This window comes from Peromyscus californicus, unplaced genomic scaffold (assembly GCF_007827085.1).
Source record: "Peromyscus californicus insignis strain IS unplaced genomic scaffold, ASM782708v3 Scaffold_12__1_contigs__length_115047231, whole genome shotgun sequence".
Classification (NCBI taxonomy): Eukaryota; Metazoa; Chordata; class Mammalia; order Rodentia; family Cricetidae; genus Peromyscus; species Peromyscus californicus.
In genome coordinates, this window is record NW_026294413.1 from 100,849,282 (window position 1) to 100,920,768 (window position 71,487).

Below are 71,487 nucleotides of genomic sequence, written 5' to 3' on the forward strand. Positions count from 1 at the left end.
CGAAGAAGCATCCCATTTCCGGCCTTTAGCTTGGGTGATATCAAGGTGGCTGAGAGATCCAGGGTTTGGTGGCTTTTAGTGGAGATGGTCCTGCATTGCTTGATGGAGAGTTTACATTTTGAGAAACCTGTTGCTGGGCAATTTTATCATTGTACAAACATCTTAATATATACCCACAAAATTAGAAGGAATACCCTGCTATATGTCCAAACTGTGTGGACAGCCTATTGCTCCAGGCTATGAATTTTCAAAGCACAATAATTTTTTAAAAATATCTAAACATCTCTAAACACAGAGCATGTACAGTTAAAATGTGTTATAAAAGATGAAAAATTGGTATACCTATACAGGACTTTTCCCATCAAGGGATCTTGCAGGGTTGGGCATTGCTTTGGGTGGATTCAGAGAGTGAGTACTCACTCACTGACATAATGGCCTAGGTCATGGCTGTTGTGTTACTGTAGGCGTTACAAAAAGGAGAATGCATTAGGTTTGGTTTCTTTCTTCCATAATAAACCTAGTTTAATGTTATTTTTTGTTTTATAGACTTCAAAAAACTTATTGGTTCTTTTATAGTAATGCTTAGCTTAAAATGCAAAGACAAAACTTTCTTTAAAAAAAAAGATTCGCAGGGCGGCGGTGGCACACACCTTTAATCCCAGCACTCGGGAGGCAGAGCCAGGTGAATCTCTGTGAGTTCGAGGTCAGCCTGGTCTACAGAGCAAGATCCGGGACAGGCACCAAAACGACACAGAGAAACCTTGTCTCAAAACAACAACAACAACAACAAAAAGATTCAATTTTTAATCGTGTATATGGGTGTGTCTGTGTGGTGTGAGTTTGTGCATGTGCATGGAGGCCAGAAGAGGGTATTGAGTCCCAGGGAACTGGAGCTACAACCTGACATGGGTGCTGGGAACTAAACTTGGGTCCTCTGTAAGAGCAACAGATGTTCTTAACTACTGAGCCATCTCTCCAACTCCTTCTTTTGGTGTATTCTTACTCATGTACTTTTATGTTAAATTTTTTATTTTGAAAGCTGAGGATCTAGCTCTGTTGGCAGAAAACTTGCCTAGCATGTACAAGGCCATGAGTTCAATACCCAGCACCAAAAAGAAAACTATTTTAACTGGAGCCTGATGGTGTAGGCCTGTAATCCAAGCTATTCAGATGAAGGAGGAGGATCATGAACTCAAGGCTGGCCTTTGTTCTTTTGTTAATGGTCAACTGATTATACTTACGTGGGTTTTTCCTGGGCTCTTTATTATGTTACAATGACTTACTTTTCTACTCTTTCACCAAGATCATCTTAATTGCAGCAGCTTTATTGTAAGACTTGATATTGGACAGAGTCCATTTTTAATACCGTTCTTTAGGATTGTGTAAACTTTTGGGGGACTTTTGCCTCTCCATAGGTACCTCAGAACCACTTTTCTGACATACACTTGTTTGCTGCTATTTTTAATTGCACTAAATCTATAAAATTGATAAGTAACTGGTAACTTCACAGCAGTCAATCTTGCTATCCACGACATAGAACACTTCTGCCTTTAGTTCTTTGACTTCATTCATTGGAGCCATGTAGTTTTCTTCATAAAGATTGTGTGTGTGTGTGTGTGTGTGTGTGTGTGTGTGTGTGTGTGTGTGTGTTTGACTTGTACCTAAGTATTTATTTTTGAGGATGTTAATTTAAATATTATGTTTTAATTTTAATTTTTGTGATAATTACTGAAACAGGGATATGATTGGCCTCTGTGTTGACCTTGCAACCTGTAACTATTTGAAAAGTGCTTATCGGGTTCAAGAGCCTTTTGTTCTTTGCTCTTAGTTCCTACACCAACAGTTGGGACATCTTGAAGAAACACAATTTGACTTCATCCTTCTCAAAAAAGTACATTGGTGTATTTTTAGTTATTTATTTGAAACAGGCCTCTCATAAAAGTTCCCCAAGCTAACAGGTTGCACAACTGAATTCTCGTAGAGGGTCTTTCTATGTAGCTAAGGCTGGCCTGGAACTCATGATATAACCCAATCTGGTCTCAAATTCATGATCCTTCTTCCTCAACTTTCCAAACACTGGGGTTACAAATATGCATCTGTATGTATTTATTTTATTTTATTTTTTTGCATTAGCTATGATTTCAGCAATGATATTGTAAAGGAGTCATGGTGAGAAGGTGCATCCTTACCTTGTTTATGATATTAGTGGGAAAGCTACTTGTATTTCACCATTAATATTAGCTAACCAGTTGTGGAGCACTTAGGAACCTGAGGTAGGAAGATAGTCTGAGGCCAGCCTGAGCTACATAGTGACTTAAAGGTCAGCCTGAGCTATATAGAGAAACTCTTGTTAAAACACATTAACTCCCTCCATACACCAAAACCCTGTGTGGAATATTTTTTTATAGACTGTAGAGGGGGAGTAGTTGAAAAGAAGGGAATCAGCTGGAGTCAGAGGAGGACAAAATGGGGAAATAGGGATGAATATAGTCAAAATACATAATGAAAATGTCACAATGAAACCCATTCTTGTGATAATTAGTGTATTTCTTATAAAAAATTTAAAAAGATCTTTGCATGCCATTTCATGTAACTCAGACTTTATCCTAAGGATGGGTACCATGTGCTAGTTGTTAGGTCTTTGGCAACTTCACAAAATGAAGAGGCTGAATTCTGGTCCCTAAACTTTAGTCTGGGAATGTAAAGGTGATATTTTTAGCTTGGACACCTGGTTAATAAGAAGCAGCATGGGCTTGAGAAGGTTGTGCTTATTCTAAAAGCTCACAAGGTAGGGGCGTTTCTCAGTGAAAAGGGAATTTAGCTTTTCCACCCTCTGACTGGGTGGGCTGTCCTTATTTCCATTTCCTTGTCTCCCAAGCAGCCTGTACTGAGCAAGCTCCCAGTTCCCCCCACTGTATATATCTATTGCTCTGTTTGTTGTTCGTTTTCCCCAGGTGCTCTGCTAGTTCAATCTCCTTTCTCCATCCACTCATACCTCAGCCCACTGGTTCTTTGAACATCATTGCTCAGTGAAGGCTCCTCCAGTGCATGGGCCTCATTGACTCTGGTCACTGAATTCCTCATGTTCTATTTTACACTGGTAGTCATAGCCCCTCGCTTTCTGAAAAGCTTATTTTTTTTAGTGCATGACTATGAGATGGCCTTGATCTTACTTACTGATGTATGTCCTAGTGTGTGTGTGTGAGTGTGTGTGTGTGTGTGTGTGGGTGTGGGTGCAGAGCTGGTGAACAGCATGGGATAGCATGGCCCATGACTAAGATAAAATCAATTGGCTTTGAGTTTCTTAAAAGTGAAATTGTTGGGCTAGGGATGTAGCTCAGTTGATAGAGTGCTTGTTTAATAAGCATGAAGTCCTGGATTTGATTTCCCAATATGACAAAAACTGGTTATGATGGTACATGTCTGTAATCAAAGTATTCAGGAGGTGGAGACAAGAGGATAAAAAGTTTAAGATCATCCTCTTTACACATTGAGTTCAAGTCCATCCTGGGATACATGAGACCCTATCTCAAAAAGGAAAAAAAACTGAAAAAGAAAAATTTAAATGTGGGAACTGTTATGGGTGAACCCCATCTAATCTGGTGAACCCTTAAAGGGAATCAAAGAGATTTTCCTGCTCGTCATAAATGAGCAAACAGTGTGCATGCTCTAGAGAGGACCCAGCATAGGGAATGACAGACAGTCCCCAGAAGCTGCTAGCAAGAAGGAGAGATTCCTGTAAGTGTGACAAGGCTAACCTCAAGTATCTGATAAGATGTTGCCATGAACAACACTATGACTCTACCTCAAGACTCCATAAGTTGCTTGGTCCTATGGCCTAAGGAACTCCAATGGGTATAGTTCTAAGCTGGGGGTGGTAGTATTTGTTACTCAATGAAATTAAATATATCTAGTATTCTATATTAATATTGAAGGCCTGTTCTAACTCTTGGATGGCCTGATGTGTCCCTGGTTTTAGTTCCAGAGGTTGGCTACACCTGCTAGGCAGTGAACGCTAGTTCCACAGGGAGCTTGCTGTCTAATGGAGGGTGTCTTAGGGTTTCTATTGCTGTGATGAAACACCATGACCAAAGCAAGCCAGGAAGGAAAAGGTTTATTTAGCTTACACTTCCATATCAGTGAAGGGAGTCAGGACAGGAACTCAAGCAGGGCAGGAACCTGGAGGCAGGAAATGATGCAGAGGCCATAGAGGGGAGCTACTTACTGGCTTGCTCAGCATGGCTTGCTCAACCTGCTGTCTCATGAAACCCAGGACTACTAGTCCAGGAATGGTACCACCCACAATGTGCTGGGCCGTCTCCATTAATCACTATTTAAGAAAATACCCTACAGCTGGATGTTAAAGAGGCATTTTCTCAATTGAGGCTCCCTCCTTTCAGATAACTCTAGCTTGTGTCAAGTTGATATAAAACCATCAAGCATAGAAGACAAAGCTCCAAGCTCTTTTTGAGGGATATTCATAAGAGCATTCTAACTCAAAGTTGCCTTTGTACTACCACCAAGCAGTGCCATTTTGTTTTGTTTTGCTTCAATTTGCATTACTGGTAAAACTAAAATGCAAAATTTTAAATTTGCAAGAGTAGGGATCATACAAAACAGTGGTCAATGGAAATAATGACTTTGAAATAGAGCAAAATTGGCTGGGTGGTGGTGGCGCACGCCTTTAATCCCAGCACTTGGGAGGCAGAGGCAGGCGGATTTCTGTGAGTTCGAGGCCAGCCTGGTCTCCAAAGCAAGTTCCAGGAAAGGCGCAAAGCTACACAGAGAAACCCTGTCTCGAAAAACAACAACAAAAAAAGCAAAAGAAACCAAACAAACAAACAAAAAAGAAATAGAGCAAATATAGGATTTGTAGTTATTTGCAAAAATATGCCACACTTTGATCAAAATTCCATTATACAATTCCAAGTTATGTTTAATATAGGCTTAAACATGGTCTAAGGATGGATCTGTGAGATGACTTAGTAGGGTAAAAGTGCTTCCTAAGACAACCTGAGGACCCAAGGTCCATCCCCAGAACCCACACGGTAAGAGGAGAGAGCTGACTCCTGAAAGTTGTCCTCTGACCCCGACGTGTGCTGTGTCACATGTATCCACACATACACACAAAAGTAAACACACCCTAACTACATAAATGTATTTATGTTATATTATATATGGATAAAATTGAGAGGGAGAGGGAGAAGGAGAGAGAGAAAGAGAGAGTGTGTCCTGAGGCCCCTTCAGATAAATAGCAATTCTCCTTTCTGCTCTAGCATCTTCCAGAGAGGCCAAGGCTGGCCTGGGGTCTCTGGCTTTTCTTGGGTTTGGGGCAGGGATAGCATCTCAGGTCTATTCTCTTTTGTGGTATTCTCATGCCTGTCCTTTCATAGGTACCATATACTCAGCATGCCCCACTTTTCTTCTGTCCTATACTGAAGGAAAAACTACCTCCATCCATCCATGGGACCCAAACAAAAACCATAGCAACCATCTTGGATGACTCACATTCCCAGTCTCTCTATCCTGTGAGTTTCCTCTTAATTATTTCTCATATCCACAAGCCACCACACTGCATGATCAAATGCAGAAATGCTTACATTCTGTGCATTCCATATTAGGGTAGAATACTGATCAGCTTTAAGAAGGATGGAAATTCTGATCCATGTTTCAGGGTGAGTGAACTCTGAGGACATAATATGACAAATAAAAGCACTAAATTCTAGCCACTAGAACCTAAGGATAACTACAGAATGCTAAATGAAAACACACACACACACACATGCTGTGGGATGGTCTGTATGTCAAATGTGTTGCTGATTGGTCAATGAATAAATCACTGATTGGCAGTGGCCAGGCAGGAAGTATAGGCGGGACTAACAGAGAGGAAAATTGAGAGAACAGGAAGCTGGGGAGAGAGACACTGCCAGCCGCCATGAGGACAAGGAAGATGTAAAGTACCGGTAAGCCACAAGCCACGTGGCAAGGTATAGATTAATAGAAATGGATTAATTTAAGCTGTAAGAACAGTTAGCAAGAAGCCTGCCACGGCCATACAGTTTGTAACCAATATAAGTCTCTGTGTTTACTTGATCGGGTTTGAGCGGCTTGGGACTGGCGGGTGAGAGAGATTTGCCCTGACTGTGGGCCAGGCAGGAAAACTCCAGCTACACACACACACACACACACACACACACACACACACACACACACACCTGATTCCAGTTATATGAGGTACTTGGAATAGTTAAAACAACCCAGACAAAGTAGAATAATGGTTTTGAGGTTTTGGGGGAGGGGAAAATAGAGGTATTTAATGGGACCGAGCTTCAGTCCTACAAGGTAAAGGAAGAGTATGGATGCTGGCTGGTAGGGATAGTTGTACAACATAAATGTGTTAAGGTCATTGAACTGTAAATTTTATGTCTTATGCTTTATCACAATAAAACGATGGAGACATTTTTTAACGTGGTGACATAGGGTGAAGAAAACACCTGTTATTACTACCATGGGCAACCTCCATGACATCTGTAAGGATTCCCAGAGCCCTGACTGCAAAACACAGCTAAAGTTAGAAGGGTATGGGAGGGGCTGGAGAGATGGCTCAGTAGTTAAGAGCACTGACTCCTCTTCCAGAGGACCTGGGTTCAATTCCCAGGACCCACATGGCAGCTCACAACTGTCTGTAATTCCAGTTCCAGGGGACTCGACACCCATGGAAAAAATAATGCACATAAAATAAAATTTAAAAAAAATTAAAAGAAGGGTATGGGAGAGGGTCATGCTTTCATCCTATAATGTAGGAGGAAAAGGCCTCATCAGTTTGATGACTTATTGTATTTAATTCATGTTCTGGATTCATTTTTATCCAATAGCTACTCTAAAACTTCACATGATTAAAGGCATTCATGGTTAGCAGACCAGAGCATCTGTAGATGCCTGCCTCCTTCTCAGTCTCTTCCATCTTAGCTGAGGTGAGAGTTCCTCTTGCAGGCCATTTTCTCAAGAGGTAAAAACCCGTTGAGGCATTTCTGCAGCCACACTGGAGACACCTGGCTGAGATGTCTGCCCCATAGTCTCCTTCTCAAGAGGTGCTTTGTCTTCCTGCAGGGCTGGGGTCTTGTTTGAGGAAAGAGCTTCGGGGAGCAGTTCCTGAAGAGAAAACACAAAGGAGAGAAGGTGTTTTTGGAGATTAAACACAGGGATAGCAAGAACACACAACTGCTGTTTTTATGCTGGACACCCACAAAGAACAAAGCTAAAATCAACCTACTGCAGAGACCCGTGAGATCAAACCTGCTGGGATCAAAGCGGTGCACAGGGACTCAGCAGCCTGCAGGTAAAACCTCATGCAGTGCACTCTGGACTCTACAAAACATCAACTGCAATGTTCAGCACACACATAGAAATTACTAGACAGATGAAGAAGGAGGTGAATATGAGCCATTAACTTCAAAATGTCACAGATGATGGGAATAGCAGAGAGGGACTTAACGTAGTCTTAAATACTTTCAAAACTCTAAGGGAGAAACACAGACATAATAAGTAAAAATTAAGGTAGATAGTCAAGAAAATGGAAACAGGAATTCTAGAGTTGAATAGTATAGCTGCACTAAAAAAAAAAAATCATAGAGGGGTTGGGGAGATGACTCAACCAGTAAAGAGCTTGCTGTGTAAGTAGGAGGACATGTTTGATCCCCAAAAATGAAGTAAACAACAACAACAACAAAACCCAAAAGGGCATAGTGGTGTGTGCTTGTAATCCCAGTGCTGGGGAAGCCAGCACAGGTATCCCTGCAACTCACTGGGATGATCATCATTAAGCCTAGCCTAATCATTAAGCTTTAGGGCAGTGAGAGGCCCTGCCTCAAAAAACAAGATGAGGACTAGAAAGATGACTTCGTAGTTAAGGGAACTTGCTGCCCTTGCAGGGGACCTAGGTTCAGTTCCCAGCACCTACATGGATGTGCACAAGTATCTGTAACCCTAATTTCAGGGGATCCAACACCCTCTTCTGGCCTCCATTGGTCCTGTATGTACATGGCACACTTATACACATGTACACAAACATATATACACATAAAATAAATATAAATAAACCTTAAAAAAAACAACCAAAAGACAAGATGGATGGCACCTGAGACTGACCCCTGACTTCCACATGTATGCATACATACATAGTCACTTATACACAAAAGGCAAAGAAAATAATCATGGAAATTCCTAAATAGAATGCTGACCATGACAGAGTAACAGAAATGATCCAACCTGAAGTTGAGGGAAAAGCTGCTGAGAATAAGTGACTTGATTATTTAATGCTCTATCACATCCTCCAAGGCAGCAGAGCGGGTAGAAAGAATGTAAGATCAGAAAGAAGGGGTGGAACATTGTAGAACACTGTCTTCTGGGCATGATATCCCCAGAAAAAAATGATGAGAGGGTGGAAGAGATGGTTTGGTAGGTAAAGCATCAGGTCCTCATCTCTTCCATCTCAGTCGTTCAAAGAATAAACCCTGGAGGGTGAGCTCCCTTTCATGCACGTTCAACCTTTAATATTGCAAAATGTGGCCAACTACAAAGTACAAGTTTCAGACCTACACAATAGGGTTACACAAAAATATATTGCAATATATTCACCCGTATTCATAGTTACTTTGGAGTGCATGGATTGGACTCATGGGATTGTCAAAAAGTACTATCAAACCAACTTCCTGATGGGTATGGTAGCTTGTGATTGTAATTCTTAGCACTTGGGAGGCTGACGCAAGAAGATTGCAGTAAGTTCTTGGGCTACATAGTGAATCTCTCTCTTTCTTTGTTCTAGGGAATTGAACCCAGCACTCGTACATACTAGCTGATTCTCTAACACTGAGTGATATGGTCTCACCTCTTTAGGATTTTTATTTGCCCAGGCTGGCTTTGAATTTACCTTATAGTCCAGGCTTCTAAATCTGGTGTATCTTCCTTTCAATTGACAAGACATTCAGCCTTACAAAATAAGCCCACTGGTTATGAGAGTGTATTAGATTGCTGAGTATCTTAGTATCAAATGTAAATAAGCTCAGTGTCTTCTGAGTTGGCTTTGGGACAGCAAAGCTGGTGAATGCAGAGGACCTCACTAAGGATATTAAGGACATATTGATGATGTCTAAGGAGATATTGATGATTAAGAAGACATCTGGGGCCGGGCGGTGGTGGCGCACGCCTTTAATCCCAGCACTCGGGAGGCAGAGCCAGGTGGATCTCTGTGAGTTCGAGGCCAGCCTGGGCTACCAAGTGAGTTCCAGGAAAGGCGCAAAGCTACACAGAGAAACCCTGTCTCGAAAAACCAAAAAAAAAAAAAAAAAAAAAAAAAAAGAAGACATCTGGGGTCAATCCCAATATTACACTTAAGAGAGTTCTCTAACAAGGTACTGTGTGAAATGGTGCAATTTTTAGAAGTTTGTAGAAGACTGTGGAAGACTAAAGTTCTGCTTGCCAAACCGAGGAAGACAGAGTTGCTTTCAACCCTTTGGAGTCAATAACTGATGTTTGTAATAATATAGTAGAGGGCACACATAAATACTCATAATCGAAAGATAAAATGCTAAGTAGAATGCTTTATGTAATATATGCATTGAGAATTATATTTGGTCTCTGAGAAATATGGAATATTTTTAAAGGGCTTCAAGGAATTTGAAAGAAAGAATATTTTAAATCTGAAGTCTTTAAAGCCAGTCATATTCACATTCATGACATTTTCTGAAATCTAAGGTAAATTTGCCTTTTTCATTTTTCTTTTGCCGAGTATTTTATGGACAAGATGTCAATGAGCCTGGCTTATGCCTGCAGTGCAGCTGTGAGGGACAGGCTGGCCAAGGGTAGCCTCAGTGTGCTCTGTCCAGTGCCAGGTGACTTGAGAATTTCCTGGAAACCCTGCCTCAGGGTGGCTGAGCTGGATTTTCCTTCTTCCCTCCTACCTGGTGACACTTGTCACACCTCTGCTGAATCTGTTCTTCCTCTTGTTTCACCATTTCGGCCATTCTCCCTTCCTTGAGGCTCCTGCCGTACTCCTCCTTCAGCTGTGCCTCCTCTTGCCTTTTCTGGGTAATATGACAGAGACAAATCAGGTGCCACCCCTTAGACAGGAACCCTCCTTTACCTGAGATAGACCTGGACCTACCAGGCCCACTGAACTGCTTCCTATTATAAGGATTAGCTAGCCTGCAGCTCCAAACCCAACTCTAAACTCTCTGAGCTAGATTCTCTCCTTACCCTCAGAGTCCTCATACATCAGAGCTAGCTGGGACTAAGCAATCCTCGCATGGTGGATGAGCCAAGAAACTTTCCAGGGCAGCTCAGGACTCTGCCTTGGATGTCGAGCTGTTCTGAGCAAGCCGCCCTCCCAAGCAGGCCCAGTTCACAAACACACCTTTTCTTCAGCATTAGTCACATCCCTATAATGGTAAAGCCAGTGAGCCAAGTACTCTATTGGGTCACTGGGCCGCACGCTTGCCACCTCTGCCAGTGCCTGGGTCAGGTTGTTTCCAAAACACTTCTTCAGGTAGGCAGTTTCCATGCTGCGGACCTGGGAAACACCAAATCAGACACTCCATTTTACAAATACGATCCGCCTTTTAAAACAGGTCCATTCTAACAACAGATTTGTTCCAGGACAAATGTGAGGTAATTCTGGATCACACTTATGGTAGTTTTCCATTACAACGACACAATACTTCAGATCATCAAGTACAGACAGAAAAGCTTGTTGTGGCTCTGTAACCATTTGGTCCCATCACTCTGGATCTTATAATGAGGCCAAACATTGTAAGAGAGGGTACATGGTAGGTATGAGTAGCTCACTTCAGGAAGGGTGGAAAGGAAAGAGGAAAAGAGGAAGGGAGGGACACATACTCCAACCCCACACACGAGAGAAGAGGGGGGGAAGAGAGAGAGACACGGGGAGGGGGGAACTCCTCTCCAAGGGTGTGACCCCAATGACCTAACTTCCTTTCACTAGGCTGCCCCTGCTACAGACTGCTATTTCCCAATATTGGCACAGCCCCACAAACAAGCCTTTAGCATATGACCCTTTAGGGGATGTTTAAGATCGGATCACAACACTCTGCCCCTGGCTCCCAAAGGTGAGTACTTACCTCACCATGAAAAATATATTCAGTAGATCTTCAAGAGTCCCTGAAGTCTTTTGCTGTTGATTTGGGGTTTGTTTTTTGAGACAGGTTTTTGTAGTGTGGCTCAAGCTGTCCTGAACTTGCCATCCTCTTGCCTCAGTCCTCTGAGTGATGGAACTACAGGCATGTATGACTGTGCCTAGCACTGAAGTCTTTAATAGTCCCAGAACTACTCAAAAGTCAAAGTCCTAAGTCTCCTGTCAGGGAAAACTCTAAGATATGACCCTCTGCAGAAATCAAAAGAAGTGGGCCAAGGTGGCTCATGTCTGTAATCTTGGCTCTCTTGAGGCTGAGGCAAGGGGATAAAGAATTAGAGGCAGCAGAGAAGCTTCTGCCTGCAGTGGGCAGTGGCTAATACAGGCTCATGACTGGTCCAAGTGCTGCGAATAAGTGTCTATTGAGTGTTCAGTCCTACATGGGACATCTGTATCAATCCTCACCCCAAGGTTCAAGGAACATAATAGAAGAGGGATGGAAAGAATTTAAGAACCAGACGGTGGGGATGAGTGCTGTGACATGCTGTCTTCATTCTATGACTCGGCATGAACTCACTGCAGCTATAGCTACCTATGCAAGATCAAATTAGCACAACCAGCCACTATCCCAACAGGCAGCAGCAATTAGACTCAATGGGCTATTAGTCAGACAGCGAGAGGAGAGAACTGTGCCGGAGGCATACAGGAGGAGTCGGAGGAGGAATTTGTGCTAGATATAATCAAAATGCATTGATTAGATGTGTGAAGTTGTCAACAAATAAATAAATGATATTCTGTTAAAAAAGAATTTGAAGCCAGGTTGAACAACAGAATGAGACCCTCTCTCAAAAAAAATTGAAAGAGCAAATTATTAATACATATTTCTGAGAAAAAAATGGAGGTCAAGCCTGATGGTGAAGGCCTAAAATTCCAGTTACTGAGGAGTCTAGGGCAAGAGGATCAAAAGTTCAAGGCCTTCTGGGTGGCAGACCAAGTTCAAGTCCCTTGGCCATGTTCAGACTACTTCTTTCTCTCTCTGCTCTGGACTCTCCAGATGCCTCTGGCTGTTCTCTCCTGCCCATTTACAATAAAACCCTCCTCTTAACTACATCAAGTAATCGTATTGTCAATTTATTTACTTATTGGTACTCTGGTCTTCTGAGCCCTTGCCAGAACTGCCCATCGAGTTCTGCTTCTTGTAACATGAATCTTAAAAGGTCTTATAATAAAAAACCCAGAGCCAGATATCAGAGTGAAAGCTGAAAGATCAGAGAAGCAGAACAGTCAGCCACTAGTTCTTAGCTCTACGAAATCCTCAGTCTAAAGAGAGTGAGTTCCTGTTTCCTCATGCCTTGTATACCTTTCTATGTCCTGCCACATTACTTCCTGGGATTAAAGGTGTGTGTCACCACTGCCTGGCTCTGTTTCTCTCATGTAGCCCAGTGTGGCCTTGAACTCACAGAGATCCAGATGGATCTCTGCCTCCCAAGTGGTAGGATTAAAGGTGTGTGCCACCACTGCCTGACCTCTGTGTCTAATTTAATGGCTGTCTCTCTCCTCTAATCCTGAGGCAAGCTTTATGGGGGTACACTACAGCTTATAGTATTGTAGGCTGGCTTCTCCAAATTTTTCAAAATTCCTTCCACAAATTCCCAAGATTTCTGAAGTACTTTATCAAGTAATCAAACGAATGAGCCTAATTTCATGGCACCAATTTCCATATTAGTAAACTCTCTGTTGTTATAACAAAATGCCTGAGATAATCAACTAAATGAGGCAGTGTTTACTTTTGCCCATGACTTTGGATGTCTCAGGTCATAGTCATTGGCTTCATTGGTTTTGGGCCTCTGGAAAGGCAGAGAGAACTTCAGGGTAGGGAGGAACACATTAGAACAAAGCTGCTCACCTCATGAAAGTCAGGAGAGAGGGAGGAAGGGGTCAGAGTCCCACATTTCCCTTCAAGGGCATGCCTCTGGTGATGCACCTTCTTCCTATAGGCCCTACTCATTAAAGATTCCATCAGCCTCCAACAGCGCTACATGTATAAACTGACCACATGGCAGTTCCGTGGTATGGTTAAGGGGAAGGCTTTTATTGTAGATATGAGAGAGAGAACAGCCAGAGGCATCTGGAAGAGTCCAGAGCGGGGGTTCAGAGGCAGAGAAAAAAGTAGACTGAACATGGCCAGCAGACTGGACCTGACCAGGAGAGAAGCAGGAGCAGATCAGAGGGGAGGAGCATGGCGGGAAGGGGGAGGGGGACAGAGAGAGCATGTTGAAAATAGCAGAGTTGTAAGAAGAATGAGTAGGTGCGGGGAGGGAAGCCCATGAGCAGGAGGGAGTAGGGGAGGAGGTGAGAAGAGCTACTTTGAAACAGGTACCTGCAATTCTTTGGTATGCTAATAAGCACTACAGGAAGCCTTTTAAGACGTCCCTTCTGCTAGTGATATGGGAAACAGCTTTGCCTTCACAAGTTCCTGAGAAATGTTGGCTTTTATCTAACAACCATCAGAAATCCTCCTGGAGTCCAAGTTGAGCCTGTTTCTGGATATTTGGACTGCCTTTTGGAGTTTGAAACACTGGATTTTCATTTGGAACTAATACTACAGACTGGCAAACTAGCCTTCAGCATGTGGCTTTTGGGGGTCATTTAAGATCCAACCATAGCACTACCTTTCTGAAAAGAACCAACCAAATTGCACTTGCCAATAGCCGCTGCAGTCAGGTAGGCTTCTTTCCTAAGGCTTTGCAGCTGGAATATGTCAGACCACACGTCCTAGTGGTCATCAGTCTTGAGAGGCTTGGCCCTAGATTAGTAAAGGGTGGTGAAGGTTTTTAACTAACCCATATTTGCCCCTAAGTACAGAGAAACTCTGGGTAAACAGCAAGCTGTGCTATTGTGATGTTGGAAGCTAATCTATGACATAGACAACAGAGGCTCATTTACTTTATAGGGAGAGAGAAGGAAGAAAGCAACTGCTGATACGCTATCCCACAACATCACTTTAGGTGGAGATGATGCTCCTAGATTTCCTAACAGGTGTCAAGAGTGACAGATAATGCAGCTTGAGACTGAATGCCACATTGGGAGCAACAGTGAACCAGAGCAGAGTCACAGCAGCGCAAACATCTGTACCAGGCCTGTTGTTGACACTTAACAGCTCTGTGATCTTCAGAAAGTTGCTTGGTGTCTCAGAGTCTTGATGTTCTTTGGAAAACAGAAATAAAATACATTCCTCATAATATTGAAAGGACAAATTGAGCTACTAATCACATGAAAGGTATCCAGCCTGGCACACAGCAAGAATTTAATAAACATGAGCTATGGAACAAGATGTTATCAACATATATCCTTAGCACCTAGCCTCCATATTCCCATTTTCAGCTTAAGGATGGATAAATAGACATATTGGTATAGAAAACATATATATGTTCTACCACTCATTACTATCAGAGTCTAGAAACCCAAACATTCCAGAAGCAGTGTACACTCTGAGCACACTTGTATTTATTTGTATTTCCTTTTAAAAATGAGACAGAGTCTCACTATGCATAGGCTAGCCTGCAACTCTCTAAATAGTCTAGGGTGGCTTTGAACTTGTACTTCTTCTGCCTAAGCCTTCGTAGTGATGAATGAGAGGTATGCTCCACTACACCCAGCTTCAAAGGGGAATTAAATATTGTTCATTGCTTAAGGGACCAGAGATCCTTAAAGAAGAGGTTGTTTCCAGTGTTGGGGCAAAGAAAGTCTAACCAGCCAGAGACAGTTATGCCAGAAAGTAAGAAAACTCTAACAAATTAAGTGTTTGTGTTCACAGGAGCCATCTGGAAGGCTTGTTCCAGTACTACATTCTTGCTCCCAATGGCATCCATATTCTCACACCTGGAACCTGTGAATGGTACCTTATACAATAAAAGGAGCTTTGCAGTTGCGATTAAGGATCTTGAGATAGGGATTGTATTACACAAGCAGGCCATCTTAGTTACTTTTCTATTGATATGAAGAGACACCATGACCAAGACAACTTATAAAAGAAAGCACTTAATATGGGAGCTTCATAGTTTTAGAGGGTGAGTCATGACTATCATGGGGGCGGGGAGCATGGCAGCGGGCAGAAAGGCATGGTGCTGGAGCAGTAGCTAAGAGTTTACTTCTTACCTGCAAGTTGGAGGTGTGTGTGTGTGTGTGTGTGTGTGTGTGTGTGTGTGTGTGTGTGTGTGAGAGAGAGAGAGAGAGAGAGAGAGAGAGAGAGAGAGAGAGAGAGAGAGAGAGAGCCTGCTGTGGGCTTTTGAAACCTCAAAGTCTATCTCCAGTGACACACTTTCTAAACAGTTACATCAACTGGGGACCAAGCATTCAAAGACATGAACCTATGGGGACCATTCTCATTGAAACCACCACACAGGCAGAGCTGTGATTGCCAGGGTTGTCAGAAAGGCCAGGTGTGGAGGATGGCCCAGTGACAAGACAGAAGAAAGAAGCAGCCTAAGATTCAAGATCATGTGCAAATGATTCAAGATCCAGAAGACAAAGGAAACAAAACATCCAGAGGGGTTAGTGCTGTATACATTTGGGATTAAAGCCACTAAGTTTGGGATAGGTGTGGAGGCTGGGGGGTTGGGGCAGGTCATGCTCTCTTTGTGCCAGTAGATAAACCATCTTCCAAACCCCTGCTGCTCTGTGATCTGATGACAAATTGTTGATGGGCTTGGTGAAATGCAACTTCCAACATCTCAGATTCAAGACATATGTATCCTGATAAAATCTCCAGTGCAATTCCTAGCCACTGACCTACGCCTCTATCAGTGTAGAATCCTGGCACAGAACCACCAATTGCCTTCCCAGGACACATCCATTCCTGGGTCATTGAGTGACTGCCACACTGATAAAAAGTGACAAGTCCTATGAAGATACTATCCCTGACCCTTGGCACACACTAAGTACTCAGTAAATATGTCTGAGGGTTCTGATGCTAGGAACAGCTATACTTTGTTGACCCATCAGTGCCTCTTCTTGCATTTATGGAAGCCTCTATCAATGAGCAATGCCATGGCCACATAAGTTAGAAGAGAACATGTAGAATCCTGCCAGCCCCCCCAATATGGTCCACACACCACCAGGCTTGTGTCCTAGTTTGCTTTTGCTTTGATAAACACCATGGGGTTGGGATGGGGCAGCTGAGGGTGTTATTCGGCTTACAGGTTACAGTCAGTCCATCATCAAGGGAAGCCAAGGCAGAACTCAATGCAAGAACATGAAGCAGTAACCCCGAAGGGGATACTTCTTACTCGTTTGCTTCCCCAGGATGACTCAGCTACCTTTCTCACACAGCCCAAGTCCACCCAGGGATAGGCACTGCCCATGGTGGAATGGGTCAAGAAAATGCCTCACAGATATGCCCACAGGTCAATACGATGGAGGCAATTCTTCATTTGAGATTTCCTCTTCCCGGGTATATCTAGACTTTTGTCACATTGACAAAAACTAACAGGCATTTAGGGAAGAGTGCAAAGGAGGGCCTGGTGGAGGGTGTCTTTGGGCAACCTGGAGTTGCCTGTGCATGAGTAGGCTCTGAAAGGCGTCTTAAAACTACCAAGCCAACGAGTGACTGTCTCCCAGGAATCAAAGGGTCTCCCCTGACTTTCAAAGACCTGCTGGTTCTCAGGGCTCCTATCTAAGGGTCCCTGCCCCTCAGTCTCTGTCTCTCGGAGTCTGCCAGGTTCCATCGCTCTGTCCTGATGCTCCTCCTTGGTGCTTCCCCACCGCAAATCTAGTTCTCCCATATGCATGCCCCCCCCCCCCCCCCCCGCCCAATGGCGCGTTCCCGGCCCCTTGGTGAGCGCGCCCCCTCCCCTCGTGTGTGTGTTCCCATTCCATTTCCCTTCGCCGCCACGGCATCCCTCAGGGATGGATTTCTAGCTGTACCAACAAGCGTGCACTCGTTGCCAGGCAACGGGACGCGACTCACCGGCAGGTAGCAGGAACGTGAGTCAGTTGCAACAGCAAGGAAGCTGGAGCAGTGTCCTTAGACCTGACCCTCTAGTGTCTCTGCAGAAGCGATTCTCAAATTTACACCTTGCGAGTCTTGCGGGTCTCACCCCGAAGGCTGAGGGAGCGTTAGTTCTCTGGTAGGAGCCTGGGTGACTCCTTCTCCACCTTCCTCGCTTCCGGCTCCTCCTCTTTCTCTTACTCCTCCCCCTTCTCCACCCTCTAGCCACACAATAGGAAAACTAAGGTAAGTGTCTAGGTTAGTGGCTGCCTGGTTGAATTTTATTTTCAGGTAAACTGGTTACTTTCTAGCATAAACATAGCATAAGACAATTATTCATCGTTTCTCTGAAATTCAAATTGAACGGGGTCTGCTGTAGTTTCAAGTGTTGAATCCAGCGCTGCTGCCCAGGTCCCCTCTCTCCCAGGCCCTGGCAGAGGACCTCCTTCATGAAGTGACTCACAGCTGCTACTCCAGGCTGGAGGCAGCTGACTCTGTGAGAAGGGACTTTCTTCTGTGGAGCTGGATGCATACTGGTGTTTGTTGGGAAATAACATTTCTTAGGGCAGAAGAGACGGCTATTATTTTCTCACATGGCCAGGAAATAGGTGTTACAGAGATGACAGAGGACCTCATGCAAGCCCCAGTTGAGAATGCTAAGCAGCAGCCAGAAAACCCAGATAGACCCTTGCCAACTCCTAAATAAGAGTTCTCCCCTTACAACCATTGTCCCTTTCCAAGGTTGCTTGTTTCTGGAGTATCTACCATGTTTTATGTAACTGAACTTAAAATGGCATTGAGATGTCCACATGGTGAGTTTATCTCTGGAGGATTTCCCACTGAAGAAGCACAGTGGAGACACAGTTCAGTCAGTTACCATAATACTTCTCTCTATGTGGTTAGGACACCAATGGCAACTTGGTAGGAGATCAGCTCGCCAGTTCTTAGGGCTACACTTACACATACATACATTCCTTTGGTGACAGAAGGAATTTCTGTACTACCCTTCTCCTTCTGCATCGTGAGTCACTAGGGAACCACTCTCCATTTTAGAGAGCATTTCCATTCCCTTATATTATCACAATACTCCACAGTATGGTATACCAGTCTGACTATGGTAATAATGGTGTGAACGCTGCATTCACATGTCATTTTACAGTCTTGAGACTGCACCTTTGAGACAGGATTAAAAAATAACAAAGGTGAACATATTGTGATACTTCTAGATGTTTCCACATCACCCTCAACAATGTCAGTTTTGCTCTCCCATCACTATTGCAGGCCAGGGTAGTGTCTACAAGAGGCAAAGATGCCTTGATCCAGAGGCAAGTCTTGACACGCTGGCACTCTGTCTCCTCTGGCTGCTAGAGTTCTTGCTTCTCTTTTTGCCTAACGAATTTCACTGTTTCTTCAGCAAACTTGAGCTTAGCTTAAATATCAGCTTCTCACAGAAGGTTTTCTTGGCTTCCCTGGCTTGTCAGCCCCTGTTGTCTGCTATTAAGGGAACGTATTTCAGTTTTAATCTTGTATTTACTGATTTGTCATTAATATTATCTCCTCTACTTATTTCCATGCCATATGAAATCTGAGATAGTCTATAGGTCCAAATGCAGATGTTTAGAAGGCAACTGACAGACACATCACATATGTCTAATGAAGCAATATGAGTAACCTTCCCACTGGGACATATATTCTCACCTTAGCTTCTGTGGGAAACCCCAATGAACTCATTGGGTCACAATACTGAGCTTGGGTAGAATCATTTGTTTGGCCTGTTATTGTCCACCTGCTTATTCTTCTGGGGTAAATAGAAATAGTCAACCCAGAAAAGGCCATGCAGCAGTCTTCATATCTGAAAAGACTGAGAAACAGTTGAGAGTGGGCACAAAGTTGCTCACTTGCCACCATAGAGAGATGGTGGTGTTAGCCCTGTGACCAAAATAATCTTTGGGAACCTAGAGGAGTCTGTCTTCTAGAAGAAAGACAGACACAGGTGCACAGTACGCTTGCATACCTCTCTCTCTCCCTCCCTCCCTCCCTCCCTCCCTCCCTCCCTCCCTCCCTCCCTCCCTTCCTCCATTTCTCTCTCTCTCTCTCTCTCTCTCTCTCTCTCTCTCTCTCTCTCTCTCTCTCTCTCTCTCTCTCTCTCTCTCTCCTCTCCCCTCAGGCAGCATGACAAGGGCTGTACGAGCTACTTGAAGCAGGAGGAACCCCCTTGTACTGGTTGACAAAACTTAGAGAGCCGGAATTGGTCTGTGCCTTGAAGGCAAGGAGCTCTGCTCCAAGAATAGAGGGAGGATTATGGAGATGGAAAAGTGCAGGGTGTGGTGTGTAGAATGGGAGTAAGAGCCTAGGGTATATGATGACAGGCAGGTGCTTGAGGTGAGCCTAAAGTTTATGGCCAGATTATGAGTAACCTCATGCTGTTTATTAGAATATGAATTTGTATTCTCTGGCTTTGACAACACATGATTTCTTTAAGAAGAGTTGGACAATTTGTGTTGTTTTATTGAAGTGCTTAGGAGAAGCATCTCAGAGTCACTAGAGTTAAGGCCCTGAGGTCAAGGAGTAGATACAAACCCTACATTCATCTGCTAACCAAGTCCTCTGGGCTGTTTATTTAAGCTCTTTGAGTCTGGTTCCCTATCTGGCCACTGCCTGGGATGTTGTATGTGTTAACTGGCACCAGCATTACTTGGCACATTGTGATGAATAATGCTAGTGTCCAGTTCTGACTCTGGGACTAAACGAGAACCTTCAGGATGTAGAAGATATTTTAGTTATGACTTCTGCAGAGTATTTTGTAGACCATTTGGAGTTTCTTGGGGCCAGCTTGCTTATGTCATCCTTAATGAGAAGAACATTCCACCATGACTAGTGACAGTGACTCTTTTTTTTTGGGGGGGGGAGGGGCAGGGTTTCTCTGTGTATCCCTGGCTGTCTTGAAACTCACTCTGGCCTTCAACTCAGAGATCTGCCTTGCCTCTGCCTGCCTCCAGTGTTAAGGGATTATAGATGAGTGCCACCACTGCTTAGCTTGACTTTACTCTTAACCATGCCTACTTAGAACATTTTTGACTCTAATGAAAAACTTTTGTAGATTATTTTATTTAGGAGTTAGAAATGGAGTCGATATACCTTCAGAGGTGCCTGGGGACATGCCTAACTCAAGGCCTCGCAGAGGTGGCAAGAGTTCGTCCAATGGATCCAATCGAATATTTAGCCTTGTGGATTTATAAGTACAAGGAAAATGTGACCATGGAGCAATTGGTAAATATGGATCTCCTTTTAGGAAATTAGAAGAGCATGATAATTGGGTCATCTTGTCTATAATTTTATGTTCAATTTTGTTTTTCTATTATAAAAATCTCTATTATATAAACACTTGGGACAATATGTGAATGTAGAGAGCAGAGAAAATGGAAAGAAAGCTTCAGTTTTAATTTTAAATATTTTATTCCCAGTATTGTCTTTTTCTGACATGTTTGTCTGTAGATTGGTTTTCTTTTTCTACTTTTTTTTCTTTGTATTCAACATATAATCTCAATTGTGCATTCTTTGTTTGGCTAAAGCATAAAACTCCCCCAAATGGATGTATAGTTTCCAAATGAACAGAGCATCATTTTTTTAACTCTTCTTCTATTGCTGGTAGTTGAGATGCTTCTGAGATTGCATTGACAGATTGGTCTCTAATAAGTTGTGTGTTGTTGCTTTTTACCAACTGCTAGAGACAGAGAGAGATGATTGAGTTGGAGCATGAGAGAGAATTAGCGATGATGGAGCAGGAAATCCTGGAGCGACTCAAAGCAGAAGAACTCTTGTTTCAGCAGGTGAGAAAAGAGCTCAAATGTGACTGAAGTTAACAGTGTCCCCCTTGGTGTGGTACAACCCACAGCCTGAAATACTCCCTGGCTCTGGTCACTTAGACATTTCTCCCTAGTATCCCCATCCTTCTCTGGTGTAGAGGCAGTGCCATGAGGTAAATGGACAACCCAGGGAGTATATTATTGTGGAAGCCAATGGGACAATAGTCAACAGCACCACTGCTGAGCTGGTGCTCATTCAAAGCCCAGACAATCATTCCAGGAACAGTGGTGAGGGTGGGGTATAGTGGATAAGAAAGGGGATGGCGAGTGAGCATTATGCTTTCAGGGAGTTTGTGAGGGCAAAGGCAATGGGTTTTGTTTTGATTTAGGAACACATGGAGCACAATGTGTGACATTAGAAAAATAGAAAAAAATGATCTAGAACCTTCTGTCCACATTAATAAGAGAAAATGGGTCTGGAAAACAAGTGGACGAGTCCTTTTATTGGAGCTCGGAGACAAAGCATAGGTGGCCTAGGTATAGGTGGGTGTATTGTCTTGTGATGTAAAGTTGAAAGCTGACTCGGTGTGACTGTTTCTATCTTCTTTAGAATCAACCATGACCACACACTTAAGAATCAAGTAATGATTTTTTAATTCAGCTGTCCATTCTTGGCTGTGTATATATGGCTTCATCTTAACATCCCGTTCTTCTCCACATCCCTCTGTCAAATGCCAGTTTACTATTGCGAGGCGTGAGCTTAGTTACTCTTCAAGAATAACTGTTTCAGCTGCTGTTCCATTGCACATCAGAAGCCATCGGCCCACTGCCTATTCAGCTGCCTTCGAAGAAAAGGGCATAATTTAAAATCCTGAGTCATGACATGACACTAGTGGAATTCAGGTGTTTCTGGTACATGGACTGCTCTCACCCAATGTGAGGTTGAACTGTCGACCTTGTGTACATCCTACCTCACAAATGAGTCTGTCAGATATGCTAAGCCTATAGGCTGAAGATGATGCCCCAACACTGTGGAGAAACCTCAGGTGACTGTCCAGGCAGCTGGCTGTTTCTGTCAACTCACAAATTTTTTGGAAGTTGCTTGCATGCACTTTCTGTTTTTATTTTTGTTAGCTAATATTATTTCCTTCTTGGGTCTCTGAGGGAGTTGAAGATTAGTTATAGTTGAAGGTTAGTTAGTTATAGTTGAAGATTAATTAGGATAGAAAGTGAATTAGATACATTTTGGACTTAACAAAATAGGATAGATAATGAAATTATTTTCTCTGAATTTGTCAAATACAAATGGACTAGACATTGTTTAGACATTTATTACTTGTATATATTGTATATAGTCATTGTACTTTTGTATATAATTTTTCTTTTGTTAGTTATAACCTTTTTCTTTTTTTTCCTTTTTATTAAAATAGAAAAGGGGAAAAAAAATAAATAAATTTTAAGATTGGAAAAAAAAAAAAAAAAAAAAAAAAAAAAAAAAAAAAAAAAAAAAAAAAAAAAAAAAAAAAAAAAAAAAGAATCAAGTAATGAGGTAGGAGGGATGGAAAGAATGATGAAAGTTTGAAATAATACCTTAGGAGAATGGAAGAGTGGGTTGACCAAACTTTATGTGTTGAACATCTCTAACTTAAAAAAAATCTAAAAATGTTTCTAAACATGAAAATTTTTGTGTGCTTACATGGTGTCAAGGAGTGGAAAATATCAGTGTTAACTTTGTTTCACATAAAAAATATTAAAATATGGTATATGTTTACTTTCAGGTAGAAGGTAAAATAGAATTGAATTTCATGTTTAGTCTTGGGTGCCACACATAAGGCATCTTATTACAGATATGTAAATATCTAAAAAATATGAGATCTGAGCCACTTCTGGTCCTAAGCATTTCTGAAACAAGATACTCAATCTGGACGATGTAGCATTTGGAGACCAAACATTCATAACAGTGCTATCCACTGGACCTGTCCTTCTCTACTGCTGATTTATCTCTACTGAAGAGAAGCAGGAAGTCTCAGATGTTCTCTGTCCCTGAGACAATGGGTTCACTATGGAAATAGACTTCACTTTCTTTGTTGCATCTACTTCACCCTACTGGAATAAAATTTAGTTACACTAGAAATTAGACATTTGCCTAGCCATGTTAGCCAGCAAAGCTGATCTGCTGTGTGTTGAACCCAAAGCATTTCATTTGCAGTGGGTGTGGAATGTATGGTAACATTCTACAGGTGATGTTATGGCTAACTAAAGAAGTGGATTGGGGGTCAGAAGTAGATGGGAGAAGGGGAGCTGAACCAAAAGGGCTTAACAGGGAGTGGGTTAAGATGAGAAGCAGTTGAGTGTTCTCTTGTGCTCTCAGAAGTGTCTGAGTTGGAGGCTGAGGATTTGGCTTCTTCTTTGAGGTCATTTCCAACTCAGCACTGATGCTTTCAAGGAGTAACTTGTGGGCACATTGGGAACATTCCTAAAAATAAGCCAGAGAAAAATCTGGGTACATCCCTATAATTCCTGCCCTGGGAAGGCAGAGGCAGGAGAATCTGAAGTTCCAGGCCAGCCTGGGTTACATAGTGAGACTCTGTCAAAAAATAAAATAAAGAAAGCAAACAAAAAACAACAACAGCTGAGAGATAACTCTCAAAAGCATTTGACTTGTTTTTAGTGGACACCAGTGTCAACAAATTGATCAATGAATGAAAAAAAAAGGAACAAAAGAAAAAAAAAGAAGGACATTACTGATCCTAGGTATGGTGGAAGAGAAAGTTTAAAGGTAGAGTATAGTCAGAGGCAGGGACATCAGTGAGAGTCTGGAGTGAACATGACCCTGAGCTGGGCCATGTGAGGAGAGGGAGAAGGGGAGAGCCAGGAGAGTAGAGGGTAGACAAAAAAGGCCTGGTAACCAAAATGTCTGAATTATATAGAGAAGGGCAGCTGGAGGAAGGGCACCCCACCCTGGGCTAGAAAAATTTAGAGTAGGGGGTGGGGTATGCCAGCCATACTCTCTAACAGGTAGGGAATGAGGGATGCTGAGAGAACCTGGTGGCCCAGTCCACTTTGACATGTTAGCCATTTGTCTCAGGTTTGAGACCTAACATCCAGCTTTCTCACTAAAAGTCCAACAATCTAAAAAGACTAATTTTGCAGGGGGACACATATCTTTGAGTATGTAAATCAACACTGTTCAAATTAACTCACATTGGCAAATGTCATTCCTCACTTTGAGAACAAATAAATTACTTAGATACTTAATATTTTTGCAAGCTTGTTTTAATTTTTTTGAAGAAATTCTGCAGTGATAAGAGGAATCAATCTTAAATTTTCTATCTTTAACATTTGCTTTCTTTTTTAAATTTGAAATATCATTGTGAGGGTGTATGTGTGTGTGGTTTATGCAGGGATGGGAAGCAGAACACGTGCACACCATGGCCCATGCGTGGAGGTCAGAGGGCAGCTTTGTGGGGTTGGTCCTCTTCGTCTTCTCTTACAGAGGTTATGGGGATGTAACTCAGGTTGTAAGGCTCACCAACAAGTGCTTTTACCCACTTAGCTGTCTGATGACCCTTAACCTTTGCTTTCAGTGTGAGTTAAGACTATTGTGACATGTGCATCATCTGTGAATGATGTTTGTTGCATTCTTTTAGTGCAGTGTCATTATATTGAACAAAACAAAATTGCATTTTGCTGTTGAGGTAAAAAACCTTGCATGCCCCATTTTGTCTTTAAAGTGTGTCAGTCAACAGCCATGTCTTCTTTTATTACTGTTTGTTTCTTTGTGACAAGGTCTCAATGTATCAGCCCAAATCAGCCTCCAACATTAGATTCTCCTGTCTTAAGTTCTTAAAAGCTGGAACTACAAGTGTGTGTCACCTGCATCCAGCTCCTTTGTTTTCGTGATGGTATCAATTTTTTAATTGCCACAGCATAGTGATATCATGACACTCCAAACACTATTGGTGCGCAGTGTTATCTGATTTGTAGTGCCACCGTGGCACCACATGTGACCTTTTATAATGACTGCTTTGCTCTTTTGTTGCCATCGAAAAGCAGTCATAGACAATTCACAATCGAATGAACCTAGCTGCATATCAACAAAACTTTATTTACAGGTCCTGGAACTTGGATGTTATATAACTTTCATATATCATTATTCTTTTGATTTCATTTTCCCTCAACCATTGCAGAATGTACATGATATTCTTGGCTTCTGAGCTGCACCCAAACAGGAGTTGTATCCCATTTGGTCGACAGGCTTTATTGCTGACATCTATTCTAGTGTGACATGCATGCTGCATTAGAACCAAGCATACTGTTAATCAGCGGTGTTTACAGATACACACTTTCATGGTCATCAGACTGTTCTCACTCACTGCTTTGCATCCAAGAGTTGGTTCTCTCCCAGCCAAACTTATAAAGATCTCATCTCAGAAAAATCACCCTAGTCTTATTTGTAGTTTTAAGAACAAAAGAGACATAACTTGACTCTGTATCTACCACTTCCTACTTTTGGCAATTAAAGAAATGCCCTTTTTTATGCTTAAGGAAATCAATCATTGTAGAAGCTGAGTATTATTTGAATATATTCATTTTTCTAGTTTTCCAAAAATTTAGTTGGGGACTTAAAAGTGACACATAAGCAGGTGTGGTGGTTCCAGGAATGTCAGCACTAGAGAGGTGGAGGCAAGAGGGTCCTTACGAGTTAGAATCCCATCTGGGCTACATAAGTAAGACCTGTCTAAAACAAACAAACAAACACACACACAAAGAGTGGTAGGGTTGATGTCTAGCTATTGTTCTCTTATCATTGCCGTATGATTTAAATACTTGTGATTCTTCAGCAGCAGCTGGCATTCCAACTGGAATTGGAAATGCAAGAAAAAGAGAAGCAGGAGACAGAAGAACTCCAGAGAACTCAACAGGAATTAAATAAGGTAATCTGAAGTCGAGTGTTTGCTCCTTAGATGCGTCTAGACTCTTCAGGCTCTTTCTTCCAGCCATGCCAGCAGACGGATGCAGAACCCAGACACCTGTTCTGTGGGATTTCAAGCCTCAGCCTTTCTGTCTGCTCCCCTGTTTCACAGCAGTGGTTGCAGCACATATAGGCATCAGCAGGGAGTCACACGTGTGCCTTCTTGAGCCACAAGGGCCTCTAGAGGAAGACTGTCAATGGTTTTTTCAGGAGACAGCTGTTGTTAATTATGTTGGCTGATTTGAAGGTATTTGGATGGATGAGACAGCAGTGTGTTGCTTTTCTTCATGTTAGATATACCAAGAAAAGAATTTACATTTTAAAAATCTGTTCTTAGGTTGATTTTCATGTCCCTTATGAAAATAAACAGTGCAGTGACTTAGTTGAAAAAAAGCCAATTTTCATTGGTAATATGGATATAGGGTCAAATCTCTAGTTTAGCCAATATTTCATGATATCCTGAAAATGTGTGCCATCTAGGCCTGATTTCTGAATGATTGTATTTATGGCTACTATCTCCCCTACCCAACTGCAACTCCCTTTATTGAATCCATAATTAAAACTGAAATCAGAAGCAAATTTTATCAAATATATTTGATATGTTTATTAGTGGGTTAGATGAGAAAAACCATTATTTGAAACGTTTCATTTTTTTTTTTTTTTTTGCCGAGATAGGATTTTTCTGTGTAGCTCCAGCTGTCCTAGAACTCACTACATAGAACTCAGAGATCCACCTATCTCTCCCTCTGAGTGCTGGGATTAAAGATATTTCTTTAGAGACGTATAGGTGATGAATTGAATAAAAAGTGAGATAATGAAGGATAAATTCAAATATTTGTGCCTAGTTTTAACATCTAGATACTTATGTTAGCTTGTGCAAAAGGAGCATTTGTTGAGTATGTATATAAGCTCGCACAAATATTAACACACCAGAGGGTCACACCCTTGTCTTCAGATAGCAAGCCTATGTGACCTGGAGTCAACACAACGTTTGTACTTCATGTCCACATTGACTTAGTGTTGCTCATCTCGACCCTGGAAAGTATCCCTGTCTCGCTCACTATTCAGACTCTATTCATGTCCCTTGCTCTGGCCTATAGACACACAGTGTAAGCTATCATTCTCCAACATATTTGAAGAATCCTGAGTTGAATAGGGGCTGGATTCTGGGATGTTTGCCTCAGACCCTTGGGAGTAAGAGAGTCAAGAGCTAACAGTTTTCCCTGCTGTGGCCTGATACTGATTTCAGCCTTCCTCCTGGTGCTTTTGTTTGTGGCAAAGGATGAGGAACTTGAATCCTATTGGGTTCTGGAGAGTCACATGTTGTAGCTCTCACCATGGTGAAGGAACAGATTTATTTTCTGGTTTTAGTTAAAAGAACTAGGGGAAAGGTTAGTGTCAAATATTCATCCTTATGGTTTCAGGTTGTGGTCCTTTAAGAATATAAACTGCCTGGGGCTACTGTGTGAATTCAGGATAAGAACTTCCTAGAGAAGCCAGTATAGTGGTGCACACCTTTGATCCTAGCATTCACGAGGCAGAGGTAGGAGAATCTCTGTGAGTTCAAGGCCAGCTTGGTTTCATAGCAAGCGTTGGTCCAGCCAGGACTACATAGTGAAACCCTGTCTCCAAAACCAAAACCAAATAAATAAAAGAACTTTCTAGAAAAAATAAAATGATCTTTCCCAAAGAGTACCACATATATCCCTGTAATTAGGGTGGCCATATGTACAGACACAAGATGAGGAATCTTCCAACGGCCAAAATGCTTCATCCCAGTATGAGTCATATGACTTTGCTGAATGGTCATACTGATGAAAAGATGGATACCATAGTGAGTTGGTTTACTTAAAAGAATATCTTCTCATTCAGGAGTAGTGTCCTATGCTGAGTGGAACATTTTCCCTGCAGCATATGAGTGTTGTTAAGGACCTATGGAGATCACTTGGGAATTGGAGAGTAACTTGGGCATGGTTAATTCATTTAGGATTATACATTCCTTTCTTCCTATATATAAAGCCCAACTTCAAGCTCTCTTTAAAAATGTCATATTCTAAGACATTACTGTAATGTTGCTTTACATAGTTGCTAGAATTTTTCCTTCAATTTTAATGTTTCATTCAGTCCATTTTTAAAATTCATAATATTTTTATTGTCTTAGAAAATTTCATACAATGTATCTTTTTATACATTTTCCTTTTACTTTTGAGATTGTAATGCAATTATATCATTTCTCTATTTCCTTTCATCCCACCAAGCCTTCCCTTGCTTTCTTTCAAATTCATGGCCTCTTTTTTCATTATTTACTGTTACATGCATATATGTATATATACTCTAAATATAACCTGCTCTGTCTGCATAATGTTACTTTTGTATATGTTTTCAGGTCTGACCATTTAGCATTGGACAACCAATTAGTGTGCTTTTCCCTGGGGAAGAATATTTATTTCTTCTATTCTCAGCATTCCTGAGTTGCCTGCAGTTCTTTGTTTGGTGTTGAGGTCTCATGGGCTTTCTTCTATCTAGTTTGACATGTCTATTATTGCCCTTGTTCAAATCATGTTTATGCAGTCATGCTAGTGAGACTTTATGGTGTAACTTCTGACATTACTAGGAGACACAGTCTCATAGCAACCCCCCTAATCCTCTGGTTCATACAATCTTTCCATCCCCTCTTCCATGTCCCCTGAGCCTTAGGTGCAGGAGGTGTTTTATAAATGTGTACACTGAAGCTGGATCATTATCCACTGGCTCCTCCTGTCTCTTCTAAAGGACTATTTATAAAAATGCCAAGGGGTGGAGCAAAAGACCTCCCCCTAGCTCAGCCAAGCGTAGACCCCTCCAATTATCCAGAAACCATGCACATGGTCAAACAATCCTCTAATGCAGCTCTGCTGGGTAAAGCAAGCTCAGATCTTACTAAGAAACCTTTGTGGGCCTCTATAATTCCCCTTCTTGATATAAAATAGGGCCCCCCAGACCTCTTAGATAGACTGTGCCTGCATTAGGTTATCCTTCTTGATTAATTTTACATTCATACATTCGGGGAGTTATCAAGAAGAAAGTTGCCCATCTTTGGCTACTAGCCTCTAGCAGGAGGCAGTACAGAGCTTAACTCAGCTCTGGCCCTGGTTCCTACTGAGCTTGCAAACATCCACAGTGATCTCCACAGCTTTCACAGTGCCCAGTAAAGGATAATAAAGATGGAATATCCTTATTGGAATGAGTCTAAGGTGATTACAGCAGTCTTAGCTGCACCAAGCCTTTTCCCCAGTTGTTCAATAAAACTTTTTTTTTTTTTTGTTTTTTCGAGACAGGGTTTCTCTGTTTAGCTTTGGAGCCTGTCCTGGATCTCACTTTGTAGACCAGACTGTACTCGAACTCACAAAGATTCACCTGGCTCTGCCTCCCAAGTGCTGGGATTAAAGGCGTGCGCCACCACTGCCCAGCATTGTGATTTTGTCTTTTTTTTTTCAGAGCTGAGGACCAAACCCAAGGCCTTGCACTTGCTAGGCAAGTGCTCTACCACTGAGCTAAATCCCCAAACCCTCAATAAAACTTTTAAGAGATGATTTTGATTCCCAGGAGAAAATAGCCATTTCAAATCATTTCAAAGTATCCACTCAAGTAACCAAAAACCCATGCTGATTATAAAAACACTTCTAGCTGTTTAGTACCTCATCTATACATGTGTCCCTAGCACAGCAGTAGAATTTCTGTATAACTCGATTGTGGGAGGCTTGCCCCTTTGCAGGAGGCCTACTGCTTTCTAAACAGAAACAGACAGAGTGGAAACTTTTTGGAAAAAGACAGAAAAGCTCCCCTAATTATAACACCTTAAGTTTTCCAGGGGCCACTGAGATCATAAAAATTATGTTTTAAGCTATCATATAAAGTATTCAAATATATCTGAAGGTAAAAGAGTAATAAAAATTTCAAGATGCTTCTAATGTGATTGATTTGGTTTATCTTTTAAAAATTAATGTTATCTACTTTGTCCAGACTAGACAGATGTTGAATTGATGAAATAATAAAAACAATTCTAGTATGAACTTACATTTAACATTTATATTTTCAACATTTACACTTTTTATAGACTTACAGTCAACATTTAGACTTACATTCAACATTTACACTTTTTATAAACTTATATTCAAAAGGAAACTATAGGACTATTTTACAAACTTTAGCACATATCTAGAAGAGATTTCTTAGAAGAACTATTTACCAAACTTATATTCAAAAAGAAACTCTATAGAACTATTTTATAAACTTTAGCAAACATCTAGGAAGAATCTCTTAACAGAACTAACTTATTTTCTTTCAGCAAGACAGACAGTATGCAAATCATGAGTTACCATAGTAAAATTATAAGTGAACTCAATAGTGCTTTATTTCTGAAAGTTCAGAGTTCATGGTCAGCTTTAATATCATTCTGAAAGTTATTCCAGTTCTTCTGGAGGAGCATCATTGGAGCTGACATTTCTCTCTTCCACACATCATATCAAACTCAGGCAGCCAGTAAGCTTCTGAGGGGACAATTTCCCCTTCTTAATTTTTTAAAGCCATGGGTTCTTTACACTATACCTTGTCCTTGAAGACTATAAGAAATGCCTGTTTTATATTCACTTTACCATTGTGCTTTTTCATAGCAAATAATTCCCACCTGACAGGCAAACTGTTTACCTGTTTCTCATTCCCAGGAGGCAAGTTAACAAAGCTTGTGGAAAAAAAAATAGCATTTTGAGCTTAAAAACCACTGAAAACACAGAGTATTTGGACAGTGCAGTACCAGTATCTCTTTTATGGACTACATTTCCCAAACTGCCTTTCTCTATATGGTCACACTGTTATGAACAAACAGCATTTCTGGGTCTAGGAGAAAACTTCTGTTCACATGGTCTATAGTCAAGCTTTTTTTTTTTTTTTTTGAGACAGGGTTTCTCTGTGTAGCTTTGCACTTTTCCTGGAACTCGCTTTGTAGATCAGGCTGGCCTCAAACTCACAAAGATCTGCCTGCCTCTGCCTCCCAAGTGCTGGGATTAAAGGTGTGTGCCACCTCTGCCATTTTTACCACAGGAGATTTTTGAGTCCAAAAGAATTATCAGCTGAAGCTGAGAAAGAATTGACTCTAGTAGAAAAGAAAATACAAGAAGTGCATGTGGATCATGTGAATCCAGAACTTAAATGCATTCTGGTCATACTCCCCTCCAGACATTTCCCCACAGGGATTTTGGTGGAGAGGGAAGATATTATATTAGAATGGATATTTCTGCCACATAAACCAAGTAAGAAACTTATGTAGAAAAGATCTCTGATTTGATTTTGCCAGTGAGGCAAAACTTTCTTTACTTCTTCAAACATGCTTTCTAAGGTTTCTAACTTTGGATCAGCTATTAAAATATCATCCATATAATGATAAATTATGGATTGTGGCAATTTCACATGAATTATCTCCAACGGTTTCTGCACAAAGTATTGGCACAGGGTAGGGTTGTTTCATTCCCTGTGGGAGGACCTTCCATTGATATCTCTTGACTGGCTGGGAATTGTTATAATTAGGTACTGTGAAGGCAAATTTTTCTCTATCATTTTCTTGTAAAGGTATGGTAAAGAATAGGCTTTTAAGTCAGTAACTATTATAGGCCATTCTTTGGGTAGTAGAGAAAGCAAGGGCATCCCAGTCTGTAAGGAGTTCATAGACTGAATTACTTTATTAATAGCTCTCAGATCTGTCAGCATTCTCCAATTGTCAAACCTTTTTCTAATAACAAATAACAGGAGAATTCCAAGGGCTGGTAGATTCTTCAATGTGTTGAGCATTTAACTGCTATTGAACCAGCTGTTCTAAAGCGTGTAGTTTTTCTTTTGTCAAAGGGCATTGTCAAACCTAAACAGGTTTAAGAGTTAGCCATTTTAAAGGTAGGGCTGTTGGCACTTCTGAGAGTTCAACAGCAGTTGTGCTCTATTTATGTACAGCCTGAACAGTTGGTTGCTGTTTTTTTATAGTATGTATAGTATTATTCCTAAAAACATGCATTGGTCTATATTCCCTTTCTGAGATTGTAGGAATTTTAATCTGAGTATTCCACTGCTGTAACAGATCTTGTCCCCAAATGTTCACTGCTACATTTGCCACATATGGCTCCGGCCTTCCTCTTTCTTTCTGTCCCTATGCATTCAACCCATGTCAAACTCTGTTTTATCTGAGATAGGGTTCCAGTCCCTAGAAATTGGACAGCTCCCTCTTGCAGAGGCCAATTCGTATGCCATGATTTTGGTGTAATTATAGTCACATCTGCACCTGTGTCTACCAGGCCCTCCAGAACAATGCCATTAATTCCAATTCTAATCTTTGGTCTTTATTTATGGAAGTCTGCCAAAATATTTGTTTCACTGTGTTCTTTGGAACTTTTGATTCATCTATCAGAGCTGTTCTATCATTCAGTGCAATATCATTCTTTACATTAGACACTGGGCTATTTAATTGTCCTGGAGAGGAATTTCCTCCACAGTGGCTGGAAATGTTTGGACCATGTTTGATTTGGGGGCCTGCAAGAGGCCCCCTGAGGTGTTTCCCACTGGTAAAGTGTTGCCTCGTATATCTATTATTGATCTGCACTCATTGGTCCAATGTTGGCCTTTGCTGCATCTTCTACATAATCCAGAAGTTTGGGGTCTTCTGTTTTGGGTTATTTCTACAAGGAATATTTCTAGGAGCACCCTATGTGCAGTTTTTACTTATATGACCTGATGTACAACAGTTAAAATATTTGGTAATCTGGGGCCTTCTTTCACCTCTGGAAATTACCTTTCCTGTCCAAGCCTCATTACTATGGTTAAGAGACTCAACACTGATTGTATACTGAATCCATTCTTCCAAAGGAGCTGATCTGACCTTTAATGGCATAGGTATTCTTTTGCATTCTGTATTAGCATTGTCAAATGCCAAGGACCCAGTTAACACTTGTTTTAATTCTTTATCTAACAAAACTTTTGTTAAAGCTGTGGTCAGCTTTTGCAAAAAAAAAAAAAAAAATCAGCAAAAGGTTCTTGCAGTCCCTGGAATATCTTTGGGTATACCTCAGTTGGTTTTCCTGGTTCTGAAATTTTTTCTCCAAGCATTTAGTGCTGCTGTATGGCATAGGGATATTGTATGCTCATCATAAGTGGCTTGCACATTCCTATCAGCAAAACATCCCTCACCAAGGATTTGATCTTGGGAAATCTCATAACTTCTGATCTTACCTTGTTGTTCCAGATTCCTTGCCTCCTTTTTCAACCAGTTTTTCCATTACAACTGCTGGCTATATTCTATAACAGCTGAAGCTAACTGATTCCAGTCATCTGGTATGATTCTATTTGAGGTAAACTACAAATTTAACATTTGTCTTACAAATGTTGAGTGTATGCCATACGTGACTACCGTTTCCTTCATATTTTTTAAAATCTCTCATTGGAATAGGTTGTAATGTATGTTCTACACATTGCTCAGGATGTCTATCATCTGCTGGCCTCTCACAGATGATGACAGGATAAGCCATTGTATGAGAGCCATCTGGAGATATTATGAGCTGTATGGTCTTGCCTTTCTGCTTATTAGGTCCCTTGTCATTTTTACTGAGAGTTTCTTCCAGGGCTTGCAAATGAGCACCTAGGGTCTGTCCTAGTGAGTGAACCTCCTCTGTTGCAAGGGATTCCAGATTTCTCATGGAATCATGCAACCTTTTATGTTCTTCTGAAACACATGATTCCATAGACCTTATTTTATCAGTTAATGATAATCTTTCTTCCTTATAAAGTGTCTGAGCAGTGACAACATCACCCTGGAGAGCTGTTGTTCTATCCATTAAGTATTCATATTTCTTATCAATAAAATCAAATCCGTTTGTACATTTATTGTTAATGGACTGAATTTCTTGTAGTAAGTTAGCAGATTCCAAACTAAGGAGCCTGTTATGTAAGTCTCTATTACTAACTTGTAAATCCTGGTTAGCAGATTACAGATAAATAATTTTTTTATGTAAGTTTTTATTACTACCTTGTAAATCCTGGTTAGCAGATTCCAGAGAAAGAATCTGTTTATTCAAGTCTTTATTAGTACCTTGTAATTTTTGGGTAGAAGATTCCAAGAATCTTTTTATGTAAATCTTCATTGCTACCTTGCAAAGCCTGTCTCAGTCTCAATAATGACTCATCTTCGTTATTATTATTAAACTAGTTTTTCAATGCTATGTGAATTATTATGGTAAATGCCAAAATGATGTATACCAAATAAGTCCCAGGAAGGTTGTATATTTCCTGAAAAATCTCATTTGTCATACAAGGAAAAAAAATTCTTAAATCCTTGTGAAGTACTATTTTCTGCCATGTTTTGAGAAATATTCAAAATTTGTAAAGGAAATTTTATTAATTTGTTTATTTATTAATCAGTTTTAAAGTGTAAAATTATCAAGTACTCTTACCTGGAATGAAAAACTGGTTTCCTTGGTCCTTGCAATGGTTTTTGGGTGTAGTAGGCTGTTCAGCAAGCAGGTGTCACTGGTGTAGCGCTAAAGCAGGTCTGGTGCAAACTGACTGAGGTCCCTGAATGGCTCTTGTGAATTTAAGTGCTCACTCAGGCAACCCTTGAGTACTAGGAAGGGTTGCTGGGACCACAACAGATTATACACAACAATGAGGCAATACACCAATGAGCTGGAAGCCCTCAGGCACAGGTATGCACCTGGCAGGAGCCACCTGTCTGGTTGGTGCTATAGGGCTGGTGACAGTGGGCAGGGGTGGCAGATCCCTGGCCCAGGACACAGAAGTGTGAGCCGCTGGGGAGAGGATGCGTGGCTGTGTCTGTGATGGCAGCCTGTGGGTAGCTGAGTGCTGCAGGACACAGCAGCGTAAGCCACTGGGGAGGGGAGGATGCACAGAGGTGTTGTGGCGGCTCTCGGGTAGCTGAGTGCCATGGGGTCCTGAGCCACTCTAGAGCTGACGGCAGGCAGGGGCGTGTCACCGTGACCGGACTCAGCCGGAGTGGTGGAAGTGGGTGGGTGGGTGGGCAGGTGTGCTCTTAAGGGCAGAGCACAGCATCCCAGGGTATCTTAGAATTGGCAGCTGCTACACTGAACAATTTTAAAAGTAAAGGAACAGTCTGCTGGTAATCTCTAAATAGGTGGGGAACTGTGACCCAATCCTGTCACTAAAAGCACAAAAACAGAAAGGCACCTAGTGCTGCCTTGTGAGTTACCTGGCCAGAGAGTGATTGACTTACACACCTCGTGAGCTGACTGGCCTACAGGCACCGGGCTGCTGTATGTAGCTAGTCACCTGAGTAGGGGCCAGGCCCTTCCTGGGAGGTTGGGCTGCATGGGCTCTGCAGGGCAGAGAAACTCACCAGCAGCTGCCTGCATACTTTAGGTCATGCAAGTAGCTTCAGCAGGGACATGAGGGGCTCAGATCCATGTGGTTGGGACCAAGTAACTCTCAGTAGCGTGGTTGACCTGCAGTGAGCACACAAGCCTCTGAGCCTACCTGCTGCTGCTGCTGCCATAGCTGCTGCAGTCACAAGCTACAGGGAGTGTGGGGTCTTTTCGTCACATGGGTGCCACTTATTAAGATCAATCTACGTGAGTCTATTAAATGTGTAACAGAATTTATTAAGATATACATCGAGAAAAAACATTCACAACTACAGAAAAGAGTAGATAGCAGAAGTCATCCTCTGATCTGATGGGGAGCAAATCCACCTCACAGCCAGGACCCGGGAGAAGGGGCTGTGTCCCCTCTCCATCTCTTTATCAGAGGTTACATGCAACTTCAGCAAGCACTGCCTCCTTTGGACCATATATCCAGGGTCGTGGGCAGAGCAAACACCACTACATCCACCTTAGGGGAAATTCTTTCCTCTGCAGCTCAGGACTTAAATCTAAGTTGTCCACAGTCCAAAAGCTTTTTACAGGAATCCTTTTCTGCTCATTTCTCTCATCTTTGATAGATTTTTCTCTGATTCTTCCCCAGAAGTTTACATTCATAGTTCCATGGTTGGAAATCAAGGACATAGTTCCTCTGTCTTGTTGCTTATTTTATTCTACCTTACTCTAAGTTTCTTTTTACCCAATATTCCTAATTCTACTCTTATTCTAAATTTCTTCTTACACTATATTCCTATATTCTACCTTACATTTTTTTCTTAATTTTTATAGGTAGAAATCAAGAGAGAGAAAAAAAGGAAAGAAACCTAGTTAGAGAGAAATATGCACTGCAGGTTCACTTTTCAACTTTGGCATTCTGCCACCTAATTTTCACTCCTGAGAATAAAATACCATCGCCTTTATATTTTAATTCCTTATCAAGCATGCCTCCTTATACCTGTGACACCCCCGACACTCCTTTTGCCAAGTCCCTGGCCCCTGTTCTTGGTGCCATCTGTGGGAGGCCAGCTGGGAGACTGGCTCCCACATTTTTCTCCAGGGTACTTTTGAGGAGGAATAAGAGATTTAGATAGAAGGATAGAAAGGAGAGAAACAGATAGAAACACAGGAGAGCCTCAGGAGGGCCTGGATCCCAATCCACTGGCCCCTCTTGTCTCTTCTAAAGGGCTATTTATAGGAATGCCAAGGGGTGGAGCAAAAGACCTCTCCCTAGCTCAGCCATGTGTAGATCCTTCCAATCACCTCGAAACCATGCACATGGTCAAGCAATTCTCTAATGCAGCTCTGCTGGGTATAGCAAACTCAGAACTCAGTAGGAAACCTTTGTGGGCCTCCACAGAGGGGTGAGGACTACATTTATCTATGAGTACAAGGACAAATACTTAGAGTGTAGTTAGGGATTATGTGGATTTAGTAAAGTGGTTGTAGGTTCTCCTTCAAGATCCACCAATTTGCTTGACCTGAGTAGTTACCTAGGTTTCCAGTACCAAGCATGATGCCACTCTTGTTAACCAGATCTTAAGTCCAATTGGAGAGTTTTTGATTACCACTAAGGTAGGCATGCCACCACTGCACCCTTAGGGTTATGGTGCAATGCTGGTTGTTGTCATGGCTCATGGGCATCATGACTAGGACTGTTGGTTGCTTTGTTTCTTTGGAAGCTCTCATGATACCTTCTGGTATCACCAAACTTGTCCCCAGAGAAAAAGGCACTCAAGTCAGTTTCAGCTCAGGGCTCTGTCTCTGAAGAATCTTAGCATGGTATCTTCAGCAACTGAGATTTGCCTTCCACCTTTGGTAAGCCCATTTTGAAAGAGTTTTATTTAATTTTAGATAGTTATTTCCTATTAGTATATAGTAATAAATGAAACTGGTCCATTGCTTTGTGTACACTATATTCTGATCACTCCTTAGAAACTGACATTGTTTTTACTGTTAAACTGATCATAGCACTTTATAAAAATAAAAATTCTTGAAAAACAAACATGGAATAAAAATGAAAATATTCTTAATTTTTTCTAGGATATGAACATGGAGGGCATAGCTAGGGGTGAGGAGTCCATACTGTCAGAGGTGAGAAGGAATGTGTGTTATGTGAAATGAATACATGCTTTAGAATATAAACTTTATTTTTTGTATCAGTGGCTAAAGTTTGAATAAGGGCACTGTCAATACTGCTGGTCTAGGATGGGCACGGTGGAGAACATATGTGATCACAGTGCCTGAGGAGGGAGAGTTGTGATTCCTGGCATGCCTAAAGCTACATAGTGAGACTGTTTTAACAAACAAAAACAAACCCCAAAACCCAATAAAAGTGACAGTCCAAATGGATAGTCTAATGATAAGTTGCAGGTGTATGGTGCTTTGAACTAACCCTCAAGGTGGATAAAATTTGGACATGCAGTATGTACTTGTATATTTTGAAGCACATAGAATTACTTACAAATTATGCATTTTGAAAATCTAAATGCATTAAAAATAACTTTTAGTGCTTCTTACTAGAATTCTTTTGTTACTAGGCATTGGTGAATTCTAATAATTAACAATGTTGAGTTTGGGTGCTTAATTCAGAAATTTTATATCAAAATTGCAAGAAAAATAGCATGTTAATTTTGAAGGCATTTGAAAGTAAAAACTTATTTTTATATGACTGTAGGAATCAGTGGACTCAGGCAAAACCTTAGCTGAAATCAGTGATCGGTATGGGGCACCTAACTTGAGCAGAGTGGAAGAGCTTGATGAGCCAATGTTATCTGATGTAAGTATCAAGATGTGTCATCCCAGAACAGATTATGTTTCATGTTGATAAAGTCTAGTATATATGAAGTGGGTAGGCAAATAGTACTTTTCCTTCATACAAAGAAGACCAAATGTGTGTGTGCTAACCAATTTTTTAAAAAATTTTACCTTTATGTATATGAGTATTTTGACTGTATGTATATATCTATGTGCCATATTTGTGCAGTGTCAGTGGAGGCTGGAAGAGGTACCAGATCCCCTGGGACTGGAATTACAAAAGTTTGTGAGTGCCATATAGGTGTGCTAGGATTCAACCTCAGGTCTTCTAGAAGAACATCCAGTGCTCTTGACCGTGGAGCCACTTTCCTAGCCCCATTAACCAGATTTTTAACTGGTGCTCTGCCTGTCAATGAGCCAGAAAGTGGCATATCTCTATTTACATCTATAGCATCATATCTGCCTATGCTTCTATCTAAATCCAATCATCTGTATCTGTGTATTTTACAGTTAGATTTTGGAACCATCAAAACCTCTTAAAAATACATGTGTGAAATATTTTTTTGAAATACACAATCCTTAAATTCAATAGAGAAAGAATCATTCAGTATGTAAGTGAATATGTTTACTTAACAAGCATGTTTTGATGTCTGTGTGTCAGGCATTGTACCTGATATAGTGGGCAATAAGGTAGTTTTCACCTCATGGAGTTTCTTGCCTAGAAGAAAAATACAACCAGAGTGAATCTAGTGCTTATCATTAGAATGACCAGGAAATCTACTGGCCATACCAGTGTAGTTTATGACTGAAAGAAGATCCATGAATAGCTCACTCAGATCAGCAGGGGCATTGTCCTACCAGGAGGGCAATGTGATGGCTAATCTTGGTTATCAACTTGATACACCTGGAAATGAATTTGAATTGCCTCAATCAGATTAGCCTGTGGGCATGTCTGTGGGGGGCATTTTCTTGATTGCTAATTGATATAGGAGAGTACAGCCTGCTGTGGGCTTGGGCTGAATAAGGAACAAGGAAAGTGAGGGAACGAGCCAGTAAATAGTGGTCTGGCCTAGTCTAGTCTTCTATGGATTCTGCTTCAGTTCTTGCCCCAGCTTCCTTCAGTGATGAATTGTGATCTGGAAGTATAAGCTGAATAGCCCGCTCCTTCCATGTTCCTTTGGCCATGGTGTTTGTCTCAGCAACAAAAAGAAAGCGAACTAGAAGAGGCACATCTTGTTACTTCATTCTGTGGGCACTGAGAGGGTGGGACATGATGAGGACAGAGGAACCTGGATGTAGAAAGAATTTCAGGCAGAAATCGTAAGAAGGGTAAAGACCCAGGTAGGAGAGAGAAAAGAATGGTGCTTAGGGCAATGAGGGAGGAGGTCAGGAGACAGTCGGGGCCAGACCCTGAAAGGACTTGTAATTCCTGCTCTGGGCCTCAGACATTTTCCTTCAGGCAGTGGGAGACTTATCTCATCAGAGCTGCACTTTAGAAAGAGCATCTGACTACAACCAGGGAGGAGAATGGGGAAGAAGGTGTGAGTAGATTTGGTAGTAATCCAGAAAGAGCACAGGTGCTAACTGAGCTAAGGGAGGGAGCAAGGTGTTAAGGAGAGTGTACAGAGTGAGAAGGCCTGCAGGCTGGAGCGGGAGGAACCACACAGAATTGCAATATTTAATGTTGGCTGTTGGAAGTAGAGAAAAAGATGAATTTAGGAGTTTTCAAGAGCCATTCGCAGCAGGGAGCTACAATCAATGAACAGTTCCATTCCTTTGAGCCATGTGTCATTGGGAAGGGGTTATAAGAGACCAAGCAAGGAGATTTGGAACTAGAGAAGGCAAAAAGCAGCCAAACCACCCAGGGTTCGAGTTGAGCTTCCCAGGGCTAGGATCATGGTAAAACTTAAAGGCAGGGAAGAGGAAAGTGTCAGATCACATGTGCATGTCACTTAGACAGATGGGACTTAGGAGCAGAGGGAGTTATTGGGAGTATATAAGGATTTTTATCAGGTAGAGAGTTAGAGTGAAGTAGGTATTCAAAGGGGAGACCACATGGCAGTGGTTACTGTCATCTGTATGCAAGACGACCAGGGCTAGAGAGCACAGAGGTGACCAGAATGGACTAGAGTTTGGTTTAAGAGATAGAGAGAGGGTGTTAAGAATGAACCAATGGCTGAGGGGCCCCCAACTGGATCGGGCCCTCTGAATGGGTGAGACAGTTGATTGGCTTGATCTGTTTGGGAGGCATCCAGGCAGTGGGACCGGGTCCTGTGCTCATTGCATGAGTCGGCTGTTTGAAACCTGGGGCCTATGCAGGATCGCTTGGCTGGGCCTGGGAGGAGGGGACTGGACCTACCAGGACTGAGTCTACCAGGTTGATCTCAGTCCTCGGGGAAGGCTTTGCCCTGGAGGAGGTGGAAATGGGGGGTGGGCTGGGGGGAAGGTGAGGGGGGCGGGAGGGGGGAGAACAAGGGAACCCGTGGCTGATATGTAGAACTGAATTGTATTGCAAAATAAAAATAAAAAAAATTAAATAAAAAAAAAGAATGAATCCTAGCCTTTTGTCTCGAACAGCTGAGCTGTGAGTCTTATCATTGGATGAGTTGGTGAACATAAAAGAGGAAGAAGGGTTTTTGAACAGGGAGGCTTTAGTCATGGAGATGTTGAATTTCAGGTGACTCTGAGATATGCACATGACCCAAACCCACTTTATGTATGGTATAGCTCTGGTAGGGATGGGAGGGCCATGCAGAAGATTCAAATTCAGCAACCAGTGTGTTCACTGAGCCAGGGAAGGGAGCATGCTGTTGAGGAATGAATGCAGCATGTGAAGGTCCATCTGTGAAGGAACCACTAGAAATTCCAGTAAGAGGTGCCTGAACTGGAGACATGACTACACCCTTAAAGGCCAAGGCTCACAATCAACAGGACAAGGGTTCTGCTCCCAAAGGGAGGTGGCTCTGGAAAGGTTGTGCCTCTTAGGAAGGATGAGAAAGACAAGGATAAGACTTCGTTTGGGAACATGAAGTATAATTATATACTACTTGGGTACTCTTCTAAAATAATCTGGAACTCAGAAAACTTCCTTTACAGGATCACATTGATATTACTTAAGCTCTGTTTTCTTTTCTTTGTGTCTTTTCATTGTAGTAAAGTTTATTTACCCTGTATTTTTCTTTTAGGTTGCATTAAACATTGATCAAGATTTGTAGGACCAACCAACTTCAAAGAATTATTGTCTACCTGTTTCGAACTTCAAATCCCAAGGGCCCTAATATGTATTTTCTTCCTCCAAACTTGAACTCTACTCCTCCCGGCTAACTTTATAAATGGGATTCAAAGGTATCCTTAAAATACAGTTTAGATTTCTCAGTTCATCCGGTTACTTGTGTGATTTATTGTGGACAGAATTTGCTGAAGCAACAAAAAGAGGCAAGAGATGGACCAAAAGAATGTATATCTCTACAAAGAACAAGAATGCTTGGAAAGAAAGTTCTAGAAAAGAAACTACTACTGTACAAAGGATGGAGGTCTTGAGTTTTAACAAGTCTCAGATATTGCCTCTCCTTTATGAATGAACTGAAAAGCATTTCCCAGGTTGCTGGCAGGTGGAGCCTCATAGGAACACTTAATCAAACTTCCATGATGTAGCCAGATTCGATGGGAGTGTTTCCCCCATTGCTCTGTTGGTGGCTCTTCTCAAGCTTGGCTTGACTATCTACACTCAAGAACAGGTCTGGAGTTTCTTTTTTTTTACTCTCTGTACAGTTGAGTATCTAGGTTCTGTCTTTCTTTTCAGGGTTTGTGAAAGTAGGGTTGTTGAAATGAGTGTTCACACAGAGCAAGGGAAGTGGGAAAGTCTTGGAGGGCCTGGAGCACACTTTTTCTTGATCAGCCAGTAGGCTCAGGCACTATGACACCATGGTCAGACAGATCTTTTGGTCCATTTGAAGTTTCAAGATACATCTAGAGCTCTCGGGAGAACTTCCTGAATTCTCCCAAATCCAAGGCTATGGTGTTGAGATTTTAGTTCTCAAAGACGTGGGTATAAAACCACAAATGCTAGAAAGAAACCATTTTGTTTTTTAAATATATTTTGTATATAATATCATTTTCCCACACCATTGTTCAGATGGAAATTGAAACAGGAGAAGTTACTTATTTTATGAAATGTATATATTGTCTTGTCATTTCTGTTCTATACATTTTTCACAAAAAGCTCTGGAGAGATGTGTTCTCTGGGACTATGGAAGGCAGTATGGTCTAGTATGGTTCACCATCATTCACACCCCTGAGTGAGAATCTGTCAGAGGAGGGAACTATGGATTTGCAGGTCTACCCAGCCTCAGATAACTCCATCGTGGGAGGCTGGAGGTCAAAGACTGTGGGAGCCCACAAAGATTCCAACTTGTGGTTTGATTCAAGGTCAGAGAGTCAGAGTTTATGTTGTTCTCCAACGATGCATAATAAGGTGTAAAGACATAGTTACCCAATGTCTTATACTTCAAGGCCTAATCACAAGAAGCTTTGCCGTGAGGCATGGTTACCAGGTGTTTTGAAGGGTCTACATTTGGTTGTATGTTGTGCTTTGATCTTGAAATGGGGAGGTTTTTCCCTCTCCCCTTGCTAGTGTATAAAAAGCCCATTAGAAATAAACTTGAGGCTGCTGGATATTGACCCAGGGACCTCCTGAAGCTATCTTGTGTCTCTTTTTCTTCATCTACTTCTATATTTCCTATCTAGCATTTCTCAATTCCTCACTCCCCCGCTTCAAGGGACCTTATGATGGACTGGGGCTGGACCCCAACCAACACTGGACCCTAAAAAGAGACAGGAAGGAGGTGGGGGGTGATTTTTGGACTTTGTACAGTCTGGAACAGTCCTCAAAGGGTATGGGTGAGAGCTAGATTTGGCTGGTCATAGGCTGAGACATTGTGGTTCCAAATAGGGTACAGTTTTATTTAAAGTAGTCCTGGCCAGAACTCAGTGAGAGAGGGAGAAGCAGATATTCTTTGCCCTAAAGGGAGATGGGTCTCAAATAGAGTGGCTAATCCTGACTGTCCACCAGAGTCATAGACTTTCTTGCTGATGGCAGCTAGGCTCATTTTGGCCGACTGTCTTTGCTGCTGGACCATTTCTGGGCTTATTATGAAGGGATCTAGATCTTCCATCTGAATCAGACTGAGGGATGGCAAGGAATCCAGAAGAGGAGAAAATCGATGGGAAAATGGTGGCTACAAAGGATGTAAGCACAGGTGATTGTCTTAGTTAGGGTTTCTATTACTGTGAAGAGACACCAAGAACATGGCAACTCTTATAAAGGAAAACATTTAATTGGGGGTAGTTTGCTTACAGTTCAGAGGTTTAGTCTGTAGCTAGAGTTTTCCTTTCTGGCCCACAGTCAGGACAAATCTCTCTCACCTGCCAGTCCCACAGCCACTCAAACCTGACCAAGTAAACACAGAGACTTATATTGGTTACAAACTGTATGGCCACGGCAGGCTTCTTGCTAACTGTTCTTACAGCTTAAATTTTCCATTAATCTATACCTTGCCACATGGCTCGTGGCTTACTGGCATCTTCACATGCTGTTTGTCATCGTGGCGGCTGGCAGTGTCTCTCTGACTCAGCCTTCCACTTCCCAGCTTTATTCTCCTCCTTGTCCCGCCTATACTTCCTGCCTAGCCAATGGCCAATCAGTGTTTTATTTATTGACTAATCAGCAACACATTTGACATACAGACCATCCCACAGCATTAGTCCATTATCATCATGGTGGAAAGCAAGGCAGCATGCAGGCAGACATGGTGTTGGAAAAAGAACTGAGGGTTCTTATATCTTGAGCTGCAGGCACCAGGAAGTGATCTGTCTCACTGGGTGTGGCTTGGGCACATATGGGACCTCAAAACCTGCCTCCACAGTGACACACTTTCTTCAACAAGACCACACCTACTCCAACAAGGCCAACCTCCTAATAGTGCCACTCCCTTTGGGGGGCCATTTTCTTTCAAACCACTACAGTAATTAATTTTTCCCACTGCAAAAGATTAGACTGTAGCTGGAGTTTTCCTGCCTGACCCACAGTCAGGACAAATCTCTATCACCTACCAGTCCCACAGCCACTCAGACCCGACCAAGTAAACACAGAGACTTATACTGGTTACAAACTGTATGGCCATGGCAGGCTTCTTGCTAACTGTTCTTACAGCTTAAATTAATCCATTTCCATTTATCTATACCTTGCCACATGGCTCGTGGCTTACCGGCATCTTCACATGCTGTTTGTCATCCTGGCGGCTGGCAGTGTCTCTCTGACTCAGCCTTCCACTTCCCAGCTTTATTCTCCTCCTTGTCCCGCCTACACTTCCTGCCTAGCCAATGGCCAATCAGTGTTTTATTTATTGACTAATTAGCAACACATTTGCCATACAGAACATCCCACAGCATTAGACCATTAAAATGAAAATGTTTGCAGGCACACTGAATCTGGAATTAAAGGATGATGATATTCAGCAAAATTAAGGATTAAGTTGAACATCAGTACTACAAAAAAGTACACACCATTAAGCAGCTTTGGTCTATTCCACCAGCTTTCCACTCTCTCCATTCTGAGTACCCCTAGGTTAGCCAGAGGAGAGAATTTTGAATGTCATCACCATAAAAAAGTGGTAAAAATTCAAGGTAACAGAAACATTGATTGTTCTGTTAATTACTACCTATATGTGTGTGTGTGTATGTATATACATATATCACACATGAATAACACCTCATAAATAATGCAAACTATGTGTTATTAAAATAAAATACTTTAGGCCTGTGTGACAGCTCAGCAAGTAAAAGCACCTGCCATCAAGCCTCGCTATTTCAGTTCGATACCCTGAAACCACACGATGGAAGGAAAAAACATTCCTGCAAGTTTGACAGTCACATGCACACAGCATGTGTGTGTCTATGTATGTGCATGTGTGTGCGCACACAGAAAATATACAATAATAAATTTAATTTCCCCTTTTATTGAAAATAGATTCTTTTCTCATATAGTATATCCTAATTCCAATTTTCCCTCCCTCTACTCCTCCTAGTTCTCCCCACCTCCCCTCCCATCCGAATCCAATCCCTTTCTGTCTCTAATTACAAAAGAACAGATTTCTAAGAGATAACACCAAAACATAGCAAAATAAAATATAATAAGATAAAACAAAACCATCACATCAAAGTTGGACAAGGCAAACCAACAAAAGGAAAAAAGCCCAAGAGAAGGCACAAGAATCAGGGACCCATTCTTTTCACACACTCAGGAGTCCCATAAAAACAGAAAACTGGAAGCTATAATATATACACAGAGGACCTAGTGCAGACCTACACAGGCCCTGTGCATGCTGCTTCAGTCTCTCTGAGTTCACATGAGTTTTGCTCAGTTGATTTAGAGGGTCTTGTTTTCTTTTCTTTTCTTTTTTCTTTTTTTTACTTTTCTATAGTACTTTTTTTTTTTATTTTGCAATACAATTCAGTTCTACATATCAGCCACGGATTCCCTTGTTCTCCCCCCTCCTGTCCCCCTCACCTTCCCCCCAGCGCCCCCCATTCCCATCTCCTCCAGGGCAAAGCCTTCCCCACAGACTGAGTTCAACCTGGTAGACTCAGTCCAGGTAGGTCCAGTCCCCTCCTCCCAGGCCGAGCCAAGCAATCCTGCATAGGCCCCAGGTTTCAAACAGCCAACTCATGCAATGAGCACAGGACCCGGTCCCACTGCCTGGATGCCTCCCAAACAGATCAAGCCAATCAACTGTCTCACCCATTCAGAGGGCCTGATCCAGTGGGGACCCCTCAGCCATTGGTTCATAGTTCATGTGTTTCCATTCATTTGGCTATTTGTCCTTGTGCTTTATCCAACCTTGGTCTCAACAATTCTCGTTCATATAAACCCTCCTCATTCTCGCTAATTGGACTCGCAGAGATATCTTGTTTTCTTGATGTCCTCAATCCCCTCTGGCTCTTACACTCTTTCTGACTCCTCTTTCTCAGGATTTCCTGGGTGCTGAAGGGAGGGATTTGATGGAGACATCCTATTTAGAGTGGAGTGTTTAGAGTGTTCCAAGTTTTCTCTCTCTCTCTCTCTCTCTCTCTCTCTCTCTCTCTCTCTCTCTCTCTCCACATAATGTCTGTGGGGCTCTGTATTTGTTCTCATCTTCTACAGAAGGAAGCTTATTTGATGATGGCCGAATAAGGCATTGATCTATGAGTATAGCAGAATATCATTAAGAGTCATTTTATCACTCTTTTTTTTTATTTTTTAAAGACTGTTGGGCTACCTAGTCTCTGGTTCTTGGTCACCCAAGCAGTGTTGGATATGGGTTCCAACTCATGGAGTGGGCCATAAGTTAAATCAGACATTGGTTGGTTACTCCCACAAACTTTGTGCCACCATTGTCCTGGCATATTTTGTGGGGAGGACAGATTGTAGATGAAAGGTGTTGTGGCTGGGTTGGTCTTTCTCTTTCTTTTTTTTGGTAACCAGTGGAGTACCTTCCTATACCGAAGCCACTATAACTTAGGGGTGAAGGCTCTAATGTAGGCACCTGCTTGACTTTTCCATGTTCAGTAAGTTGTATGGGTGTTGTCTTCAGCAATGGGGCCTTGCTGTCAGTTTGTGGAGAACAGCCTATTGTCTTGGCAACAGTCTAAGTTATTTAGGAATTTTCATGGGACCCTTTTAGCCAACAACTCAATGGAATGTAATCAAGTCCCAGTACTGGATGCTTTGTTTGGTTTCACGTGTTGGCCAGTTGGGACTCTGTCTCCCCATTATTTGGAGACCTCAGAGTATTACCCTCATATATTTTATGAAGTTCCCACTGCAACAAGTTTCCATACTGTCCCTCAAATGCCCCTCAATTCTAGCTTTCTCTCCTGCAATCCCTCCCTCAACTCCCTCTACTCTCCTCTCCTCCCCACCTGATCCTCCCATTTCCATCCCCCCTTCCCCATTCCACCCTTAAAATCTATTCTATTTCTGCCTCCCAGGGATATACATGTGTCTCTCCTAGACCCTTACTCTGTGCCTAGCCTCTCTGGGTTAGTTATCATTTACTATGGCTTGGTTATCATTTACTTCACAGATAATATCCACATACATATTTATCTTTCTGGGTCTGAGTTATCTTATTCAGGATGATTTTTTTTCTAGTACCACCCATTTGCCTACAAATTCCATGATGTCATTTTTAATCGCTCAGTAATACTCCATTGTATAAATGTACCACATTTTCTTTATCCATTCTTCTGTTGAAGGGCATTTGCGTTGTCCCCAATTTCTAGCTATTCTGAATAGAGCAACGATGAACATGGCTGAGAAAGTGTCCTTGTGGTGGGATGAAACATCCTTTGGGTATATGTCCAAGAATGGTATGACTGATCCTGAGATAGATCGATTCCCATCATTCTGAGCAACTGTCACACTGATTTCCATAGTGGCTGTACAAGTTTGTCTTCCACCAATGGATGAGTATTCCCTTTATTCCACATTCTCTCTAGCATGAACTGTCACTTGTGTTATTGATCTTAACCATTCTGACAGGGGTAAGATTAAATCTCAAAGTAATTTTGATTTCCATTTCCCTGATGGCTAAGGATGTTGAACATTTAAGCGTTTCTCGGCCATTTGATTTTCCTCTATTGAGATTTCTTTGTTTAGATCTGTACCCCATTTTAAAATTAGATTATTTGTTTCTTGGATACTTGGTTTCTTAAGGTTTTTAAAAAAATATGTTTTAGATATTACCTCTCAATCAGATGTGGAGTTTGTAAAAATCCTTGCCCATTCTACAGGTTGCCGCTTTGTCTGAATGATGGTTTTCTTTGCCTTACAGAAGCTTTTCTGTTTCATTTATTAATTATTGATCTTAGTGTTGTGCCAGTGAGTGACACACTTATAACAAGAACATACCTACTCCAAAAAGGCCATACCTCCTAATTTACTGATCCTTCTTAAGTAGTTCTGCTCCATGATGACTAAACACTAAACATTCCAGACTCAGAAGGACAAACATGGTATATACTTACTCATAAGTGAATACTAGATGTAAAGTAAAGGATAATCACACTGCAAATGACAGCTCCAGGGAGGCTAGCTAGCAGGGAGGACTCTAGGAAGGATGCATGGATCTCCCAGTGAAGGAGACATAGATGAGATCTACATGAGCAAACTGGGAGGGGGGGTAATGGAGGGCAAAGAATTGGGGATGAGAACATAAGGAAATGGGAGGTTTGAGCTGGAACAGGGACAGAGTGGGAGAGCAAGGAAAGAGACACCATGATAAATGAAGACATCATGGGAGTAGGAAGAGGCAGGGTGCCGGAGAAGTTCCCAGGAATCCACAAGGATGACCCCACCTTGGACTACTGGCAATGGTTGAGAGGGTGCCTGGGTTGGTCTTCTCCGGTGACCAGATTAGTAAATACCCTAACTGTCATCATAGAGCCTTCATCCAGTTAATGATGGTGACTGATGCAGAGATCCATGGCCACGCACCAGGCCAAGCTCCAGGAATCCAATTGATGAGAGAGAGGAGGGATTCTGTGGGCAGGCGACGTGGAGATCATCATGGGAAAATGTGCAGAGATGACCAGCCACACTAGTGGTAACGCATGAACTGTGGACTAATAGCTGTGGAGCCCCCACAGAACTGGACTAGGCCCTCTGGATAAGGAAGATAGTTGTTTGGCTTGAACTGTTTGGGGGGCCCCCAGGCAGGGGGATTGGGATCCATCCCTGGTGTTTGGGTGGGCTTTTTGGAACCCAGTGCCTAGGGTATGAGACCTTGTACAGCGTTGGTGCAGGGGGGAAGGGCTTGGACCCACCTCAGCTGAGTGTGCCAGGCTCTGCTGACTCCCCATGGGAGACCTTAACGTGGGAAATGTGGGGATGGGGGGTGGGTTGCAGGGGAATACTGGGGAGTGGGAAGAGGGAAGGGGGGGTTCTGTGGTTGTTATGGAAAGTGAATAGAAAATTTATTATAATAAAAAAGGGGGAACCCCCCCAAATAACCAAACAAAACAAACAGAAACAAAACAAAAGAAAGCGAAAAAGCCAAACAACAACAACAAAAACCACTTCACTCCTCTATCCTTCCCGACTCTCTACCGCCTCTTCATTCATCTCAGAAGATTTGGGAACTTCTGTGTATCACATGCAGTATGCCCTTTTGTCCAAACAGCTTTCCTTGCAAATGTTCATTGTGTAATGTGTTGCTGGTCAGGTTCAAGGCCTTTGGCTTCCGGTACACCATCAATGCTGAACCTTCACGGAAACTCCTCTCAGATATCCGTTTGTTGAGTCATGGAGATCCTGCGGCTATGGTTCTGCAGGACCAGTCTCTTAATGCACTCCAGTAGGTCACAACGGGGGTAGATGTTGGGGTGTGCCAACTCAATGCCCTGGTTGTGGGCCTGGGTGGCTGCTGAGTTATCAATTCAGGCTGCTGGGACCACTCCCCTCAGGTGAGGGACGGAACCAGCTCTCCCACACTAGTGGTGAGGGATGAGGTCGGATTTCCCAAGCGGGGAGCAGCTTCCCTATGAGGGGTGGGGCGAGCTCTCCCATGCTGGGGTCACTGGGGTTCTCTATGCCAGGGTTGGTGAGGGGCAGAATCAGCTCAGCACTACCCTTATATTTCTACACATGGTTCAACACATTATTCGTATGGGCCCCTTGGGTAACACGGGCAACGGACAGCAACACAGACCCCAGTTGTAGCAGGACCAGGGACCGAGATGTGACCACCAGCAGCAGCAGCTTGTGTTTGGATGTCTCCATAGCCCTTGGAAGCAGCACAGGCTTCTCGGATGGGCATGGACCCAGCAGTAGTGTGGTCCCAGACCCTAGGTGGCAGCCCAGACCCCAGGCAGTCACACAGCAGGCCTTCAATGGTAACAGGAACCACAGTCGTCAACACAGACCCTGTCTGCAGTGGGGCAATGGACGCAGACATGGCCCTTGGCAGCAGCCCAGGCCCAGATGTTGTAATGGCCCCAGATAGCAAGCAGGCAACCCAAATTAGCCCGTTCCTCACCACCTTCCCCTCTTCAGATCTGCCTCTCTCTACAGGACATGAGCCATTCTGTCTCTCTCCCATACCCCACCAAGGTGCCAGGTAGGCTGTGGTTTCTTCTACCCTCCTGAGGCAAACGGCCCCAGGTGGGTCTGTGGGTGTCCTTCACTTGCCTAGTCCTTGAGGTTTGATATTTTACCCACAGTCTGTCTGCACCATGTATGTGCAGTGCCTGTGGAGGCCAGAAGAGAGCACCAGATATTTTTGAAGCTGGAGTTACACATGGCTATGAGGTGCCATGTGGGTGCTAGGCCCTGTGGACTGCACTTAAAACTTTTTCATATTCACTTTTATTTTGTGCCTAGAAATCTTTGAATTCATCATCAGCAATGAGACACTTATATTACCCTAAACTGCAATTCCTCATGTGAAAATAAAATAATGTATAACTTCTTTGTTGATTACCAAGATTAAAATGGGTAGAGATTTCTTTTTAAAATCTAATTTAATATCTCTCTCTGTCTCTGTCTCTCTGTCTCTATGTCTCTGTCTCTCTCTGTCTCTCTGTCTCTCTCTGTGTGTGTGTGTGTGTGTGTGTGTGTGTGTGTGTGTGTGTGTGTGTGTGTGTGTTGGGACCTGGTTCTTTCCTCCCACACTGTTAGGTGGGGTCTCTTTTGTTTCTACTATGCTGCACATTCTAAGCTAGCTGGCTCATGAGATTCTGGGTAATTCTCCTGTCTTTACCTCCCAGCTCACAGTACTGGGAGTGCTGGGAGGCACATGCCACCACATCCAAACTTTTTTTTTTTTTTTTATTTACAGAAGTTCAAGGTCAAACTCAAATTATCAGGCTCATATAGCAAGCACTTTTATCCATTGGACCTTCTTGTTTACCCTATGTATTCATGGTATTTAATTGATCTGATATTTTTAAATTGTGCAACAATGATGGTGGTGGTGGCAGTGGTGGTGTGCATGTGTGTGTACTTGTAGAGGTTAGAGGTTGGCTTTGAGGCTCTTCCTCTCTTGCTCGCTACTTTGTATTTTCTGAAGTAGATTCTCTTCAATGAACCTTTTGGCTGGACTGGTGTTATTGTTTGTTTCCACTCTTTGGGGGGCCTGCCGACCCGATCCCAAATAAATCACTCACAGAGACTTATTCTTAATCATAAATGTCCAGCATTAGCTTGGTTTGCTTCTTGCCAGCTTTTCTTAATTTTAAATTATCCTGTCTACCTTTTGCCTCTGGGCCTTTTCCTTTTCTTACTTCTGTATACCTTACTTTCACTCTTACTCCGTGGCTGGCTGGGTGGCTGGGTGGCTGTGTGGCTGTGTGGCTGGGTGGCTGTGTGGCTGTGTGGCTGTGTGGCTGTGTGGCTGGGTGGCTGTGTGGCTGTGTGGCTGTGTGGCTGTGTGGCTGGGTGGCTGTGTGGCTGGGTGGCTGGGTGGCTGGGTGGCTGTGTGGCTGTGTGGCTGTGTGGCTGTGTGGCTGGGTGGCTGGGTGGCTGGGTGGCTGGGTGGCTGTGTGGCTGGGTGGCTGGGTGGCTGGGTGGCTGTGTGTCTGGGTGGCTGTGTGGCTGTGTGGCTGGGTGGCTGGGTAGCTGTGTGGCTGTGTGGCTGGGTGGCTGTGTGGCTGTGTGGCTGGGTGGCTGGGTGGCTGTGTGGCTGGCCCTTTGTGTCCTCCTCTCCTTGTTCTCTCGCTCCTTCTCTCCCTCCCAGAGTTCTCCTTCTATTTATTCTCTCTGTCTGCCATCTTTACCTATTCTTCCTCCTGCCTCACTATTGGCCATTCAGCTCTTTATTAGACCATCAGGTGTTTTAGAAAAGCAAAGTAATATAGCTTTATAGAGTTAAACAAATGCAACATAAAAGAATGCAACATTTTTGCATCTTTAAACAAATATTCCACAGCATAAACAAATGTAACACATCTCAAAATAATATTTCACAACATTTCCCCCTTTTTGGCTGAGAAAAAAATGAAAAGTTTTAACTTTAACATAGTAAGACTGTATACAGTAAGGACAATTATTAAGTAAGGAATAAATCCACAATGTAATAAATTCCAGTCCATTTGTGTGTGGCAAATTTAAAGAAAATACTCTGTAATATCCTATCTTAGTGAATCTAAAATTTTTTATACCTAATTTACTATCATAACTAAGAAAAACTGCAACAATAACTATCTAGTCTTCAACTCTATCAAAGACTCAGAAGGATGTGATGTTATCTAACAGCAGAGACATTTGTGTGCCTGGAGAGTCACCCAAAGTTCCTCTGCAATGTTGGGGCATCCATCTTTAGCCTACAGGCCCATAATATCTGGCAAACTTTTCAGTAAATCAGGAATTTTGAATGACTGTCCTGCCTTGTATTGGTAAAGTTCATCAGTCACTTTCCTCTGTGTTCTGCAGAATATCTGGCAGACTCTTCTGTGGAGCAGGAATTTTGAAGGACTGTCTGCCTTGTTTTGGCAAGATTCAACAGTCTTTTTCCTGTATGTCCTGCATGTCCAGTCTGCACAACACATTGTCAGCAGTCAAAGGAAAGAGCAGTTTCTTTGCCCAGTGGCTAACCTTGCCACAATGAGAGCAAATGCCTATGGAGTTTCTTTGATGCCCATCATCCTTTTATGAAGTAAATTGGTGCGGCTAGGAGCAGATGTGTTTCATTGTCATGAAAAACATTAAGTTAACAAAACATTTTAAATGCCATATTCTATAGGTCTTTGAAGTGTTTGAAGACCAATTATCTAGAATATATCTCTATATGATCTTGAAAGCATACATAACATATCTATAAATTTTATTGCTATAAATGATTAACTACTAACCTATATTTATTGATGCCCATCATCCTTTTATGAAGTCTTCTGTTGCTCTCTTTGACCTAGAGAGTGGGACAGGAGGCATCTGTCTGGGAGCATCGGAACTGACGTAATAGTTATATTTTCTAGGAGGCTGGAAGCTGAACCATATGATTCATGTATACAAGGAAAACCTTGCCAAGTATCCTACCCATTTAAAAGACCAAGATATAGATGATAGGAAGCAGCAAGTAAAAATGAAAGCAGAAACTTTTGAGAAATCCAGGAAACCAGATAATACGAATTAAGCTGTACTTGTTTCTGGTTATATGTCAAGTTGTAACACTTCTTGTCACCACTAGAAGTCACAAAGATTCAATTTACAAACCAGAGCTGCTTCTTGCTTATAATCTTGTACAGCTCAACAAATTCATATTTAATATGGCCATCCTGCCAACCGTTATAATTTGCTAGTCCAACATAAACATGCCAGGGACACTTACTTTAAGCCTATAGTTAGACAGAATCATTTAAAGCCAATGTTACAATGAAGTGTTTCATACTTGTGATGTTTCTTGCATACTGTGTGGGAAGTGCAAAACAGAATGGTTGGACAGGTTCTAACCATTAACCCACATAGATGAAGGTACATGTGGTCTGGAGGATGTTTAAAGCATCTCACTAAAATCACTTGCTGGTAGCTATGATGATCTAATCACCAATTTCTCTCTTTTCTGATGAGACTCAAGATCAGAAGACAGAAGGCACAAAGGTGTTGATACCTGCTGGTTGAGCAGGTTCAGTATTCCTTGGGAAGATGCCATGTGTTGTCTGCTCCATTTGTTTCTTTTTTGATGTTGTTTCGTCATGATAAGCAAGAGCATCCTGCATCTGCCTGTCTGATCTTGTGAACCTGGGCTGTCCACCTCCTCTGACTTCTGTCCCCTTCCCTGAGAGTGTCCTGTACCTCTGCCAGTGTCTTTGCTGTGAACCTTCTTGGTGCTTTGGGTTTTAACTTCTTCCTCTTCTTCCACTTTGTGGTTTCTGTTTTCATCCAGTTCCTTCAATTCATCGTTGGAAAGCTCTTCAGCTTCTGTGCCAAGGGGCATGTGAAGACCTTTATCAATGCCCAGTTCTGCATGTTTCCCAATTAACTGTTAGCCTAAGTCACACATTTTCTCTTACATGGCATACATCACATGTTAATTAAGCCTGCTTCTCACAATGCAAGACCTTCCCTCTCCTCTCCCCAGAAACCTTTAAGAGTAGAAATCTTGCCAACAAATCTGTGACTGAAGCATTTTACCTCAGATTCCTGCCATACTGTTTGCTAAGGTGCTAATAAATCATCCGCGTTGAGGACGACCCTAGCCTTTGAGGATGTTTTGTTCTTCCAAATGCCTATGGTGCTTCTGCAGCATTTCAGAGAGCAGAAAATTAATACTGTTAAAAAATGCTGGCAGCTTTCGTCCATATTTGATCAAGTCCAATGACCTAAGCAACTATTTGCTGTAAATAGGATGCTTTGAAAAAAGCTCTCACACATTGGTCCATTGGTTGAATGAACACAGTTACAGTTGGTGGTAAACACACAGCTTTTATGTTAGTGTGAATGGTGCTCATATGCCATGGATACCTGCCAGACCAGAAGACTCTTGAATGAAATGCCATGTTTGTTTATAAACACTCTCATCTGTAGAATAAAACAGTTCAAAAACCAGTCTTCAGACAATGCTGGCATTACCCAGGCTCTCTTGCTCTAGTGCTAATACATGGGGAATGTATGCTTGCTCACATTCTTGAATGTTTCAGGCTTCTTTAGCTGTAGGAGGATTTTTATTTGAACCCCACAACATCTCCACCCAAAAGCAGCATCTCACAGTCTTTAAATGCATAGGCTTCATGCTTCCAAGACAGGATTGTTTCATCAATGTTAAGTAGTTGTTTTTACAGATTCTTCTCAACCATGGCAACCCCATGTAGCTTGCTCTTCCTTCTGGATCAACTTGCTACCTACTACTGACCTTCAGGTTTGGAAAATTGCGATAATCCAACTCCCATTATGCAAGCTTGGGCTGGTGCAGAAAAACTTATTCTCCTTTCTGCTTTCCCTTTATTTTATTTGTTTATTTAGAAAGAGTCTCTCATAGCCTTGAACTCCTGATTCTCTTGCCTCCACCATCACTCCCTGGTTGAGAATTAGTATTACTACCAAGTTTCCATCTTCAACTGTTTGACACTAGTGCTTTAGGGTACAAAAGGCACACTTGTGAAAGCCCTGGGCACAGGTTGTGTCCATTCTCAAGATCCTAGATAACATTACATTGCTTTCCAAAGTAGTCACGCGAATTCCCACTGCTCACAGCAGAGCGTGGGAGTCCCTACTGTGGTCATCCTCTCTGGTTCTTGGTAATGTTTTACTTCCATCCATTCCCCACCATAGGAGCACACTTTGTAGTTTCTTTGTGGTTTAATTTGCATTTTCTTCTATTGCTAGTGAGATGAAGCCTCTTTTTGTGTTTACTGCTGATTGATTTGCCCACCTGGGAACTGCATGCTCAGTGTTTGCTTACACACTGTATCGATTTGTTTGTCTCTGTCTTATTGATTTTCTTTGTTGATTATATGTGTTGGGAAACTGCTCAGGTGGTAGGCTGACTTTACCTGTTTTACCACACTTATTGCTTGGTAAAATGATTCAGTTTTATTTTATTTAAATATCTCAATGTTGTCTCCACTGTTTCATTAATTAATGAACTATTTTCAAATCTTCTAGGCCAAAGGACTATTTTTCAAGTTAATTCTCTGCCAAGCTGGCCAGTAATCAAACTTACAATGTAAAACTATGGCAAAGTGCACTTTTAGCAGTTGTACTGAATGATAAGAATTCTGGCTCAGGACTTGAATGGTGGCAACTGGCATTTGAGGTGCTGGAGTTGAGTGTGTTTTCTCCAACTTAAACATGTTAGCCTACTTCCAGCCTTGCCATTATCTTCAGTGCTTTGATTTCCTTTCCTTTGAGTTACTGTGGGGGGATCCATAGCTGGGAGGTACACAGAATGACTTCCCAGGCTGTGAGACTGGCCATGGTTGGTGAATGGATCTTATGAGTTACAAGAAATGTTCATATGCTCTGGAATGACTCCCCCATGACCCTTCTTCCCAAATAGGTATTTGTTTTCACCAGTCCTATCTTGAAATTCAGTTATTTCTGACATTATAGTTCATTCAGTTAAAAGGAAGAAATCACCTACTACAATGCAGGCATGATGCAAGACTCTATCTGGATTGCATTTAGTTTAGCTAGTATCTGTATTTTATAGAGGCAGAAGTGCAAGTTCAAACAGCAAAGGCTAGAGAGGAAAGGAATTTGACAGACATGCATGCTGGGGAAGTCTGAGGGCAGAGCAGCTGCCCTGAGGAAGGCATGGAAGGGCTGCTTCTGGGGGAAAGTTGGTGGTAGACGCAATGCTAGCCAGCCTCTGGCCCACAGTGTGGGCTCTGAATCCAATGCAAGCACTGTGTCCCTTTACCCTTTCTGATGTCTGATGATTCTCTACTCAGTGCTTTGTTACAAATGACCATTACAAATCAGAAGTCACAAACACAAGAGAGCCAGGAGTTCAAGGTCATCTTTGGCTATGTAGGGGTTGGGAGGAAAAAAGGGGGCGGGCAGCAGGATGACACAGCGGTTAATGTACTTGCCAAGTCTGAAGAATTGAGTTTGATCTTCTGAACTCACACGGTGAAGGACAAAACTCATTCTTCTAAGCCAGCAGTTCTCAACCTGGGGATTGAACAACCCTTTCAGAGGGGCTGCATATCAGATATCCTGAATATCAGATATTTACATTACGATTCATAACAGTAGCAAAATTATAGTTATGAAGTAATAAGGAAAGTAATTTAAGGTTGGAAGTCACCACAAATGAGGATAGAATAAAAGGGTAGCAGGCCGGGCGGTGGTGGCGCACGCCTTTAATCCCAGCACTCGGGAGGCAGAGCCAGGCGGATCTCTGTGAGTTCGAGGCCAGCCTGGACTACCAAGTGAGTTCCAGGAAAGGCGCAAAGCTACACAGAGAAACCCTGTCTCGAAAAACCAAAAAAAAAAAAAAAAAAAGGGTAGCAGCATTAGGAAGGTTGAGAATCATTTTTTTAAGCTATCCTCTGACCTCCACACAGCACCTTGGCACACTTGCCCACCCTCCCTGCAAAGTAGATAAATGAATGCAATTAAAAAAAATATAAACCAGTGGAAGCACATCATATGAACAGCAGAATTAGAAATGTGTTTGCTTCATCTTTCAAAGATTCCTTGTGTATAATTCTAGAAGATCCAAGGTCAAGCCAACAGTAATTACAACCCTGAAAGGTCCTCCTCCCCATGGAAAAACAATGGAATTTTGGGTAAGAGCTAAATAACCAACCACTGTATATAAGTAGCCACAATAGGCAATCACCATTTATAGGGAGTTATTTTTTATTATCTTGAATTAATCAAGAAGAAGGAATTGAAGCTCATTAAGTGAAATACAGAGCAGTGAAAGAATACTTGGAATGGGAAGAGCTGAGTTCAAATTTGTACCACTTACTGATCACACAAGCCAAGTAAGTCACCTAATCTCTGTGGTCCTGAGTGTTCTCCTCCTTTAAATGGAGTCAGGACTGATCAGATCACAGACACTGTGAAAGCTGAGTGAGCCAACGGATGCAGGAACATTTTGTAAGCTGCAGGATATGATATAATTGTTGATAGGAAAAATTGTTAGCAGAGAAGATGAGTGGGGAGCTGCCTTCCACATAAAGGTTTTCAAACTCTGCTTTCAACTCCCCAGTGAGACAAGTCTACAGACATTTCCAGAAGTGAAAGAGTGTGGAGCCAAGTCTTCTGTAGTTTTTTTTTTAAATGAAAGCTTGGATGGGAGAGACAGATTGGCTTAAACATAAATGACCAAAGTGTTTTAGCTTCTTATTTCATTTAAAATACTTAGACTCTAGCAGTACAATTCATACTTTAGGGAGATAGTTGCAGAGAAGGCTCAGTGGATAAAATGCCTGCTTTGTAAGCCTGAGGACCTGAGTTTGATCCCCAGAACTAATGCAGAAGACTGGGCATGGTGGCACACACTTTTAATTCCAGCCCTGAGGAGGCAGAGACAGGAGGATCCTTGGGTCTTGCTAGTCAGTCAGGCTAGCTGAATCAGCCAGCCTCAGTCAGGCCAGTAGGAGAACCCATCTGTGAAATATAAAACAAAGTGCAGGGCTCCTGAGAAATGACATCCCAGGCCAGCCATCCTTTGCTCTCTACTTGCATGTACACATATTAGAATACAGTCATACATATATGTGTACACACATACACACACACACACACACACACACACACACACACACACACACGAGACAGAGAGAGAGACAGAGAGACACAGAAAGGCAGAGAGAGACAGAGAGACAGAGAGGGACAGAGATACATACAAACACACACAGAGGGGGGAGAAAGAGTCTACACAAACACACACACATACACACACACATATATATATGTATATATATATATGTATATATATATACATATATATATATATATATAGAGAGAGAGAGAGAGAGAGAGAAGGAAGAGAGCCTATACAAACACATACAGAGAGAGGGGGGAGGCAGGGAGGGAGAGAAGAGAGAGAGTCTAAGGGGCTGAAGAGATGGCTCAGCAGATAAGGGCACTTGCTGTTCCTGCAAAGTTTAGTTCCCAGCTGTAACTCCAGCTTCAGGGGATCTGACATCCTCCATGAGCACCCCCCCCCCCCACAAACACATAAAGAAAATTAAATCTTCTAAGATTTTCCTAGAGCCCAAAAGATAATAAAATGTGAAGATCTATCATTTTCTTTTCCCCATAATTTTTGTCTTTGAAGTGTTCTAAGTCCCTGTTTTGTTGATGTGATAGTGGTTTGTTTAGTAGAGAAGTTGTTCTGGGGGAAAAGATGGCTTGTCTGTGACTTTGTGGCAGCTGTTTGTGATACTACACAACCCTAGACTGATGAACTAATATCAGCTAGGGAATCGAAGACTGAGGTCATTTGGTTTTGGCGATGTGTATTTTCTAACTTTCCTATCTTTGCTGTTGAATTTTAATGAGTTGAGTTAGACAGGACATATTTTAAGTTTCTATAAATTTAATAAGGTTGGTGAAGACCATATTCAGTTTTGAAAATAAGACCACATTACATTTAGTAGCTACAGCCACAGTGATCTTATTTCAAAGTGACTTCAAGGATGCCTCCAGATGTCTAGTGGAATTCACAGTTCTCAACACATCAAAGCAATACTGTAAGTGAAAAGGTTTAGAATTGAGAGGTGACACCTGAGTCCTTAGTATAACATTTAATAAATGGATTTTTGTACGTTGATTCATAGATTTGGCCTAGTAACTTTTCTCCTTGAAAATACTGGAAACCCTTCTAGAGTAGAGTTCTGCTAGCTGGACAGAGTCCATGGATGCACTCATAATTCCTGATGCTCTCACACTGGGCATGCATTGTCTTCCTTCCCACTCCCCTCACTGTGTCAGCTTGGTTGGGAGATGAGCTGGCCAATCCTATCCTGCTCTTCCATCCCACCCAACTTTGTGTTTTTTTCCTCTGAAATTATTGGCTAATTCTAAACACACCCATGCTCGTTTTAGTTTTGACAGAGGTGGAATATTTATCTTGGTGACTGTGTTTACTTATGCAAGATGAGCATTGTTGACACAGTGATACTAACAGGCTCCAGAATATTGCTTAGTTAATAGTCATCTATTCTTAAAATCCCTTGTAAACTTGCTCTTCTTGCCAGAATTTGGGATTACTTTTACATTTTTTTATTCATGAGTTTTAATTCATACTTCTTGGAGGCTTGTTAAATACATCCTCACACACTGATAAGATGTTGAGTTATCATACCAGAGAATACCAGTGTCAGCACAGTAGGGAGGCCACATGAGATCACTGAGAGTACTCTCTGAGTACTCTGTTTACACTGAGGTCACTCTCACCCAGGGCATCAGCACTCACCTCACACCTATGCTGGACACATTCTGGCAATACACAGTATTTGTGTCTATTGCCATTGTTATTTATTCTGGAATACTGCATATTTATTCAGTCTGGAAAGTTGGAAGTCACCCCTGAATCTTCCTACTCCCCTGCTTACTATGTCCTACAAAGCATCAACTCTATCCCTACTCTCTGACTGTACCAGTTAATTAGCTCCTCCAGGGCAGTCTTGTTTAGTCCAGTTACCTCACATAGCTGTAGCCAGCAACATTTCTACAGGCAGCTGTATCTGATTACATTCCATGCATATTGACATAGTTTGTTTGAAAGCCTTCATGCATTCCTCTCTGTCATCAAGATAAAGTCTAAACTCCTTATAGGACTTATAGAGATCTTTGTGATGTGGCTTCTGCCTCCTTCTCTGATACTCTCTCTAGCTGTTTACTAGATCATACCCCATGCCCCAGCTTTAAAGCACCCCTGAAACATCCCAAAGATTCCTTGCATTTCTGTTTCCTGGATATAGTGCCTTTTCTTCCTATTGCATCAGGTCCTTCTACTGTAAAGAGCCTACCACTGGGTTGGTCTACGGCAGCTGTTTAATTCACATTCAGAGAATGAATAGAATGGAAGAATGGACGATGAATGGATGTCTAAATGGCCACTTCAGAGACAGGCTTCCAGCAACACAGATTTCTACTTAAATCCTGACTCCCAGTTCTGATCTGGCTTAAAAAGGCTAAGAGCCAGCCTGGCTTTCTGATAGAACTCTAGACATAGAGTAATAGTTATTAGAATTGTGAGGGTGAGTCTCCTTCTAGAGAATCTGATTTAATTGGTTGAGGGTTAACATTTTGTTCTTCTTTCAAAATCAAACTCTTTGGTTGTCAAATTGCCAGGTAATGTAGTTTAGAACTTTAGCCTTCCTCCAAAGTTTTCTCTATAAGAAAGACTCAGGAAGGCAATTCTTAATTTCAAAAGTAGTTGCTGATTTGTTCTATGACTTAAGCATCATGTAGTATTATTTGTTTCACTTCTTAATGGATGATAATCATAGCAAAAGGAGCATGAGGCAGCGGGCTGTATTATACCAGGACCCCATGGTATGGTGTCACCCACTGGTCCTTATCATCCTAATTAAACTAATCTAGAAATTGCCCCAACAGGAATCCCCAGAGGTTTGTTCCCATGGTGATTCTAAATTTCATCAGGTTGACAATTAAGATTAACCATTACAATGCTAGCTCTTGTCAACTTTATACTTAGACACATCACTTTAAGCCATAACCTTCTACTCCTTGTCCCCATAGGCACATGGGCATCTCATGTCACAAAATGAACTCAGTCTGTCTTAAGTTCCCACAGTCTTTAATAGTTCCAACACTGCTCAAAAATTTTAGTTTTGCGTGCAGAATTTTTTCTAAAATCTAGCAAATTTCTTAACTATGAACTCCTCTCAGTCAAACAATCAAACAAGAAACAAATTTATATACTTCCAACATACAATGGCACAGAATAAATAAATATTCCCATTCTAAAAGGGAAGAGGGGGCATATCAAAGACAGATAACACAAAAGCAAAGCAAACTCCCAGCATGGTGAACAGCAAGTCATGTAGTTCTATCTTCAGTATCTAGGGCTCATAACAGAGTCATCTGGGCTCCAAAGGGCTTGGGTGGCCTCTATTTTCTCTAGCCTTGCTGCCTATAGCACACATAACCTCTCCCTTGAGCCAGCACCACTCCATGCATGCAACATTACACAGTGTGTATTCCTTGATTCTGGTATCTCCAACATCCTGGAACCATCATTGTAACTTAAGCTTTACCTTTACAACTTCACACAGTCTCATTACAGGATTCCAACTCTTATGTATGGTTCCTTGCCTCAGCAGCGCTCTGAAATTGTGTTTCAAGATCTAGGACCACCTCAGTTTGCATCTTTATGTTCGAAGTACTATGTGGACAATGCTTCCAAGTTCTCTTGCTAGCCAACTATGGAGCCTGGCCTCCTCGGACTTCTGGTGCAGCAGCCTCTGTGAGTCTCCGTTTTTTGTTAGAAAATAAAATGCAGCATAGCAGGGATGACATGGCAGCAAGAGCCTGAGGCAGCTGGTGAGGTTACTTTCAGAGTCAGGAAGTAAAAAGGAATGCATGCTGGTATGAAACTCACTTTTATTTTCTACTTTTTATTCAGTTCGGGACTTCAGCACATGGAATGGTGCAACCCACATCTAGGGTGAAATTTCTCTATCTCAATTAACATAGTCAAGAAACTTCCTTATAGACTTATCCAGAGGTTTCCATGGCCACTCAACATCCCATTGAGTTTACAATCAAGCTTAATCATCACAGTAGGGATTTACCTATTTAGGAATTTGTTCAATTCTTCTAGATTTTCTAATTTATTGGAACATAAGGTTTCAAAATATTCTTTGCTGCTCCTCTTGAATTCAGTTGTATCTATTTGTTTTAATATCACTTTTGGTTTTAAATTTTATTAACTTGAATATTTTTTCTTTCTTTATATAGCTGTTTGTCTTATTTAACTTTACAAAGAATTAATGATTTATTGACTACTTGTATATTTCTTTTCATCTCCATTTCATTACTTTACACCCTGATCTTTATGATTTATTTACATCTCCAAATTTCAAGTTTGATTTGTTCCCATTTTTCTAAGACCCTGAGTTGCATCATAGGTTATTTATTTGAGAGCAGCCTCATCTTATATATAGGTGCTCATAAACTTCCCTCTGAGAACTATAAACAAAGTTTCTTCAGGGATTTGTCAATTGGGTTTCAGAGTTGAAGGTTGATCCATGGAAATGAGGCCTAATTTGAGCCTTTTACATGTTGAACTTAGGTTCTCAGTGGGGTTGGGGGGCCATGAGGACAATTCTTGCATAAGGGAGACCAGGACAGCCTATGCACAGGAAAGATTCAATTCACATTTAGTTGGCAATTTAGAGCTATGAGGTCTTTGTGAGGTTGTCTGTTAGAGTAATTATACCTCTGCCAAGATCTGTTAATTCTTTCTAAAGAGAGTAGACTGAAGTTGCTATTTTAATTTTTGGGTAGATTGGTTCTTATCTTATCTAACTAATAACATTTATTATGGACATTAAATCTTTAGCTGATTAGGCATTGCTAAGACCTGCCTTTGTTTTTGTTTGGAAACATCATCTTGCTATGAATCTAAAACTGGCCTCCAACCCACAATCCTCCTGCTTCAGCCTCCTGAATGCTTCAGTTTATAGGTGTAAACAGCCACACCTATTTCTATTTTATATTTTACCAAACCATGCTTATAATGAATGTATTTGTGACAGCATTATTGTGATGTTAATATAACTGGAAAAGTAAAAAATATTTAACCATCAGGGAATGAACAGCCAAATAATATACAGTACATTCCTACTGCAGGATACTGTTCAGGTGCTAAAAGAAATATCTATGTGTATGTAGAATATGAAAAGAGGACTATACATATGATATGGAAAAGAGTGAAATGTAAATATATGTATGTAGATAAACATATGCACGTATAAAATGTTCTATTTTTGTTCAGAAGAATACTATGCATACATGCATAGCTTTTTTAAATTATATTTGTTAATATTTATAACTTCATATTGCTTTCTAGCAGTATGTTAAAGTCTCATCATGTCTAAATGGTCTAATCTCATTCTTAGCGGAATTCTATAAAGCAGGTAATTATTTTACCTGCTGTAGAACTCTGGAGACCCACTGTGGGCTGCATAGTATGTTGGAGAAAGAACTGAGGCTCCAGCCCAGAAGCCCACACTTTCAACTGCCATACTCTGTGATGTGATTTATTATCATTTATTCTATGAAAGAACATGAGGCATCCTTGTATGTAGTGGCCATGTTGTATGCAGCTCACACATGAGCTAGGCTGAATAAGTTGCTTTCAAGATTCTTCCCTCATTCTGAATTGGTGTTCAGGCTTCAGAAACCTCCTGCACACACTTCTGAAAGTTCTACTTCTCTATAAAGGATATCTTCTAACTGGCACCCTCTGACCCATGATGTTATTACTCATTTTGGAGTTCAAAAGAGAGTTGGCTTGTTTTCTGTCTTCTTGCTGGATTTAAGACCTTTGGTGAATTCTTGCTTTAGACTTCAAGTCACCCTTGAAGCAAATTTATAACATCATTGTTACAGTTTTAGCTGCTAGAGTAACCTAGGTCTACAGTCCAAATTAAACATTAGCTTGTACTGTGTCTAGGCTTCAAAGTAATGTATCCAAAAGAACTTTACAAAGAGACAACGCTGTTGAAATATTTAAAGTACAAACAGGAAAGTTCTGTGCTTGCAATGAGAAGGCCATTTGATCTAAAATCCCAGTCTGATTCTTCATTTGTCTGGCCCTTCCCAGTAGCCCTTTTTACTCCCCACTTTTAGCAATCATGTGCCTAAGCAAGTCAGCTCCCTCTTTGTAAAGTGCTTTTGATGGTGTGTATACACAAGCTGTCTCCTAACATTCCATATTGATTTCATATAGTTTGAATTCCCTAGAGCGACTGTGTTCACTAACTAACCTCAAGGTTTGGAACACTAGAATTTGTGCCAGGAAAAAAATGTTTTAAGTGCTTGTATGAGTGCAGAGGAGGGGGTTTTAGTCACTAAGATTATTTTTGGGGGGTCATCGCTTCCTCCTGCCTTGTGCTTCCCACAGTCCAACTTGCATGCACAAAGTTTTGGTTGGTTACTTTTTATTGTGTTCTAGAAGGAACTGGTTTCTCCCATCCTCTGTGATTTCAATGCCCTGTTTTTCAAAGACTGTAGGTCCGAGAGTGGGAGAAAAGCTGGGGACAAACACTATCATTTATGACATAGCCAATTAAGGATATCCTCAATTCTGCTTACTCCTGTTCTCAGGCAAAGCAAAAATAAACAAGGAGTTATAGGAACAGGGTGTTGATGAGCGGAACAGAACTGAATACATGCAAGTGTATCACATTGCGTGATACTAGACCTGAATACCAATTTCTACATAATGGGTCTATTTCTCAAAATTATGTTTTTAAAAAGTAATGATCTTTGTTGCCTGGATCACCCTCCACCACCACCACCAAACACCTTGCTAGTTAATTTTTTGCAGGCCTCTTAGAGACATTGATGGTTTGGGTGATTTCTTGTGGCAGAAAAAATGCCGGCTTCAAACGCTTTTCCTCTAACTAAAATGCATCTGTTGTGTAACGCTACAGCTGGTTCAGAGTACAGGTGCTTGCTCTTGGCTCCTGCTCTGCCCTGAGGAGGTAGAGGGGGTGAGCCCAATCCAGATCAGGTGTGGGGGAGGAGAGGCACGCTCACAGCAGAGACCACAGTGTTGCAACCTTAGCCCATACCAAATCTCTGGGAGAGTTTCTGGCTGCCTGTATGTCTCTGTGAGTAACTCCAGGCCCCCAACTCTCCAGAGTGGGATGTTAACCCTGGAACCACCCAGAGATCAGGTAGGTAGCTGAAGGAAGTTTGAGAAGCACTTTCTGTCTGAGAGTCTACACATCGTTCTTCTCCTTTCATGGACTACAGGCTTCCTATTTGAGACATCAGAACTGAAGGCTGAAATTCCTCAAGGTAAGAAGACTCCCCTCACAGGAAATGGACTCCTCCAATGTCCTTACATGATTATTCAGGCACTTTCACTTTTCCATATATAGGAGTCACCGGGGAGCAAACTGTGACCGGCAGAAGGAAGTGACACATCTGTATTCCATCCACTCTCTCCCTCTTTGCCCATCCTTACCCTGTTCTCACACGCTCATAGGCACTTAGGCAGACGTCATCTCCGTTACTCTGCCAAAGACCACCCTGTTGGTTTTGTAGGGAGAGGAAAAAAGAAAAAAAGAACCTGCAGGCAAAGGTACAGCATTGAAGTTGTCATCTTGGAAAAGTGAAGGCGAAAAGGGTGGACACAATGAATGGACCTGTGGATGGCCTGTGTGACCATTCTCTAAGTGAAGAAGGAGCCTTCATGTTCACATCAGAATCTGTAGGAGAGGGGCATCCAGGTAAGTAGGTTGTCCTGAGCTCACAGGCAAGCCTGTCATCCTCAACCTCTGCCCAGGGAGTCACTTTTACTAGATACCTTAGAAACAAGGTTCATCAGTTACTGTAGACTCTCTCTGAAAGAGTGTGAGCTAGTTGTAAAGCTGTCACCCATCATGAAGCCTAGGTCCATGATGCTGCCACTCAGCATCTCAGCAGCAAGGGCAGGTTGCTATATACTATGTGTATTAGCAGAACTAAATGAAATAATATACTTTTGAGTAAAGCTCTCATCTATTATCTATTATCAGTGACCTATTAAACTCAATGGAGGATAGTCCTCAAGTGGGAGCAAGTTTTACACATAAACCATGCACAGATTAGAAAGGAGTAGCCCTGCATTTTAACTGGTGTTGAGACAGAGTTCCAGACTGCAAGGATCTCAGAGATGCTTTCTGACACAACTATAAACTTCCTAAAGATCAGTGATTCTCAACCTGTGGGTCATGTCAAATAACTGTTTCACAGGGGTCATCTAAGACCATTGGAAAACACAGATACTTACATTGCAACTCACAACAGTACCAAAAGTACAATTATGAAGTAGCAAAGAAATTTTTTATTTTGGATTTTTGAGACAGGATTTGTTTGTGTGACAGCCCTTGCTGTTCTGGAACTCACCTTGTTGACAAGGCTGGCTTCAAACTCACAGAAATCCACCTGCCTTTTACTCCTGAGTGATGAGATTAAAGGCATGCAACATCATGCCTGGTTAAGAAAATAATTTTATCACTGGGAGGCAGGGAGTCACCACAACATGAGAAACTGTATTAAAGAGTCGTAGCATTCAAGCATTGTTTTGGTTCTTTAAAGGGGGATAGATTGTGATATAGGGAAGCTAGAGACAATTCTCAGTAACAGGACCGTGAGTCAGAAGTTCTGATTATAGGACATAGGTTGTTACACTTTGGAGTACAAAAGCATCACCCTACAAGACTTGATGAAGGCAAGGGCTGGGACTTAACTCCCACAGTGTCCAGTTGGATTGGTCTTGGTAGATCCTTAAGAATTCTAATTTCTAACAGCTCTAGGAGGTGCTGCTTCTGCTAGTGTGGGACTATCACATAGAGAACGACTGTTCTGGGAGAACTCTGGGGTTAGGCACACTGATATGAGGACTTAAGCATTTGTTCGAATTTATTTTGAGTGTTTACAGTGTGTGTTAACTTATCACCAAGTCCAATTTTTCCACCGTTCTTCTTTCTCCAAGAGCTTTAACTTGAAACTTGATTTTTGACTTTTCAGTACACTACACCTGTGTGCCTTATCCCATGGCTCTCAACCAAAGGCAAAACTGGCTGTCTTCTTCCAGAAGCATTTTGTTATGTCTAGGAACATTTTGGATTGTTACATCCTAGGGCTTGGAAGCAAGGTGCTCCTGGAATCTGTTGGGTAGAGGCCAGACATGTAGCTAAATATCACACAAAACATGAGAGAATCTCCACTACCAAGAATTGTTTGGCACAAAATGTCAATAGTGTGACTATTGAAAAACCTTGTATCAGATCATTTAGCGTGAGGCTTTCTATTCATTCTATAATAAATAGATGTTCTCATCATATTTCTTTATAGATCAATTTCCAGATCTATATATGATTTTAGATACATCCTTGGTACCTAACACATACTGGGCAACTCCATAGTTTCTGAAAGTCATCTGTATGTTGGAAGAACCTACTCTGCCCAGAGAAAGTGAGTTCTTTGGCATCCAGTTGCTACTTGTCTCGAGTGTGGCCCATTGTGCATAGCAGAAATATGCTTAGTAGACAGAGCATGAAAACTTCTGTCAGTCCACTGACTGTTTTGCCTACTTCGTGGTCTCACTCTCAAATTTGTCTCATTTGTCATTCACTTTCCACTGTATAATAAGTGTCCAAGTAAGTTGGTTTCCGCTAGTGTTCAGTGACGTGTTTACCATCCATGGCTGAATTCTCCCACATCAGAAAGATAAAATTTTCGTTTCTTATTAATCTTCCAAGAGAGCTACCATTGACCGTCTTAAGCCTACTGATGACAGAAACTTTGAAAGCCTGAGCAGACTTCTCAGAAAGAATCCCTTCCAGGAAGGTAGTTCAGTAGTATAGAGCTTGCCTGGCATGTGCAAGGCCCTAGAGATTTGGTGGCTTCACCCCCAACAAGAAAAAAAACTTAACTGTAGTCCCAACACTTGGAATCTGGAGAAAGAGGGTTAAGACATCAAGATTACCCTTGGCTATATAGCAAGCTCAAGGCAAGCTTCATGTGTGACTTGGTCTCAAAAATCCCAGATAGAGGTAGGAGGGAGGGGAGAGAGGCAGGAGGTCCCTCAGGGATAGGAATTATCAATCAGCTCTCTTGATGAGCTTGTTGGACTCTAACTTCTCCCCACAGTTGTATTACCCTACATAGTGGTACCTGTGTGAGCTGAACCCTTTAAATAAATAGGATGCCCGGATGTCTGTCTGTAGTTAACCTATGGATAGTTTCTAGGCATCCTGGCTGGTCAGCATTGGCCACCATGTAATTTATTTTAGGATGTCAGAAGGCCTTTACTGATAGGAGTGGCAAAAGGTATGGACTCACATGTACCTGGATTTAAAATCAGCATCTGCCACTGACAGGAGAATGGATAGAACAATTCACCCTGTGTTTCATGGTCGTTTCTGAAGGAAAAAAATAGAACGCTTACCTTTAAAGGCAAATTAATCAATATCTTAGTATTTACTTTTGAGAGCTAAACTTCTTGACTCAGGGCCTGAATTCTCAAAAATAATCTGTTGGGGCAGGAAAGATGCTCATGGGTAAGAGCACTCACTGCTTTTGAAGAAGACTGGGACGTGGTTCTCAGCATTCACTCCAGCTTCAGGGGACCCAACATCCTCTTCCAGATGCCATGGGCATCTGTGCTCCTGTGTGCACATTCTCAAGTTTGTGTGATTACACACACAAATTTCCACAATTAAAAATAAATCTTTACAAAAACAGTCTTTAAGAGCAGATTCTCGGGGAATTTTGAACATTAAGTGAAAGACAATATTCACGGAATAGGAGTCTCTCTTAACTCTCAATTTGTTAATAGACACACTTTAACTGGAAAGCAGAAGTGAATTTGTGCACAATGTCACTTGGTGATCTACATGTTAGATCATGTGAATCCTTTAGGACAAATGACAGAATAGCGTCAGTTTCCAGCTCCTGCTGAATCTTTGTTGGTCCCATCTTAGTCCAGCTATCCGGACACCTGAATTGTAGGAGGCTGAGTGACCAGAGGAGGATCTGAGAGCTTGTATTAATGTTCTGCTGAACAGCAGTGGTGCATATGGCTTGCCTGTGGTGTTCTCACAGATGGCACCATCTGCCTGGCTTGTGTTTTGCATCTGATTGATTGTCTCTATGGAGCCTTCAGGATGGTATTTATCTGGTCTTACCACTCAATACCTAATCCTACTGATGTTATGAAGGATTTTAGACTATATTTATAACTTTTCTAGATGTTAGAAATAAGGAATAGGTTTGGGGAATGAAAAACTTTTTGTCATTATGTGAATTGCTTTGACTCTTAGAAGAGCTGGTTTTGAAATGTATTTTCCTTTTAAGAAATTCTATGATTTTATGTAATGCATGTAATCCAAAATGAGGTAGGAATTAGAAGAAATTATGAGTCCAAAATATTTTTCATTTCTGGGAGCTCATGAGGCCTTACATCTAGCCAAGGAGCTATTATATTGGCCACTAATGGCAGCTAAGGGAGGGAAGATCGTTTTTCTTCTGTGGTTTAGCCACTGGCAAGTCTGTCATGCTTCAGTAAATAATACCACATTCATGCTCATGCCGGCAACCCCAGTCAAACTAAGTGGGTCACCAGAAGAAAACAGCAAAGTAGTAGAAGGGGATCCTAAGAAAAAGTTCAGAGGGAATGGAGGGGCGTGAGAGGGTAATGGGAATTGAGTATGATCAAAATATATTATATACACATATGGAACTATCAGAGAATAAGTAAAAATTTCAAAATCTACAAGGACTATTCTGATAAAATATTTCTCATTTCTGACATTTAAAAAATATCATTTTTATCTTTATAGGTAGATTTGATAGGCGGACTGATAAAAATGTCAAATTATTTTAGCATTTAACTTTGCCATGCTTAACAATGATGTAATCTTACACTTAGTGTTTCTTCTTATCCAGATAAGATCTGTGACCAGATCAGTGATGCAGTGCTGGACGCTCATCTCAAGCAAGACCCCAATGCCAAGGTGGCCTGTGGTAAGAGACAAGCACTCTTATTGCTGGAGAACTGAGTATGTTGGACAGAAAAGTTCATGGTGGACATAAGACCATAGATTCATACTCGTCGGGCCCAAAGTCAATGTCCTCCTGTCTGCAGGAGATTTCTTCTTTAAGTGACCTTCTTGTGTTGTATCAGAGAGGAAAAACATTTCTAACCATGAAACAGATTTAACTAGAATTTGACATTAGATGTCATCACTATCATAAGTAGCAGAGGGCTGAGTGGGAACATGGCTTTCCTAACATGGGTTTCATTAGGAGTGAGGGAGCCTTTTTCAAAGTTAGATGAATCTCCCAGAGGAAGTGAAGAGCTCGAAATACTCGAAGCTGTCTAGAAGCTCATTTTGATGGCTCTGTATGTCTGGAATCTCCTCTGATTTTCTTTCCTAGTTTGTGGTATGCCTCAGATGTTAAAATAATTTATGCATCCCATTTACCAGCAACCAAAAAACTGCAGTTCCATCAACTGTCCATAACCACACCAACAGCTTTCCAGAGGGTTATCATTGTTAAATAAAGTACTGAGACCCTTGTCCACACCCACACCCTCCAATGTTTCCTGGAGGTCCATGTAGGCAAAATACCTTTACTGTTGTTTGTGGGATAAGTTCTCCAACATCCAATCTTTGCTTGATAGAAGGGCTTGGCACACAATACAGCCCTTGACTCTAAAGCTTTGAAGGCCCAGGTCCAACTTCTGACTTTACTAATGGGGCTACAGTGCTGGCTACACCAGGATCTTTGCAGTAGCTTATGAGGCAGGAGACCTCAGTATGGGGACCAGGGTCCACTGTCAGGGTCTGTGCTGGTCTCTCCTCTGCACAGACCTTCCTTCCTTGTCTAGAGACGTCTCAGACTATGTCATGTATGCCAGGTCCCCATGCTACTCTGAGGGTAGATCTCACACTGATAGCTTTGAAATAAATGGTAGCACTTTCTGGAAATGCCTGTCCACACTAGCTTTTTAGTTAGGGCTCTTGCTCCAGTTCTTAAAGATTCCATGAGAGCCTCTGGCAGCAGATATTCATGCAATTCCAGTTTTTAAGGAAAAATTCCTTCTGAGAAAGTTGGTTTGTCTTGATCCTCGGATCAGGATTCCACTCATTATAGCAGTGTGTGTGTGTGTGTGTGTGTGTGTGTGTGTGTGTGTGTGTGTGTGTGTGTGTGTCTGTATCACATG

The 71,487-nt window shown here is 41.9% G+C and overlaps 3 protein-coding genes across 7 annotated transcripts in view; 2 read left to right on the forward strand and 1 right to left on the reverse strand.

Annotated features, from left to right (window-relative positions):
* Nucleotides 1-4,097: 4,097 nt before the first annotated feature.
* Nucleotides 4,098-17,311, reverse strand: Dydc2 (DPY30 domain containing 2). Of its 5 annotated transcripts, none has more exons than XM_052734019.1 (5): nt 17,115-17,311; nt 14,305-14,353; nt 10,412-10,567; nt 9,960-10,082; nt 4,098-7,152 (listed from the first exon to the last, which is right to left on the reverse strand). In XM_052734019.1, exons 3-5 carry the CDS (start codon nt 10,556-10,558, stop codon nt 7,003-7,005), a joined length of 420 nt encoding a protein of 139 aa, XP_052589979.1. In that variant the 5' UTR covers nt 10,559-10,567; nt 14,305-14,353; nt 17,115-17,311; the 3' UTR covers nt 4,098-7,002. The 5 variants fall into 5 exon arrangements, with proteins under 5 accessions (XP_052589979.1, XP_052589978.1, XP_052589976.1 ...); XM_052734018.1 differs by having other exon boundaries at nt 14,282-14,353; XM_052734016.1 differs by having other exon boundaries at nt 14,093-14,353.
* Nucleotides 17,312-20,239: 2,928 nt separating this feature from the next.
* Dydc1 (DPY30 domain containing 1) lies at nt 20,240-42,775 on the forward strand. Its single transcript, XM_052734378.1, has 6 exons — nt 20,240-20,405; nt 20,864-20,965; nt 25,789-25,878; nt 37,361-37,411; nt 37,995-38,096; nt 41,260-42,775. Exons 1-6 carry the CDS (start codon nt 20,259-20,261, stop codon nt 41,287-41,289), a joined length of 522 nt encoding a protein of 173 aa, XP_052590338.1. The 5' UTR covers nt 20,240-20,258; the 3' UTR covers nt 41,290-42,775.
* A 23,132-nt stretch (nt 42,776-65,907) lies between these two features.
* Nucleotides 65,908-71,487, forward strand: part of Mat1a (methionine adenosyltransferase 1A) — a 17,251-nt gene continuing 11,671 nt past the window's right edge. The window contains exons 1-2 of the mRNA XM_052734379.1: nt 65,908-66,001; nt 70,206-70,283. Of these exons, the coding sequence (XP_052590339.1) occupies nt 65,908-66,001; nt 70,206-70,283 (172 nt within the window). The remainder of the gene's footprint in view (nt 66,002-70,205; nt 70,284-71,487) is intronic.

What these genes read in the sequence shown, in the direction of transcription:
- Dydc2 (XM_052734016.1), bottom strand. Translation starts at nt 14,146, where the DNA reads ATGTTGTGGGATAGCGTATCAGCAGTTGCTTTCTTCCTTCTCTCTCCC. An exon ending in TGACTAATGCTGAAGAAAAG is followed by an intron (nt 10,083 to 10,411) that starts GTGTGTTTGTGA and finishes CATATTACCCAG; the next exon opens with AAAAGGCAAGAGGAGGCACA. An exon ending in GGTGTGACAAGTGTCACCAG is followed by an intron (nt 7,153 to 9,959) that starts GTAGGAGGGAAG and finishes TTTTCTCTTCAG; the next exon opens with GAACTGCTCCCCGAAGCTCT.
- Dydc1 (XM_052734378.1), top strand. Translation starts at nt 20,259, where the DNA reads ATGGAGTCGATATACCTTCAGAGGTGCCTGGGGACATGCCTAACTCAA. An exon ending in AGGAGTCCATACTGTCAGAG is followed by an intron (nt 37,412 to 37,994) that starts GTGAGAAGGAAT and finishes ATATGACTGTAG; the next exon opens with GAATCAGTGGACTCAGGCAA. An exon ending in ATGAGCCAATGTTATCTGAT is followed by an intron (nt 38,097 to 41,259) that starts GTAAGTATCAAG and finishes TTTTTCTTTTAG; the next exon opens with GTTGCATTAAACATTGATCA.